We start from the raw sequence: 70,858 nt of genomic DNA, 5'->3' as shown, positions 1-70,858 counted from the left end.
AAGGACCATTTGGTTGCATGTCCCCTCCTGGGCTTGCATTGCCTTCACCCAAGCTGAGCCGAAGCTTGAGGTATTCAGGTAGGAGCACCGTGACAAAAGTGCTACACATCTCCAGGGATATTTTGGCTTAATTAACACAACTCTGGTCTTCCTACACTGGGTACCAACATTACCATCTACAAAGGGGACTCCATGTTCCCGTTGCTTAACTGCAACTGGCGTCACGTTTACTTGCTCTATAAGAGGGACATATTTCGTAAAAAACCTCCCAAGGGGCAAGGGATCCCCCAGGCGCTGGGCCCGGCCGTGGGCATCAGACCTCCTCCTAGTAGTGTAATAATATAAACAAACAGCGCAGGGCAAGGGAGAGCATCATAGCATGAAATGCTCCGATACTCATATCAGAGGAGCTGCCTGGGTGGAGAAGGGCATATACCCGGGTTCAGCTCTGAACCTGGACAACCCCTTTCATTTCCTACCTAATGTGGGTCAATACAAGCAAGGCTGGCACCATGTTCAAACTGTACCATATATTTCTCCTCCTGAAGAACAAGGTATCACAAACATCTAAGGCCGGGTTCACATCATGTATTTGTCTTTCATTTAACATATACAAAAACGTATTTGTTAAACGGATGCCTTCGACAGATGCCATAGTCCCAGAAACGTCTTCCAAAACGCTAAGCACTTCTCAGTGGCGTCCTTTGACCCAGTCAAGAGGTCATCTAAGTCACAGGCCTACTGTTAGTAACCAATGCAGAAATCTACTAATAATCTCAAAGTAGATGCAGCCCACTGACAAGTATTTAGGAGTAGAGGATGTCCCCTTAATTACAGGCCTCAGTGTAAAATGATTATTAAAAAGACTTCTGTATTGTACAATCAGAAATGTGTATATTGTCATTACTGTATTTTTCACTCCATAAGACTCACCTAGGATTTAGAAGAATAAGAAAAAAAAAATTTTCATCACACCCCCCAAATCAGACCCCCCAATCTTCATCAGACCACCCAATCCTCATCATATCTGAAATCAGACCCCGTTTCTCATCATACCTCAGATCCGACCCCCATCAGGACCCCCTTTAGACCTCAGATCTGACCACCATTGATTATTAGACCTCAGATCCCTATCTGACCTCAGATTAGACCCCATTCCTTATTAGATATCAGATCGGACCCCATCAGACATAAAATAAGTAAATTAACTTACCTCTCCGCTCTGGATGGTCCCTCAACTCACATATCCAGCGCCTCTTCCTGCACCCACCACTCCCTGAGTGCAAGCAGCAGCGGGGTGGGGAGGTGCGTCTTATGGAGTGAAAAATATTGTAGGTTTCCCCTAGGTTCCAAACTGAATAATCTCAAGTTTGATAACCTAGGTCTTTGTACTGGAATCCACCAATTTCCTTAATAACCTTGGACGCCCTCCTGTGCACCCGCTCTAGCTCAGCTATGTCCCTATACACAGGTGCCCAACACTGTACACAATATTCCATGTGTGGTCTGACTAGTGCAGGGTCAGACTGGCCCACCAAAGTACTAGAGGATCCTCCTGTGGGCCTAGGCCCTGATAAAATAGTGGGCCCCAAAGGTCCAGGTGAAAAAGCCCATTAGGAGTCTTTGGATATAATCTCTTGCCACTAGGGTCTACTTTGTTGATTCAAAACCTATTAGACATTATTGATGATATGGGGGTTGGACCACAAGAACAAGTTCATTTGGTGGGCCCAAGAAACCCAAGTCTGACACTGGATTAGTGATCTACATAGATGCTAAGCTATGTTCTTATCATCAGCACTTATGCTTCTTTGGATGCACCCCATGATTTTATTTGCCTTGGTAGCTGCTGTCTTGTCCACCAGTATCCCCAAGCGCTATGGCAGATTTACCATTAATTACATCGTTGTACATTCTGTGTTGTATAACTTTATGTTCATCCACATTGAAAATCACTTGCCACTTCTTCACTCAAGCCTGTTGGATCATTATACAAAACTTGCATGGTTTCTTCTTGGGCACAACTCCAAGGTTTCTTTGCCAAAAGGTTCTTCCTTCCTGCCCAACACTATTTCCCCCAACAACTTCTCATCCAACACCTCCACATGCTCGTTTCCAGATTTCAAATTCTCGTACACCCAAGAATCAGCGTCTTCCCCAGTAACAGGTTACTCAAAACCTGCTTCAAAAACTGGGTGCTGCAAGTGCCCGAAAACCCAAGCACCTGTATGAGGGACCAAGAGGCCATTGGCACCACCATGCAAACAGTCGAGAGCCTCTCATTCTCCAGAACAGCATCTACTGCACGTAGAAACAGCTTCATGTATTTAAATCATCATTTCTAAAGTACTGTAGTTTAAAGGGCATCTGTCAGCAGCTTTGTCCCTATGACACTGGCTGACCTGTTACATGTGCACTTTGCAGCTGAAGACATCTGTGTTGATCCCATGTTCATATGTGTCTGCATTGCTGAGAAAAATGAGGTTTTAATTTATGCAAATGAGCCTCTAGGAGCAACAGGGGCGTTACCATTACACCTAGAGGCTCTGCAACTGCCGTGTCCCCTTTGCACTTTGATTGACAGAGCCAGATGTGATCACATTTTCACTGTCCTGTCAAAGTGGAGATGAAGGGGCAGTTGCAGAAAGAGCTGAGCCTGTTAGTGTAATGGTAACACCCCCGTTGCTCCTAGAGGCTCATTTGCATATAAAAAAACATCATTTTTCTCATCAATGCGGGCACATATGGACATGGGACCAACACAGATGTCTTCAGCTGCCAAGAGCACATGTAACAGGTCAGCCAGAGTCCAAAGCTGCTGACAGATGCCCTTTAACAGCATACAGTGTATATAGTGTACATACGGTAGCACTTTTTTGTCTTTAATCTCTTTGGGACCCAGAAAATGTTCATCTTTTCATGTTTTTTCTTCCCCGTCATACATTTTTTGATGAAGGCTTATTTTTTGAAGGACAATTTGTATTTTTTTAATGACACCATATCACTTACCATCTAATGTGTTGAAAAAATGGGAAAAAGATTCTGTTTCGGATGAAAATGAAAAAAATAAAATAATACAATTCTGCCATTGTTTTTTGGGCTTTGTTTTTTCAGCCTTTACTGTGTGCTTGAAATGACATGAAGATCTTTTTCCGCTGGTCAGTATTATTACGGCAATACCAAATTTATATAGTTTTACTACTTCTAAAAAAAATTAAATCTTTGAAGAAAATCAAAATTTATTTGGATAGCCCTATTCTGAAGCCCATAACGTTTTCTTTTAGTCCCTCTAAGGGACATGAACATGCGATTGCTTATACAACAGACTTTTGCAATTTGCGGGAATTCTCAGTACTTCCTATTAAGCTCTGCTTGAGGCACAGCTTAAAGGGAATCTGTCACCAGCGACCTCCCTATTAGGGTGCATTCACACGACCGTAAGTGTTTTGCGGTCCGCACATGGCCGGCGCTATAAAGAGAATGCCTATTCTTGTCCGCGGACAAGAATAGGACATGCTCTATATTTTTTGCGGAAAGCACACGGATGCGGACAGCACACAAACGTATTCCATTCCGTTTTTTTTGCGGACCGTATATGGAACCATTCTATGGGTCCCCAAAAAAACCAGAAGTTACTCCGTGTACATTCCGTTTCTGTATGTCTGTATTTCCGTTCAGCAAAAAAATAGAACATGTCCTATTATTGTCTGCATTATGGACAGGGATAGTACTGTTCTATTCGGGGCCAGCTGTCCCATTCCGCAAAATACGGAATGCACAGAGAAGGTCATCCGTATTTTTTGCGGACTGCAAAATACATACTGTCGTGTGCATGAGACCTTAGAAAAATAGCTTTAAAGTGTCCCATTTTGAGCCTTAGCAACGCTCCTCTGTCTTCTGTTTACATAACAGTGGAGACTTGCTAACACTGACTGTGTAAATAGAAGACAGACTGATCTCGCTAAGGCTCAAAATGGGCCACTTTACAGCTATTTTTCTAATAGAAATGTATGATTTCATTAATTAAAGTATATTACAAAAATGGTCAGTATCACTGCTGCTATACATTGCAAAAATTAAAAAAACTATGACAGTTACACTTTAAAGGGAACCTGTCACCTCAAAAATGCATCTACACCCGTCAGCAGTACCTCCCAGTAGCCCGCTGCCTGTTAATAATCATATGTTTCATTCTGTTGTCTGATGCTGCGTAAGTTAAAAAAAATGTGGTTTTATTCTCCATTAGCGCTATAGTGCTGGCCAGCTTGAAGTCAAGGGGGCAGGTAACCACGCCTGAGAGTGACCGCCTTCAGTGCGGCCGCGATTCCCCAAGTCTCGCGCATGCGCTTCGCGCCGCTGAAACCCAGCTAACAGCGGCAGCAGGAGAAGGGATAGCGCATTACTATGGAGCGCACCGCGCATGCGCGAGACTTGGGGAATTGCGGCCGTACTGCAGGCTGTCACTCTCAGGCAAGAGTGGTGGCCTTGACTTGAAGCTGGCCAGCACTATAGCGCTGATGGAGAATAAAACCACGTTTTTTGAATGTACGCAGCATCAGACAACAGGATAAAAAATATGATTATTAAAGGGGTTGTCCGGGTTCAGAGCTGAACCCGGACATCCCTCCATTTTCACCCAGGCAGCCCCCCTGACATGAGCATCAGAGCAGTTCATGCTCCGATGCTCTCTTTTGCCCTGCGCTAAATTGCACAGGGCAAAGGCATTTTTCTGAGTTCCGGTGACGTACCGGGCTCTCTATGGGGCTGACAGGAACCCCGGTGACGTCACCGGCACTGATGGGCGGGATTTGGCCCTGCCCTAGCCAGTAAAACGGCTAGGGCAGAGCTAAAGCCCGCCCCTCAGAGCCGGTGACGTCACCGAACACACTGCTGGGCGGAAGTTACCGCCCGGCAGTGTGTATTTGAAAACAAAAGAGCCCGTGCCCTGCGCGATCTAGCGCAGGGCACGGGAGCGCATCGGAGCATGAGATGCTCCGATGCTAGGCTCAGGGGGGCTGCCGGGGTGAAAATAAGGGTATGTCCGGGTTCAGCTCTGAACCCGGACAACCCTTTTAACAGGCAGCGGGCTACTGTGAGGTACTGCTGGCGGGTGTAGATGCATTTTTAAGGTGACAGGTTCCCTTTAAATCATCATCTATTCTATTCAGAAGCCAATTCTTTCCAATAGGATTTCTCCTCTGATCGGCCACTGGACTATACTGGGGGAAACAATCACCCCTGGGGCTTTCTTTTCTGCTGTGTCTCCCACAGAAGAGAGAACAGCTCTTTAATTATAACTTCTGCCTAATGAGAATTATTTGTCACATTCTCTACCAGATGTCAGTATCTGACATTTCGTCACTTTGTTGTGCTGCTCTTGCCGCAGCCTCTCATGTCATATTTAGATCAGGACACAAGCATTGCCATTTATATTTCATTAGTCAGTGAAACGAGAGATCAAGAAGAAAAGAAAATAGACCATGAATCATTCATGGGACGCAGGCATTTGTAGTGACCGGACCTCCACCCATACTGGAGAATGAGCTTCTAGCACCAGTTTCCTCTGCAGCAGTATTCAGTAAAGGGGTTGTCTCATTTCAGCAAATGACATTTATTGTGTAACCCAACCTGCGGCCCTCCAGCTGTTGCAAAACTACAACACCCAGTATACCTGGACAGCCTACAGCTTTAAGGCATGCTGGGAATTGTAGTTTTGCAACAGCTGGAGGGCCGCAAGTTGGACATTCCTGGTGTAGACAAAGTTAATACAAGACACTTACTAATGTATTGTGATTGTCCATATTGCCTCCTTTGCTGGATGGATTCATTTTTCCATTGCATTATACTTGTTTCCAGGGGTTATGACCACGGCTGCAGCGCAGATATGAGGTGGCCGGGAAGGGAGCCTCTGTGCATGCGCTCTCCCATTATCCTGTCCACTAGAGAGGCCGGCGCTTTTTCCTATAGTGTGCAAGCACGACCACCGTGGCTGGATTGCAGGGTGGTCGTAACCTCTGGAAACGAGCAGTGTATACTGACCAGGGCCGTCTTTAATATTGATTGGACCCTGGGCAAGAGGGAGAACACAAGTGCCGCTGCCGCATTCATGGGTCCATACTTTATTAACTAAGTAGCAGGACATGTAGGGCATACATGGGGGATGTCCCTACACTTACTATTATTTCTGGGCGCCGCTCCGTTGCGCTGCTGTGGCCTCCGTTACATTCTCCTGCACTGTATGCTAAGTAACAGCATCGGAACACCAGGGAGGAGTCATCAGCTTTTCTCCCTGGGCGTTCCTTCTCCCTGCATGTGACGTTCTGCGCTGCGATTGGACAGCGCTACAGCCAGGGAGAAGGAACGCCCAGGGAGAGAAGCTGATGTCTCCTCCCTGGTGTTCCGATGCTGTTACTTAGCATACAGCGCAGGAGAATGTAACGGAGGCCACAGCAGCGCAACGGAGCGGAGCCCAGAAATAATAGTAAGTGCCGGGAGATCCTCCATGTATGCCCTACATGTCCTGCTACGTAGTTAATAAAGTATGGAAGAAAAGAAAGGTCCTCCAGCGGCCATCAGGGCCGTGTTAAAGACGGCCCTGATACTGACTCTCGCCATCTGCCCAATAAGCCATTTGAAAAGGCCAAGCTACTGGTGGGGCTGTAAGCCGTGTACCGGGATGGGCTCCCCAGGATACAGCAAAGTCACAGACAAGGAAAGCGACACTGACACCAGCTTTATATGCAAGAATATAAACTTTACTTTGGAAACAGTATTAACACAAGTACAAACAGTATAAGTAATACCCCAGGCCCACAGTCACCGTCCCTGTCCGAGGGACAGGCCTAGCCCGTTGGCGCACACAGCAGAGCCTACAAGTCGTACTGTGCCGCTATAGAGGACACACCTAACCGGTGACGGAACTACGGATGCGGTCTGCTGTCTTCATCTTTTGCTGCCCCATTAAAATGAATAGGTCCGCACCCGTTCGGCAAAATTGCAGAATGGATGCGAACCCATTCATACGAACGTGTGAAGCCCGTGCTGTGGACCGCAAATTGCGGTCCTCAATGCACGGGCACCGCCCATGGGGCTCGCAGACCCATTCACTTGAATGGGTCCGCGATCCTTCCGTTCCGCAAAAAGATAGAGCAAGTTCTATCTTTTTGTGGTGCGGAAGCACGGAACGGAACCCCAGAAAGCACTCCGTAGTGCTTCTGTAGTGTTACGTTCCGCATCTCCGGATTTGCGGACCCATTGAAATGAATGGGTCCGCATCCATGATGCGGCATGGCCACTGAACGGTGCCCGTGTATTGCGGATCCGCAAAACGGCAACGGGCTTCACACGTTCGTGTGAACGAGCCCTTATACAGCAGTTTATTACGGATCCAGCAATCACTGGTGTAGCAGGTCACCATTGCGGCCAGTGATTGGCTGCGGCGGTCACATGTCCGTGTAGAAAAGTAGCAGGAAACAGAGATGTTTGGGCTGAGAGAGGCAAGTGATTGTTAAGGTGAGTGTGACTTCTTTTGTTTATTTTGGAACATTCTAAGCTCTTTTATAATGAATTATTGCTGTGTAGACAATCCCTTTAAATCCTTAAAGGGGTTGCCCAGCCTTTAGTAAGTGATGGCTTACCCTCAGGAATGATTTACATTTTGTCTGCAGCTCCAGCTCATTTATTAGGTATGGGTCGGTGAGTCACTTGATGTCTGCCCAGACTCCCATACAGAGTAATAATACTAGACGTGCTTCCAGACTGCTCACACGGTGACATCACCGCCGGTCAGATAAGTCAGAAGAATTCCAATGGGACACCTGAATTTTCTTTTTCTGAGGGTTGACGTCTGATATGGGGGGATAAACACATATTAACCCAATGTTACTAATTGTAGCTGCGGATCTGCGGTGGGATCTGATCTCCAGGTAGGAGCCACAGAGCGCATGCCGTAATACAGGAGACGCTTTTATGGGAGCGCTGTCTCCATGCAATGATTAATATAATTATTAACCCCTTAATAAACAAGACTGTTTGGACCTTAAAGGGGATGTGCATCTTTGGGGGTAGGGGTTGGCAAAACCTCCTCTCCTAGTAGACCTGTGAAGGGAAGGATAACTCCCTGCTTCCCGGCTCTTTCGCTCCCTGTCCTAGGATGTAAACTTTGTGTTTGACGCCGCTGCAGCCAATCGCTGGCTGCAGAAGTGGCCTGCTCCCCTTGCGTCATGATAAATGGTCATGTGATGCAAGGGGGGCAGGTCACTGCTGCGGCCAGTGGCGCCAAACCCGAAGTTTACATCTAGGAGGGGAGTTTGCCACCACCCTCCCCCAAAAGGTGTACAACCCCTGCACCAAATATTAAAGTTATCCCCTATCCAATACAATTACTGGGACCTGCACTGATTCCAAGTATGAGAGTCCCGTTCCCAAGTCTTGATGGAGTGGCAGGTTGAGCGCGCGCCATTTATTCTCTACAGGACTGCTGGAGATAGCCCAGTACAAGCCCTCAGGTTCTTGACCTCTGTCTTGCCTCCTGGTTCCTGTTCCGTCTACTCGTCTGGCATGTGCCATCTTGATCTTGGCTTTGGTCCACCTCTGCTCCTACATCTGCTCCACACATTCCTGCAGCTCACTGGACACCACTATGGGATAGAGACCTAAGAAGATAAAGACCACAACCCAGCGTGGGGTTTCTGGGGCACAGAACGAGGAGATTCCTCATACTCCGCACCTCCGTTTTGTCAGTGCCAAACCATTTACAGCTTAACAGGGTTTTCCCACCTCAGACATTGATGGACTATCGCTAGGATAGGCCATCAATGTCAGATAGGTGCAGGTCCCACCTCTGTGAGACCCTTCAATCTCTAGAGCGGGGCTATCAAAGTAAAGGAGAGCACACTGCCCATGTGTGACGGACGGGATCTCCATTCATTCTTATGGGAGTTCGGAAAATAGCGAGCATGCTTAGCGGTGAATGGAGGGTGGCCGCACTTGCGCGGTGCACTGTCCTTGATTTAAGGTTGCCAGTTCTGGAGATAGGAGAGGGTCCCGGAGGTGGGACTGACACTGATGGCATATCCTTGCAATCTATAGCCATCTATGTCTGAGATGGGACTACCTCTTTTTGTTATGTGACGCTTTCATACGGAGCTCTGTTCTCTACATGTACAGTAGATCTTGGCCCATCCATAGTTTGGGAAGGAAAGTCTACTTCCTGGCATCTTGCTCCAAATCTCTTTTCCCCAGTACACCCCAGAGAATGGCAGACCACAGTTGCCCGGCATTGGCGAGGGACCCTTTATCAAGACATAGTCAGGCCCTTTATAGAGAAATATTAGAAGGTTCTGATGAGGAGGTTGAGGAGTAATGCCGTTTCACAGGAGCCAAGGGAAAGCAAGATGTCTCCTTGGCCTATCTTGGGGGCCTCCTTCTGAGCTCCTTCTCTTGTTTCCAGACGCTGCAGCATTATCTTCCACCCGCCACTAGAGGAGCTCAATGCATACAGATTTTACAGTTTTCATTGAGTTCAATGGTAACTGTATACCGTTCTAGGCACTAAGCTCCCCCTAGTGGTGGTTGCCAGCAGACACTTTTACAATATACTGAGTAAAGACAAGCAGGGGATTCTGAGCTGTATGGGGCAGATTGTTCAATGCAGTTGTCTGGTGTAAATACATCGAGAAAAAGATGGTTCAAAGTGAGCACCATATTTATAAAGCACCTGTTTCACTTTTTCCATGACCCTTTTTTTTTATTTTTTTACAGAAATTTTTTTCCGACTTTTTTTTTTTTTAACAAACATGTACATTTGACAGAAATCTCACCAGGAGGCCCATACTAAGTTTTTCTATGTGACCCTATGAGACTTGTGGCTTATGTGTCAGAGTATTATGAATACTACTAATCCTGCATTTGCCAGGACCGTCTCTCAATATTAGGGACTGTTGGCCACAGGTGTCTAACAGGTTTTTAATTAAAGAAATAGATCCTAGTGGCTGGTGATTGGCTCCAATTATTTCCTTTTCTCCTGGACCCTTGGGGTCCACTATGGTGTCAGAGCCTGGACCCACTGGAGGATCCTCTGGTGGACCAGTCCGACCCAGTCTGGTAGGAGCTAATCCAAAAGAATGAATGTCTTCTAGGTCTAGGTGACAACGTCTCTAGGTCAGGCTATATGGCAGAGCTCACATGAAGGGTCAGTCTCATTTCCGCACTTTGCCCTTTAGACCTTTGCTTCCCCGCTCCGGCCATGTGTTCTGTAGCTGCGGGAGACTCCCATATGTATTCTGTAGTTGACTATAGGAACTAGACCACATTCCACCTGACGACTGCAGCAGGTGGACTCAGTCCTGCCTGATCACTGACTCACAAAACAGGTGAGGCGATGTAGGGGCGTTCCCCTTCAGGGGACCTGGAAACAAGTCGGACCAGGGTCATTATATATATCTATGTAGGCACCGATGTGTGCAGCTTTACTAAGGCCTCTTTCACACTTGCGTTGTCCGGATCCGGCGTGTACTCCACTTGCCGGAATTACACGCCGGATCCGGAAAAACGCAATTGTACTGAAAGCATTTGAAGACGGATTCGTCTTCAAACTGCGTTCAGTGTTACTATGGCAGCCAGGACGCTATTAAAGTCCTGGTTGCCATAGTAGTAGTGGGGAGTGGAGGAGCGGTATACTTACAGTCCGTGCGGCTCCCGGGGCGCTCCAGAATGACGTCAGAGCGCCCCATGCACATGGATGACGTGCCATTCGATCACGTCATCCATGCGCGTGGGGCGCCCTGACGTCACTCTGGAGCGTCCCGGGAGCCGCACAGATGGTAAGTATGCTGCTCCCCCGCTCCCCACTACACTTTACCATGGCTGCCAGGACTTTAGCGTCCCGGCAGCCATGGTAACCATTCAGAAAAAGCTAAACGTCGGATCCGGCAATGCGCCGAAACGACGTTTAGCTTAAGGCCGGATCCGGATCAATGCCTTTCAATGGGCATTAATTTCGGATCCGGCCTTGCGGCAAGTCTTCAGGATTTTTGGCCGGAGCAAAAAGTGCAGCATACTGCGGTATTTTCTCCGGCCAAAAAACGTTCCGGTCCTGAACTGAAGACATCCTGATGCATCCTGAACGGATTTCACTCTATTCAGAATGCATTAGGATAAAACTGATCAGGATTCTTCCGGCATAGAGCCCCGACGACGGAACTCTATGCCGGAACAGAACAACGCAAGTGTGAAAGAGCCCTAAGAACTCAAAGCTTTTTTAGGGGGGCGTTCCGGTTTTGGCTGCAGGTGCTGGTTGGCTGCACTTTTGTGGGCATCTGTGTCTGGCCATCCACAACAGTGGCACATGTCACTACATTTCACCACAGAGAAACCATTTGGTGCTCTCCGCCATGACTTAGAACTTCCAGCAGACAATCTTGTATTTAAAGGGGTTGTGCCACCATTTACTTTCCGTAATGCACCAGTTGTGAGATATTCTCTTTACGGCATTATAACGGCGCCCCCTGGTGTTTAATCTGTTTAGTAATGTGCACGTCCGCCTACTGTGCTGGATGAGTATGGTCACAAATTGCTCAGTTTTCAACTGCCACCAGCCACAGTTTTAGGGAGAGGGCTGCAGCAGAAAGGACACACCCATGTGTACTGTGATGGGTAGAGGTGCAGCAGAAAGGACACCCCCTGTGTACTGTGATGGGTAGAGGTGCAGCAGAAAGGACACCCCCTGTGTACTGTGATGGGTAGAGCTGCAACAGAAAGGACATGCCCCCCTTGAGCTGTGGTAGGGGAAAAAGCTGCAGTAGAAAGGATGCACCCCCTGAGCTGTGATAGGGAGAAAGCTGCAGCAGAAAGGATGCACCCCCTGAGCTGTGATAGGGAGAAAGCTGCAGCAGAAAGGATGCACCCCCTGAGCTGTGATAGGGATAGAGCTGCAGCAGAAAGGAAGCACCCCCTGAGCTGTGATAGGAAAAGAGCTGCAGCAGAAAGGATGCACCCCCTGAGCTGTGATAGGGAGAAAGCTGCAGCAGAAAGGATGCACCCCCTGAGCTGTGATAGGGAGAAAGCTGCAGCAGAAAGGATGCACCCCCTGAGCTGTGATAGGGAGAAAGCTGCAGCAGAAAGGATGCACCCCCTGAGCTGTGATAGGGAGAAAGCTGCAGCAGAAAGGATGCACCCCCTGAGCTGTGATAGGGAGAAAGCTGCAGCAGAAAGGATGCACCCCTGAGCTGTGATAGGGAAAGAGCTGCAGCAGAAAGGATGCACCCCCTGAGCTGTGATAGGGAGAAAGCTGCAGCAGAAAGGATGCACCGCCTGAGCTGTGATAGGGAGAAAGCTGCAGCAGAAAGGATGCACCCCCTGAGCTGTGATAGGGAGAAAGCTGCAGCAGAAAGGATGCACCGCCTGAGCTGTGATAGGGAGAAAGCTGCAGCAGAAAGGATGCACCCCCTGAGCTGTGATAGGGAGAAAGCTGCAGCAGAAAGGATGCACCCCCTGAGCTGTGATAGGGAAAGAGCTGCAGCAGAAAGGATGCACCCCTGAGCTGTGATAGGGAGAAAGCTGCAGCAGGAAGGATGCACCCCCTGAGCTGTGATAGGGAAAGAGCTGCAGCAGAAAGGATGCACCCCCTGAGCTGTGATAGGGAAAGAGCTGCAGCAGAAAGGATGCACCCCTGAGCTGTGATAGGGAAATAGCTGCAGTAGAAAGGATGCACCCCCTGAGCTGTGATAGGGAAAGAGCTGCAGCAGAAAGGATGCACCCCTGAGCTGTGATAGGGAGAAAGCTGCAGCAGGAAGGATGCACCCCCTGAGCTGTGATAGGAAAAGATCTGCAGCAGAAAGGATGCACCCCCTGAGCTGTGATAGGGGAAGAGCTGCAGCAGAAAGGCAAAAGAGATTCTAGTGAATTGTAGCGATGAGTGTGGAGATCTCTGGACCCATGGGAGGTACGGGGCTGGTTCCAGCTCTGTTAGAGATTGTCATGTTCTATATGATTTCTGATTCTCATTTTTTACATTAGTCATAGGATAACCCCCTTAAAGGCAACTTTACCAAGTGGGAAGTCATCTCAGGGCTATGTGTTACGGGGCCTACAATTAGTACGTGCCAAGCAGTGTGGGCAGATAATCGGCTCTGAAGACATTTAACTATTTCATGACGCCCCGTGACGCGGCCAGTGGTCACTGTGCCATTATCGGTGCGTCCCTTTCCTGAATGTGCCAGCCATGACTGGGTTAAACAAATGCTGCGTGCCGTCTAAATCCTGCTCCACGGTGGGTGGTGCGCGGCGGACCTGAGACGGTAATTACAGTTCTGATAATAAGTAGCTTTTTGGTTAGAAAAGAGCCACTTTCCATTGTTCCAGCGCTGACAGCAGGCACGCCCGGATGACAAGGGGATGGCCTCCATATTGGAGCTCTCCCTTCTACCAAGTCATCAGCACATGGACCTTCAGTGACTACCGCCATCAGATGAAGGCCGCCTTAATACACAGGGTTCACCAACTCTCCGGGAGCCTCCTTAAAGGGGTTTCTGCAGTTTTTTTTAAACTGATGATCTGTCCTCTGGATAGATCATCAGCATCTGATCGGAGGGGGTCCGACACCCTGGGACCCCCGCCGATCAGCTGTTTGAGAAGGCAGCGGCGCTCCAACCTTCTCGCTGTTTACCGCAGGCCCAGTGACATCACGACTAGTATCAATGGCCTGGGCGGGGCTACAGAGCTTAGCCGCGCCCAGCCCAGTGATACTAGTCGTGATGTCACTGGGCCTGCGGTAAACAGCGAGAAGGCCGCGGCGCTGCCTTCTCAAACAGCTGATCGGCGGGGGTCCCGGGTGTCGGATCCCCGACGATCAGATGCTGATCATCTATCCAGAGGATAGATCAGATCATCAGTTTAAAAAAACTGCAGAACCCCCTTTAACCCTGCCAATTTCAGTTTTTGCGGTTTTGTTTTTTACTCCCTGCCTTCCCGGAGCCATAACTTTTTAATTTTTCCATTCATCATAGACAAACGAGGCTTTGGTTTCTGCGGGACAATTCGTAGTTTCAAATGGCAACATACAATGTAGTAGGAAGCTGGAAAAAAATTCCAAAAGGGGTGGAATTGGGAAAAAAAATAAAAATTCCAACACAGTTTTACGAATTTAGTTTTTATAGCGTTCCCTATGCGGTAAAACTGACCTGTGCCTTTCATGACTCCCGCTCAGTACGATGACAGCAATACCACATTTGTATAGTTTTTCTTTTTCCTGTGTTTTAATACTTTTAATACTCAAAAATATAAAAACTTTGGACATTTTTTTTCCCTTTGTATCGCCATATTCTGACTCCCATAACTTTTTTATAGTTATGTCTACTGAGCTCTGTGGGGGGGGGGGCTCATTTTTTTGGCGGGGCGATCCGTGATTTTTATTGATACCATTTTGGAGTACGTACAATTTTTTGATCACTTTTTATTTACATTTTTTGGGAGGTGAAGTGATGAGAAGACGGGATAAATCCATTTATATTTGTCCAGTACGGGCATTTTGGGACGCGGCGGTGCTAATGATGGGTATTTTTTTATGGGGAAAAGGTGTGATCTGAATTTTGATATATTTTTAATATGTTCAAAAACTTTCTTTTTTACTCTTTCTTTCAGGCTCCATTCACACGACCGTGGATCCACCAAACACGGACACCGGCTGCGTGCAACCAGCACACAGCGCCGAACCATTGACTTCAATGCATCTGCAAGATGTGGCCAGAGATAGGAGAAGTGCTATCTTATATGGACCCGGAAGTGGACATAAGCCCTGTCCACCTTTTTCCCCGACCCATAGGAATGAAAGGGTCAGAGTGCAATCCGCAAAAAAATGTGGATCGGACGAGGACCAAAACTACGGTCGTGTGCAGAATCCACGTCACATTTCCAGTGACAAGAGACGGCGTGTGAAAGGGGCCTCAGCTAATGGCAGACATGAATGTGTGCACAAATGGTTAAAATCTGCGGCAAAATGTTGATCCAGTCAGGGCCTTGGGTTGTGTTCACACACAGCTCCGTCACTTTAGGCAGCAGGAATGGCGCAGCATGCAGCACTGTTCTTGCTGGGAAAATAACCGAACTCCAATAAGTGGATGGATCTGGCAGAGCAGCGCGGCCTCCATTACCAATATCGGTTAATACACCCGACGTCCACATATCCAGGCGTCTGAGCCCACAAGAACACGGAAACAACGTGATCGGAATCGCTGTGCCAGAAAAGTGCCCATTTTGCCAGTGGAGTGGGAATCTGTGTCCAATTACACAGCTTTATGAACATTACATACACGGCTCTGCTACATGCACCACATATACAGTCCTACTGCCTGCATATTACATAGCTGTATGAACATTACATACACGGCTCTGCTACATCTACATGCACCACATATACACTGTAATATGCACAGTACATACACAGTCCTACTGCACACATATTACATAGCTGTATGAACATTACATACACGGCTCTGCTACATATATGCACATTATGTATTATTTAGATATAGCTTTCATTCTTGCACAGCCCTACAGCAAATACATCACACACACATCTCTACTATGTGTAATTCACAAGAATGCCTGCAATAGGCTACTACATGCTTAGTAAACAGCTGCATGCACATTACAAACAAAGCTCTACTACATGTGCATTATTTGGCTACCGCTTTACTTCTCGCACAGCCCTACTACAAACACATCTTACACACAGCGACACTATGTACACTTCAGGCAGATCACATACACAGCTCTGCTATATCCACACCGTTCACACACACACGGCTCTGCTGCATACCCTGACGGTTGTGGTTTAGGTAAACAAGCAGGACACTCCTCCCAGCCTTTACTCCCCCTACCTGGTCATGTGACTAATCATATGATCATGACGTCATCGAAGGTCCTTCAGCTTCCTAGGGTCTGGCATCTACGATCGACCCTCGGCGATCAGCCGCGGCCACCTGCAGTGTAATCGCCCGATCCCGGGGACCCCTCCGCCCGCCCGCAATCCCTCCCCGAGGAGCCCGTGCCTCCGCCCTGCTGACGGTGTCATCGGCCGGACATCGGGATGTGATGCAGGAAGAAGCCGCAGCCTGCCCCGGCCGTCTCTGACGAGGGTGAGTCCTGGCTCTGCTGCGGTACCGCTCCCTGCTGCCCTGGTCACGTGACTGTGCTGTCACCCGTAGGACACATGATGGGCGACCTTCTGACCCTAGAGACGCAGGTACCGGGGCTGGGGCGATGGAAAAAGCGTCACTAATGTGAACAGTGTCTATAACATTTCCAAACTGACTGGCAGCTGCTGACCCATCACGTGTACTTACCGTGACAGGTATGTCCCCTCCAGCCTCCTGCGTGGAAATGAAGGATAATAAGGGTAAAATAGAATTCGTTTCCATTCCTTTCCATTTTCAGGATCTGTTTGCTGTCAGTGAATCGATCAATTATTTGTTTGTAGTTAGCTGGAAAATCATCCCTGGGGTTGTCATATGTCCTGTCTGCAGTGTGGGATTTGGGGGGGGGGGGGGGGGGGTCTGATCGCTGCGACCCCCACTGATCACAAGAACGCCGCAGTCCTGTTCATTCTCTATGGTCTATGACTACATGCACACGACCGTATGAGGCGATGTATAGTTATGGTCACCGCCCACGGTGAAGGACGTGGGGGCGGTTCTTTTATTTTTAATATATATTTAGTTATATTTATTGCTGATTTCTATTGGATTGCCGAAGATAGCTGAACTGGCCCTCGGCTGATTTAAAGGCTATGTACACTTTTTGGAGCAATTTATTTATTTTTATTACTGCATTGTACTCATTTTGAGCTAAAAATAACATTTTAAATTGGTCTTTTTTATATATATATATTTTTTTTTTACAAATATGGAGTCCTTTTCTCTATACAGAGCTGAGATGCTCCAATAGAGGGATCTGAATTTTCTCTCTGCTCCGTCAGACAGGGAGCTGACGGGCTCCTTATCTCTGCTCTCTGACCTTATAAACACTCATTATAGCTCAGTTCTTATCTTACCGATAGGAATGTGGCTTAAAGGGGTTCTGAACCCGGACACGACCCCTTCTTCCCCCCTCCAGCCCCTCTGAGTGGAGCATTTCATGTATCCTGCAGGGCAAGGGCTTTTTCTTCATATCTGGTGACGGGGCTTTCACAGTATGCTAGGAGGAAGTTTCCGCCTAGCAGTGAGGCCAGTGAGGTCACTGGCACTGATGGGCCGTCTGTAGCGCTGCCCTAGCATGTTAAACAGCCTAGGGCAGCTCTAAAGACCACCCATTAGTGCCGGTGACGTCACCGGGAACACTGCTAGGTGTATATGGTACCAATAGAAAGTACAACTTCTGCAAAAAAAAAAAAAACAACAACAAGCTCTCATACGTCTATTTGAACGGAAAAAATAAAAAATTGATGTCACTGGAAAAGCACCTTGAGATCGTTAATAAATAAGCTAGTTAATTGCAGACCCAGCGCTGACCGTTGTATACGTGTGACGGTGCTCAGTCTGTTCTTACTGTATTAGGCCTCATGCACACGGCCGTTGTTTTGGTCCGCATCCGAGCCGCACTTTTGGCGGCTCGGGTGCGGACCCATTCACTTCAATGGGGCTGCAAAAGATGTGGACAGCACTCCGTGTGCTATCCGCATCCGTTCCATGGTCATCAAAAGAAATATAGCGCGCAGACAAGAATAGGCAGTTATATCAATGGCTGTCCGTGCCGTTCCGCAAATTGCGGAACGCACACGGACGCCATCTGTGTTTTTCGGACCGCAAAATGCACAGCGGTCGTGTGTCTGTAGCCTTACACTGTGGTTTTTATTTCTACTTTGAGGAAACTCTACCGTATAAACCACAGCTTATAATGAAGTCTGATAATTAGGCCTCACGCGCACGGCCGTGCCTTTTCAGTCCCAAAAAAACAAATAACTTCCCTGTGCATCCATTTTTCTTCTCCCCCCCCCCCCCCATCGACAGAAAGGGCTATTGTCATCTGCAAAAACTGAGCAGGATAGGGCCTGCGGTGAGGTTCTCGGATCAGGCACAACAGGGGCAGATTTATCAAAACTGGTGTAATGTAGAACTGGCTGAGTTGCCCATAGCAACCAATCAGATTCCACCTTTCATTTTTCACAGCTCCTTTTGAAAATGAAAGGTGGAATCTGATTGGTTGCTATGGACAATTAAGCCAGTTCTGCTTCACCAGTTTTGATAAATCTTCCCCCTTGAGTCGCCCTGTTCTGTCAGACTCTTCTGTAGTTTTCTGTCTACTGCTATAATACCAGGTCTCCATAGGGCAGCCATGACGCGGTGGCAGCAACCTTGCCACTGGCTTCACAAATTTGAAGGTAATACCCCTGTTAAAGGGGTTTTCTGACTTTTGTATACTGCTAACTTAGGCCGAATGCACACTATACTAGTGTATTACTGTCCAGCAGCGGCTGCATTAAGCGCACGGCGTCATAGCAACCCATGACGCCGTGCGCTCCAGCAGTCAGCAGGAATCCCGGCAGGGTTTTCACGGCCCGCTCTCGGCCGCAAACACGGCCGTGTGCATTCGGCCTTATTCTCAGGATAGGTCATCAGTATCTGATCCCGACGCCGCTGCCGCTCAGGTGTTTCAGGAGGCCGCATCACTCTGGGGAACATCGCAGCCGCCTCACAGCTTACCAAACACAGCGCTGTCCATTGCAGCTCAGCCCCATTCATTTGGTCACATGACAGGTAAACGTGGCGTTACTCGCCTACGGTAAGCTATGAGAAGGCCGCAGCACTCACTGGAGTGACACAACCTCCTCAAACCTCCACCGATCAGTATTTAATAAAGTCAGAAAACCCCTTTAAAGGGCATCTGTCAGCAGTTTTGTACCTATGACACTGGCTGTTACATGTGCTGTTACATGTGCACTTGGCAGCTGAAGACGTCTGTGTTGGTCCCATGCTCCTATGTGCCCGCATTGCTGAGAAAAATGATGTTTTATTATATGCAAATGAGCCTCTAGGAGCAACGGGGGCGTTGTCATTACACCTAGAGGATCTGCTTTCTTTGCAACAGCCGCGCCCCCTGCACTTTGATTTACAGGACCAGGCAGTGTAAACATGATCACACCTGGCTCTGTGAAGTGGAGAGGGAGCCTCTAGGTGTAATGGCAACGCCCCCGTTGCTCCTAAAGGCTCATTTGCATATATTAAAACATCATTTTTCTCAGCAGGGGTATTTCCATCTTGGACATTGGGGTCATATCACTAGGATATGCCCCCAATGTCTGATAGGTGCGGGTCCCACCTCTGAGGCCCGCACCTATCCTTAAAACAGAGCTGTCAAAGTTCCGGAGGGCACTCGGCTGTATTTGAAAATGAATGAGAAGTGCGATGTGCAAGTGCGGCCACCGCTCCGTTCACTTCTTATGGAAATAACGGAACACTGGCTATTAAATGCTGTTTTTCTGTATTCTTATTTCAAGAGGTTCTGCAGTTTATATAAACTGATGATCGGCGGGGGTCCGACACCCGGACCCCCGCTGATCAGCTGTTTGAGGAGGAAGCGGCGCTCCAGGAGCGCAGCGGCCTTCTCGCTGTTTACCGCAGGCCCAGTGACATCACGACTTGTATCACTGGCCTGGGTGGGGCTAAGCTCTGCTGACTTGAATGGAGCTTAGCCCCGCCCAGGCCATTGATACTAGTCGTGACGTCACTGGGCCTGCGGTAAACAGCGAGAAGGCCGCGGCGATCCTGGAGCACCTCTACCTCCTCAAACAGCTGATCGGCGGGGGTCCCGGGTGTCGGACCCCCGCCGATCAGATGCTGATGATCTATCCAGAGGATAGATCATCAGTTTAAACAAACTGCAGAACCCCTTCAACCCTATACAGTGCAGACCGACTGGAAGGGTCAGAAATCTATGACTGCACCTTTTATACTCTTGCCCAAAAAAAAAAATTCCAAGCATTCATTATTCGCGTTCTAATCCTGTGTCACCTTGTTGATGTTCCCTCTAGACTGACCGCTCGTTCATCTTCTTGGATCATGGATTTGGCAACCTCACTGTATCGGATATAGAAGATCTTCTAAGCCAAGGAACTTCTTAACTCCTTCCTTGAATCCTGCCTCGTCACCATGAGTTCCAGTCTGTGGAGCCAAGAGAAAAGCAGCTCCTCCTATTGGGAAGAACGGATTTTCTACCTCCTGGTCCAGGAGTGCAGTTTGCTTGACAAACAGACCCAAAAACAGATCAAGGTTCCCCGGGGGAGCATTGGACAGTATGTCCAGGAGCGGTCTGCGCACAGCAGGAGCATCCCATCCAAGAGCAAAAAAGTCCAGATTGCCCTGAAGATCTTGGATCAGACCCACACCCTGGTCTTCGTGGACGACAAGGATGTCATTGAGATTGCGGAGAAGCTGGCCGAGTTGCTTCTGGCCATTACAAACTGCGAGGAGCGCTATAGTCTATTCAAGAACAAAGGCCGCCTTTCTAGAGCCTTGCAGATCGACACTGGGTCTGCCGTGAGGGTTTTCCTGAGGCCAGGAGATGGGCACTACCCTGGCGTCGTGCGGTATAGGGGACCGTTGTTGCCAGAAAGGTCTCTCACTGGAATATTCTTTGGGGTGGAGTTATTGGTAAGTTTTGCAATAAAACTCTTTGATAAAGGGTTTGTCCAGCCATTACTAAGTGATGACCTATCCTCAGGATAGACAATCGCTAGCTGATCGGTGGGGGTCCGGCGCCTCGCACCCCTGGGTACAGCTTGATGTCAGCGGGAACAGCAATGTAGTAATGAGCCCCCTCCACTACAAGGTTAATAATAGAGCTATGCAGTTCCAGTGACACCCAAACAGCTGATCGGTTGGGGTGGGGTTGTCAGACCCCCACCGATCAACTAGTGATTGCCTATCCTGAGAATAAGCTATCACTTAGTAAACCCCTTTAAATTGGTTGATCTGGTAAAAAAGAAGCAGTGTATGCTCCACATCCGCTTTCCCTCCTTCCCCTAAAAAAGAAAAGAACTCTGCTCAGTTATTGAGTCCTCTATTATTCCTCCTAGAAATGTGTGAATTATCTGACAACCGTATGTTAGGATTCCTATTGTTAATGGGGGTGTCGCTGCACACTGGCCCTGTCCTGTCAGTGCTGACCATGTGGGTGTAGGGACTCTTCTGATTGCCAAGGTTGTTAAAGGGGTTGGCTGCTTCAAGTTTATATTAAAGGGGTTGTCCAGTGTTTATTAAGTGATGGCAGCCACCACCCCTCCCTCCCCCCCCCCCCCTGCATCAGTTCGGGTGAAGCACCGTAAATCCGCGGGAAACAGATGTGCAAGTTACTAATTTACTCTTTTTAAAAAAATTGCGTCAGTGTCTTACTTTGTCGAGCGTCGCTCCTTGTCAAGCAAAGCATTCCGCTCCATAGAGCTTCCATCTTGGCGACTAAAGGCAGGTCATGTGACCAGAAATAGGAAAATAAAACCGCGCTGCTCTTGTGCAGCCGTTGACAGTCCTGCCCGTAAACGCACACAGAGAGTTTTTCTGATATGGTCAATTACTGGTTGGCTCGGCTTCCACAATAGTTGGTTCTCTTGTTCCCTATAGTAATAAAAAAAAAAACAGCCCAACATAGTACCAAGTACCGCAAGTTCTTTGTCTTATCCAACTTTTTTATTATACTCACAAGTTGCCATAAAATCTCAGTCGTATAAAATACAACCCGGTCTTTTCGCCAGATACCCGACCCGGGATTCGCCTGACGAAGCAGACTATTGTGGAAGCCGAGCCAACCAGTAATTGACCATATCAGAAAAACTCTCTGTGTGCGTTTACGGGCAGGACTTTCAACTGCTGGACAAAAGCAGCGCGGTTTTATTTTCCTATAGATTGTGTGTGAACGGAACCCACCAGCAGCGCTCAAAGTGGAGTAGCGGTTTGGGACACTTTTATTATCATTCTTTAATTCTAACAGCTCGTGACCAGATATGTCCGTCACTGCACTAGCTTCCCATGCACAGTGCTTGTCAGAGGCAGTTGCTTTTGGACGGGTCTGGTCACATGACTTTAACTCAGCAACCGTTTCAAGGTGGTCCAAGGAGAACGTCTACTGAGGGGGCGGTGCTTAAAGGCTATGTACACCTCCGGAGACAATTTTATTTTTTTTATGATTGCAAGCTACTCATTTTTGGCTCAAAACCATTTTTTCCATTGGCCTTTATTAAAAATATTGACAATGAGTTAGCTGTATTTCTAGCTGTGTGACTGGTGCTTTCCATCTAATAACCCTTATCTCTAAACTACTGAGAGGTCTTAAACACTAATTTAAGCCACATTGTTATCAGTAAGATAAGGATTGAGCTTTAATGAGTGTTTAGGAGGTCAGAGAGCAGAGATAAGGAGCCCGTCAGCTCCTGGTCTGACGGAAAAGAAAGAAAATCCAAAGGCTGCTACTAGAGCATCTCAGCTCTGTACAGAAAAAAGATCGCCATATTTTTTAATAAAGACCAAATCAAAAAAATGATTTTTAGTCTCAAAATGAGTACAATGCAATAATTTGAAAAAAATGTTCCCAAAGGTGTACATGGCCTTTAACGTTGTTATGCCATGACTGATGTGAAAAATGAGAATCGGACATCATATAGTACATGACAATCTCTTTCTAACAGAGCTAGAACCAGCCCTGTACCTCACATGGGCCGAAGATCTCCGTATGCATTGCTCCAACTGCTCTGCTAGAATCTCTATAGCAGGGATGCCCAACCTGCGGCCCTCCAGCTGTTGCAAAACTACCACTCCCAGCATGCCCGGACAGCCAACAGCTATCATTCTACAGCAGGGCATGGTGGGATTTGTAGTTTTACAGCAGCAGGTTGAGCATCCTTGCTCTATAGGCTGGCAGCTCAGGAGGGGTGTCCTTTCTGCTGTTGCTCTTTCCCTGTAACTGCCGCAGCTTCCACAGAAAATAGGATTGGTGGAAGTTAAAGATTTAAACTGAGCATGTGCGACCAGCTCAGTGAAGTGGGCAAGATATATGGAAAATAACAAACAGCAGGTGACGCTATACATATACATTTTATTGAATAGCTCAGTGGTTATATAAAAATTTTAATTTGAAGCAATTACAAAAAAATTCGGATCCAGGTGCTGCTTTGAAAAATGTAGAATGTGTTTCGTGGCACAACCCCTTTAACAAAGCCCTGCTATACAGGAGAGGCTACGGCACTCTCACAAACCCCTTTAAACACATGATCGGCGCGCGTGCCGAGAGTCAGACCCCAAACGATCTGATATTGGTGACCTGTCCTGAGGATAGGCTGCCAATGTGCTGATCCCAGAGAACCTATAACCTTCTCCATGTGGTCATGCTGGACCTGGTTGTGCAGCACGGTGGAAGCTGAGGGTGCAGTGAATTGTATGTAACTTTGTGATGTCTTCCTTTTTCCCCCATCAGGAAGACGGCCGTGGACAGGGATTTACAGAAGGCTGCTACCAGGGAAAGCAGCTGTTCCGTTGTGACGATGAATGTGGGGTGTTCGTGGCTCTTGACAAACTAGAACTGTGCGACGAAGATGAGGATGAACTAGAAAGTGACTACGCGTCTCCGGTAGACCCCAACCCAACTGAAATCCCTCCTCTGGAGATCAACTCACGAGTGTCCCTGAAGATTGGAGAGAGTATGGAATTTGGGACAGTCATTTTCTGCGATGTTCTGCCCGGGAAAGAAAGCCTTGGGTACTTTGTTGGAGTAGATATGGTAAGCGCCCTATTCGTTTTCTTTTATTACTTTAGTTGTTAGACGACCAGATTTCACCAGGAACGGTTAGCATTTTATACCTTTTCTGTCATCAGTATGTGGTCCACAGCGCACTAGAGCTGGCACAGCGCCATATACTGTGTTAGAGCCAGGAAATGGACTGACCCTTTCATCTGTATGGAACTGAGCTTGCAGTACCTTTCCCCACCACTACAGTGTACGGCGCTGTGCTAGATCCAGCACACCACATCTTCTGCAGACAATCATGCCGATCTGATAGGTCATCAGAAAGTACTGGAAAAATCTCTTAAACCCCTCCCTGCATGATCACATTACATGTACATCGGATGAAAGGTCGATTACCTGCATCCCTATGAGCATGTAGATGACGGCGATCACATGGTTTCAGAAGAAGTGCCTTTGCAGTAACCCCGGGAGCCCTGCAGTGATTGACAGGTCTCCCGCTGCAATGTCCGGGATCGGAGAACTCTCGGATCCCGGCTGTTTTACCCCTTGCTCAGTAGTAACCGTTGTATCTAAGTTGTTTGATGGAGTGAGGGGGTTCCCTTCATACCATGGCAGCCAGAAACCCCCAGGCATAGCATCAGTATCTGCCATCTTAGGCTAGTTTCACACTAGCGGCAAGGAACTCTGGCAGGCTGTTTCGGCGGGTGAACAGCCTGCCGGATCCGTGCTCCTGGACTACCTCTCCGGCCCCATTGACTATAATGGGGGTGGGCCGGAGTTCCGGCGGCAGCACGGCAAACATGCCGAGCGGCGGCCGGAATAAAAGTACGACATGTACTTTTATTCCGGCCACCTCTCAGCATGTTTGCTGTGCTGCCGCCAGAACTCTGCCCCGCCCCTATTATTGTCAATGGGGCCGGAGCCATAGTCCGGGGGCACGTGTGTACTAGCGGCAGCACGGATCCGACGAGCTGTTCACCCACTGCAACAGCCTGCCGGAGTTCCTTGCCGCTAGTGTGAAACTAGCCTTAATCTGTACAGGTCACTTTTCTGCAGTCATTTCCTTATCATCACAGGCAAGATTAGAAGGTCAGATACCACCTTATACAGATTGTGTCTATGGCTCATGGTGGCCACTGTAAAGCATTTCTCTGAATGATGTTAAAGGGGTTCTCAGAGTTCAGGGCTGAATCCAGATATCGCCTCTTTTGTATTCCCTTACTATGTATGAGAGGAGCATCGGAGTGTTTCCTTTCAAATCTGCAATTTTGATACTTTTTCCGTTACACTATTTGCCATATTGGAAAAATATTTTTATAGTATAGGCATTTTCCGATGCGGTGATGCCTATGATGTTTATATTTTTTTAATACATTTTTTTTTTTTATTCTAAAGAAAGGTGGTTTAAAAGGGGTGATTAAAATTTTTTATGTTTTGATATATTATTTTCCTTTTTTTTTTTAAATTGTTTTGTAGCCTCTTTAGGAAGATACCATGTTCACTACTTTTTTTTTTTATTTATTGAATATTACCTTACTGCAAATAGCAGTATAGTAATATGTGAATTGCTGATTTGTTATGTTGGCCTGCACCTGCTGGCCAACATTGGAATTGCAGCTCTAATAGGCTGAGTCTCTTCAGATAGACCCAGCCTATTAGAATAAATTACCGGCATCTCCGATCGCTGCACAGGGATATCAGCATTAACCTGGAAGCGTGCAGGGCCATTAGCTGCGGGCCTCTGCTCTTTGAAACAGCAGATATCCGCCAACCATTGGCCACTTTACAGCTATTTTTCTAATAGAAATGTATGATTTCAGTAATGAAAGTATATTACAAAAATGGTCAGCATCACTGCCCCTGCACATTACACAAATAAAAATAAAATGTCAGTTACACTTGAAAGGGAGGGGTGGCAGTGGCTCTTTAGCTTCTCATATCTCTGGCTTGATACCAGCTAGAGATATGGATTTGTATTGTTTGAAAACTGATATTTAATCCAAACAATACCAGAATGACAGCAATATCTTCAGTACATGGGAAGATATCACTGTTAGAAATTGGGATGCAGTAAATACAGCTGAAAGTGAAAATAAATACAGGTTTTACCCACGATTATTCCTGACTTGGTTTCTAACAGTCATATCTCCTGTTTAGCTTGGACTTTAGCTATCAATGCCAGCTTTTAAACAAGACCAGTTCCATGCTTCTAGCCGCTACCATTCAGGAGATATCAGCAGCTAAAGCAGCTTCCCCTCTCCACCTCTGCCTGAGCCCAGTTAGGTGGTTAAGGTACTGCGGAGGGGGTAGGGGGTGCATATTATGGAGGTAACAGGTTCCCTTTAAAGGGAGTCTGTCACCACATTTGACCATATTAGACAGATCCTATAGCCGCAATGGGAAAGGCGAGGGGAGGGGAGTAAACGGGCGGGCACAGGCACAAGGAGGGCAGGGTTATGAGCCGTTAGGGAGGTCCGGTCTTGGGCTCGGAAGATTGAGACACCGCCCTGGGCACTTGAGAGGGCTCGTTTACACAATCTTCAAAGTTCATTTTTGGCAGAAAGAAGACTCGGTTATATGCAACAAAGGTACCGTTTTTAACTGCTGGGTGGCACATATAACGCTATAGGATCTGTCTAATATGGTCAAATGTGGTGACAGACTCCCTTTAAATAGTCTCTATGAAACCATCTGAGAATATAATTTGATTCTGCTTTTACTGTACATTCATATTGTATTATGTAAGATACTATACTCCAATTATATAATTGCACCGGATGAATGACTTTGATGAGATTCTTTATGCTTCAGTATTACATCTGGCTGCTGGAGACAAAAAGCTGCATGAACGTCCCTACGGGGGAACTCTAACCTGGCTGTAACCTTCTTGTGGCTGCATCACATCTGGCTGCTGGAGACAAAAAGCTGCATGAACGTCCCTACGGGGGAACTCTAACCTGGCTGTAACCTTCTTGTGGCTGCATTTTATTTCACCCGTACCCTCCATGTTACCATATGTAATGGAGGTTGAGTAACTTTGCGAATACGTGGTGCTGATTTTGAGTTAAACCTTATCCTTTACCAGTCTCACTTGAAAGGGAAGGCGAGAATTTTGCTGGTGGAGTCTCAATACAATAAACCCTTCATGTGCCTTGCAAGGACAGGTCCGGCTTCTTCCAGCCTCACCGCTGATGACCAGAGGAAGTCTCCATTGGCCACACATGTCCAGTTCACGGGACATCTACATGTCAGTCATTCAAATCGATAGCTGACCACGCGGTACATATTGGTTTCTCAACCAGTCTCGAATGGACACCATTGACTGTAGGTTCCCTTGGGCTTCCATTGCGCTAATTTTGGAAATCTTAAGGCTGACCCCTGACAGAAAGTGTTAAGAGTCTACAGGGTAACAGATCCTCGGCATAGGTCATCACTGTCAGATCGGTGGGTGTCCAGCACCCCTCCGATCAGCTGTGGTGACAGAAGCTGTACAGTGTACAGAGCTGGAGGCCGACAGCTCCATACACCACCTAGTGGTGAGCTTGGGTACTGCACCAGAAACTACTCCATGTACAGGGCCTTCTGCTTCCACCCGTACACAGTTTTCAATATAACAGCTACCGAAACAGTTGATAAATGGGGCTTTCAGGAGCCAGACTCCCACCGATCTTACATTATCCATCAGTGTCTGCAGACTGGAGTCCCCTTTAAGGCAACGTGTTTGTAGAGATGTAAATATGTCGTTGCTTCTTCATAATTGCTAGTTTGTGTGGTTTGAGGGTATTTTCGTCACCTTGGGTTTCTGCTCTGAGCTATTTCAGTTGCACAGTTTGTGTAGAGCATATATTGGTGTTACTTTACTCCAGTGGAAATGTTGATTCTCGGCGGTGTGACGGAAGTGTGGTCGACCTAAAAATGAGTAGTTTTGAAACTTTCTGGTTTAAAACCAGCAGAATGTACCCAGCCGCCTCACACCTGGATGGTGAGCACATCAGACCCGCTTAGACTCCAGCAGCACGGCGCTCTTCCTCTCGCTCCAGGACCCGTCCAGTCACCGTCACTTCAGGGACTGCGATCATCACTTTGACATAGGAGATCAGAAATGCTTCTTTCTTTCTCTGTAGGACAATCCTATTGGAAACTGGGATGGCCGGTACAATGGGATCCAGCTGTGTAGCTTTGCTAGTGTGGAAAGCACTCTCCTTCTGCACATCAATGATATCATCCCAGGTAGGAATATGCTGTCCTGAATTTTTGGAATTCACCGCTCCCTCTTCCCCCTCGATGTTTCCGGTTTTTGGGCTTATTCACACGTCCGTAGACCGTCCGTGCCCATGTTAGTGGACCTATTGACTTGAATGGGTCTGCAGTCCATAAGATATGGCGTGGCATGAAAGACACGGATAGGAAGCTTCCGTGGGCTTTTGGGTCCATGCCTCCGTACCGCAAAAGATAAGTCATGTCCTGTGTTTTGCTATATATTGCAGATAGCGGACCCATCCATGTCAATAAGTCCGCACTGCGCTATGGGATTCACAGGGCCAGTGCCCATGTATTGCAGACTGCACAGCGCACACAGTCGTGTGAATGAGCCCTTTTTCTGGGAGAAGAATCACTGATGCCCTCCACATGCCATATTTTTCCATTGATTCGCTGTATGATTTATAGTAGTGGGTTTAAAGGGTTTCTGTCACCTCAATTTTCGCTATTAAACAGGCTGACGTTAGAGACGCGAAAATGTCACCTGAATTTAACTCTGCATTTCTTTTATTTATGTATGCCCCCATTTTCGTGTAATTTTAAGTTTTATTATATGCAAATGAGCCTCTAGGTGTAATGGCAACCCCCCCTTCCTGCTCCTAGAGGCTCATTTGCATAAAATAAAAGTTTAAAATTACACGAAAAAACGGGGGCATACTTAAATAAAAGAAATGCAGAGTTAAATTGAGGTGACATTTTCACATCTATAATGTCAGCCTGTTTAACAGCGAAAATTCGGGTGACAGAAACCCTTTAAACTAAATTATATTATTTGATCAGAAAATAGAGTTTTAAAGGGCATCTGTCAGCAGTTTTCCCCCTATGACACTGGCTGACCTGTCACATGTGCGCTTGGCAGCTGAAGGCATCTGTGTTAGTCCCATGTCCATATGTGTCCGCATTGCTGAGAAAAAGGAAGTTTAATATATGCAAATGAGCCTCTAGGAGCAACGGGGGCGTTGCCGTTACACCTAGAGGCTCTGCTTTCACTGCAACTCCCGCACCCTCTGCACTTTGACACGACCAGGCGTGATGACGTTTTTACACTGTTTGGTTCTGTCAATCAAAGTGCAGAGGGTGTGGCGTGTAAGCGCAACGCCCCCGTGGCTCCTATAGGCTCATTTCCATATAATAAAACATAATTTTTCTCAGCAATGCGGACACATATGAACATGGGACCAACACAGATGTCTCCAGCTGCCAAGCGCACATGTAACAGGTCAGCCAGTGTCATAGGGACAAAGCTGCTGACAGATGCCCTACTATGAAAGCTAACAAACATTTAAAGGAGTTGTCCAGCTATTTAATTTTTTATTTTTTTTTATGATGTAAAATAAGTGATACTTCCCTTAGGCTACTGCACATCTGTGTCATTTATGTAACAGAAGCGGCTGCATACTGAACTCTTCTTCTGTTCCTCACAGAAACAGTAAGCCAGGAGAGGCGCTCTCTAAAACTCTCCTTTGCATCAAGGTGTGGAAGTGAGAAGAGCCTATCCAGTCACAGCAAACCAAAGGTCTCAGGTAACGTGTGCTCAGGATTATTCCCGGATCCTACACGTGTGCATGGTCAGGATTATTCCCGGATCCTACACGTGTGCATGGTCAGGATTATTCCCGGATCCTACATGTGTGCATGGTCAGGATTATTCCCGGATCCTACACGTGTGCATGGTCAGGATTATTCCAGGATCCTACACGTGTGCATGGTCAGGATTATTCCCGGATCCTACACGTGTGCATGGTCAGGATTATTCCCGGATCCTACACGTGTGCATGGTCAGGATTATTCCCGGATCCTACATGTGTGCATGGTCAGGCTTATTCCCGGATCCTACATGTGTGCATGGTCAGGCTTATTCCCGGATCCTACTTGTGCGCATGGTCAGGATTATTCCCGGATCCTACGTGTGTGCATGGTCAGGCTTATTCCCGGATCCTACGTGTGTGCATGGTCAGGCTTATTCCCGGATCCTACGTGTGTGCATGGTCAGGATTATTCCCGGATCCTACGTGTGTGCATGGTCAGGATTATTCCCGGATCCTACGTGTGTGCATGGTCAGGATTATTCCCGGATCCTGCGTGTGTGCATGGTCAGTATTATTCCCGGATCCTACGTGTGTGCATGGTCAGGATTATTCCCGGATCCTACGTGTGTGCATGGTCAGGATTATTCCCGGATCCTACGTGTGTGCATGGTCAGGCTTATTCCCGGATCCTACACGTGTGCATGGTCAGGCTTATTCCCGGATCCTACACGTGTGCATGGTCAGGCTTATTCCCGGATCCTACACGTGTGCATGGTCAGGCTTATTCCCGGATCCTACATGTGTGCATGGTCAGGCTTATTCCCGGATCCTACACGTGTGCATGGTCAGGATTATTCCCGGATCCTACACGTGTGCATGGTCAGGATTATTCCCGGATCCTACACGTGTGCATGGTCGGGATTATTCCCGGATCCTACACGTGTGCATGGTCGGGATTATTCCCGGATCCTACACGTGTGCATGGTCGGGATTATTCCCGGATCCTACACGTGTGCATGGTCGGGATTATTCCCGGATCCTACACGTGTGCATGGTCGGGATTATTCCCGGATCCTACATGTGTGCATGGTCGGGATTATTCCCGGATCCTACATGTGTGCATGGTCGGGATTATTCCCGGATCCTACATGTGTGCATGGTCGGGATTATTCCCGGATCCTACATGTGTGCATGGTCGGGATTATTCCCGGATCCTACATGTGTGCATGGTCGGGATTATTCCCGGATCCTACATGTGTGCATGGTCGGGATTATTCCCGGATCCTACACGTGTGCATCGTTAAGGTTAATTTGCAGATCAGTCTGTTACGCCGCTAAGTTAAATAAAGAAAAAGTGCAAAACCAGGAGAAGTATTTGTGGAGTTAAAGGGGTTCTCCCGGAATAAAGACCTTTTTATCTAATGCCTGCAGCCTGTTCCCCGAAGATCTATACTTACCTGCTCCTCTCCAGTCCTCATAGTCCAGTCCCCGGACTGTTTACATCCGGCGGTGCATGGGCATGGTCACAGGCTCCAGGGGTGACGTGGTCACAAGAACCACATCACTATAGTATTCCAAAATTGTCATTTTATAGATTTCTGGAATTTCCAGATGTTAGTGGACGAATTTTCTGATTTCACTTATTGGGGTCTACGGTAAACCGGTGATAAATATTGGATCGGTAGGGGTCCAATCACTGGGCTCCCACCACTCTGTAGGACCGGTACCACTACAGCTCCGATGCGCTCCCTTGCCCTACGCTAGATCGCGCAGGGCACGGGCTCTTTGTTTACAATAACACAAAGCCCCTTTAATTCGTTGTTATTCCCAGTGCAGTTGTGTGACCTGTGATCACGTATAGATCGGAAACCGGTGTATTCTTAGGAGTTGTATCTAAAGAATTGAATAATCCACAGATAATCCCCAGAGATCTAGTGTCACATCAGTCTATCCTTAGAGGGTTTGTCCAACATTTTGATATTGATGGCCGATAGATCATCAGTATCTGATTTAATGGGGGTCTGACTCCCGAAACCCCAGCTGTTTGAAGAGGCTGCGGTGGTCTGGTGAGTGCCGCCCCCTCCTCACAGCTCATCAAGCACAGTGCCACACATTCTAGAGTGGCTGTGCTTGGTATTGCAGCCCAGGCCCATTCACTTGAGTCGTACGTTCATGTGACTGGTGAACGTGATGTCACTGGCCTACAAGGAGGCCGCAGCACTCACTGGAGTACTGCAGCCTCTTCAAACAGCTGAACTACAGTGGTCCTGGGAGTTGGACCCCCACATCAGTTGAATTTCTTGAGTGCTGTGATTCTGTGTATAAATAGATAGAGGGGGTTATGTACTAATGTTCTACGCCACTTTTTTTCCCCCCAATACTCTTGTTCCGCTGCCCGACTTGTTTACCAACATGCGCCAGAAAACTGCTGCACATTACACCAGAAATCGACTCCTCTTCTCTCGCAGGGGGCAGCAGAAGATGCGACTAATTTATTAAGAGGCGCGTGTCTCTTTAATAAATTGGTTGGATTTTTTTTCTTACTAATACATGAAAAAGACCGTTCTTTAGTAAATGACCCCCAATGCGTCTATATCCATCCTTTTATACATTACAGTGGCAGATTATAAGATTTGCTATTACTAAGGCTACTTTCACACTAGCGTTTTTGCTAGATCCGGCAGGGTTCAGCAAAAACGCTTCCGTTACTGATGATACAACCATTTGCATCCGTTATGAACGGATTCGGCTGTATTATCTTTGACATGGGCAAGACTGATCCGTCATGAACTCCATTTAAAGTCAATGGAGGACGGATCCGTTTTCTATGGTGTCAGAGAAAACAGATCCGTCCCCTTTGAATAGCATTGTGGGTCATGACGTCTTGCTCCGCATCCCAGGACAGAAAGCAAACCGCGGCATGAGAACGGAAAGGAATGCATTTTGGAGGATTCTGTTCTGTTCAGTTACGTTTTGTCTCCATTCACTGAGTTTTTTTCCGGTATTAAGACCCTATGACGGATCTCAATACCGGAAAATGTTAACGCTAGTGTGAAAGTAGCCTTAGGGCTCATGCACACGAACGTATATTCTTTCCGTGTCCATTCAGTTTTTTTTTTTTTTTGGAACCCTATACGGAACTATTAATTTCAATGGGTCCGCAAAAAACCCCCAGAAGTTACTCTGTGTGCTTTCCGTTTCTGTATGTCCGGAACGCACACGGCCGTCATACGTTTTTTGCGGACAGCAATATACGTATGGTCGTGTGCATGAGGCCTTAGTAGTATGCATTAGAAAAATCTTGTTTGGGCCTGTAAGTATTTGCTCAGCAACTTTCATGTGAGCCTCCCCCTACATGTCGGGATTACATCGTAAAGGCTAATGATTGGAAATGAATCAAAATCCCCAAAAAGCAAGTAGAAAAAATTGTACATTTTAAATGGTCCGTTCTTTCTCGCAGCAGGATCTACCTCTGAATCCGGGAGCAGGAACCGGTCGGAATTTTTTTACACTTTAAATGGCAGCTCTGTTGATTCCCAGCACCAGTCGAAAAGTAAGAACAGCTGGTACATGGATGAAGGTACGTTTTTTTACTCTGTGTACATTACAGTACGGTACAAAATGGCTGCCATTGAGCGTTGTGTGTTATGGACCAGGGGGGGGTGTCGTTGCATTGGAGTCATAGTTCCCATCAGCAGCCATGATAAGTGAAGAGTAATACAAGGAAGCGCCTCCAGTAAGATTTGCAGGTAGATTTGGGCACCTTCTCTGCCGTGGAGAGACACTGGTGCTTGGCACCGCTGTCACATTGCCTCCCTGTAAGAAGAGACACGTATGGCAGGGCAGTAGCCGGTTCTAGATACTCATAGCGGTGAAGGAGCCGTCATCATACAGTCAATGAACAGCATTGGTTTTTCACCAGAGCTTGGACATGTTGTTTGTCTCCTGCCCTATTTAATCCTTTCAGCTCGGGGCGATTTGCCGTTTTCATTTTTCACTCCCTTCCTTCCCGAAGCCATAACATTTTTATTTTTCCGTTCACATAGCCATATGAGGGCTTGTTTATTTTGCAGAAGAAGTTGCACTTTCTATTGGCACCATTTAATATTACGTACAATGTAGTGGGAAGCTTGAAAAAAATTCCCAATGGGGAAGAATTGGGGGGAAAAATGCAATTCCGTCTTGGCTTTCTGGGTTTCGTTTTTATGGTGTACCCTTTGTGGTAAAACTGACCTGTTACCTTTATTCTCTGGGTCAGTATGATTACGGTGATACCACATTTATATAGTTTTATATAGTTTTTTTGTTAAAAAAAAACAAAAAAAAAAACTTTGAAAATACGAATTTTTGTATTCTGCATCGCCATAGTATGACCCCCATAACTTTTTTTTTTTTTATAGATATAGGAGCTGTTTGAGGGCTTATATTTAGCGAGGTGATCTGTAGTTCTTCTTATTAATACCATTTTGAAGTGTGTAGGACTTTTTATTATTTTTTTGGGAGGTGAAGTGACAAAAATCGGCCATTTTGATTTTTTTTTTTTATAGTATGCGTGTTTTGGAATGCGTCGGTGCAAACGATCTTTATTTTCTTTTATTTTCTTATTTAACTGATTTGAATTTTTAGATTTTTTTTTTTTTTATATTAAATTTTTTTCTTACATTTTTTTTACACATATTTTGAGACGCCTGGGGCTTTTACAAGCGATTGTTAGATTGCTTGTCTCATAGACTCTGATGAATTACCATTGCAGCCTATAGGAGTTGCACTGTGTTCCTATGGAGCCCTGCCACCTGCAGTCCTCCATAGGAACTGCTGTGGTAGCCTTGGATCCTTCAGATGCACTGAGGCTACCACAGAAACGGATGGCTCCCCTGATTCCCTAGTGGGGAAGCTCTTTGGGCCATGGGAGTGCAGCATTCCCTGAGAAATTAGCCTCAGATGCCAGGATCACAATTGACCACAGTATCTGAGGTTTTATATGTCTATGATCGGCGTTATCGGCGATCATAGACATTAACCCCCGGTCTTTGCTGTGTGAAACAGCAGAAACCCTGTGGCTATCACACCCACTCTGCTCCAGTGCAGAGGCCATCTTTGAAGACCTGACCAGTGGCGTACATGTACAGCGCTGGTTTGGACGAGGTTAAAGGGGTTGTCCAGACCCTAATAATGATGACCTATCCTCAGGATAGATAATCAATATCTGATCGGCGGGGGTCTGGCACCCCCGCCGATTAGTGGTTTGAAGAGGAGGCAGCGCTCCATGTGAGCACCGCTTCCTCCTCATTACACCGCACTTCGTCTCAGAGTAATACAGGCATCCGCTACATTCAAGTGAATGGAGCGGGTGCAGTTACACTACGCCGCCGCTCCATTGGAGATGACTAGGATGCCTCCTCTCTCACAGCTGATTGGTTGTGCCCCTGTCGATCAGATATTGATGACCCATCCTGAGGATAGGTCATCAATACTATGGGCTGGACAACCCCTTTAAGCAGGATGTCTGAAATCGTTTATCTACTCTACTGTCCTTTGTAAAAGGTGTATATGTCCCGGAAATGCTGTTTATTATCTGTTTTTGAGCTGCGTGAACTTTGTTGTATTCTGCATCCGATCAATTCACTTCAAAGAGGCAGTCAGAACCCACAGGATTAATCTCTGGACTCTGACCTGCCTTCCATTATATCCTGGTAGACTGCGCTATTCTGTCCGCCAATAAAGCTGGGAATGAATGGAAAGCAGAGTCCAGAGACTAGTCCTTTGAAAATACAAAGATCAGTTGCACTGCCACGTCCCATGGTAATTAATTGCAGTCTATGGGACAAGCTAACCAACGCTTGTTAAAGCCCCATAAGGGGTCTTAAAATACGTGTAAAAAAGGTAAGAAAAAATCAAAAAATGTAAATCACTAATAAATAAGAAAATATTAACATTTGCTTTGCCACTTTCCAAAACTCCCATACTATTTAAAAAAATAAAAATAAAATTCACAGCTTTTCGTCACTTCACCTCTCCAAAAATTTTTTTATAAAAAGTGAGCAAAAAGTTATACACACTCCAAAATGTTTGGGTATTCATACATATCCTCCTGATGGAAAGACCAGGGCTGAATTGCAGAGGGACCTTCACACACACTAAAATCAAGCCAATCAATAAAAATCATGCAGTCGGTATTTTCGTAGCATTTTTGTCCATATTGCCTGTTTCGCCACCTAATGGCTTTCTTGCATGCCTAGCATTTTTTTAATTTTTTTAGAGGAAACTATGTGCCCTTCCTGTGTTGTCACCTCCTGTAGAGATGTATGGGAGAAAAAACATCGGTCACAAAAATGGCATGTCTATTAACCCCTCAAGGACTGGGCCCATTTGCGTTTTAGTTTTTTCATTTTTTTCCTTTCCACATTCCAAGCACCATAACTTTTTTTTAAATTTTCCGTTCACATGGCCATATGGGGGCTTATTTTGTTGCGGGACAAGTTATTTCTTTAATGACACCATTTAATTTATCATATCTTTTATTTGAACCGGGAAAAAATTATTTGTGGGTTGAAACTGAAAAAACCCCAAAAACAATTCATCTAAGGTTTTATGGGTTTTGATATTACGACGTTTACTATGTGCTAAAAATGACATGACGTACGAATATGGTAATATTTGTCACCATATTCAAATTTGTATATTTTTTATTTATTTTTTGCTTTGTTTTACTGCCTTAAAAAAAATAATCTTAATAAAATTTAAATAAAAAATTTCTTTGCATCGCCATTTTGTGACAGCCATAACCTTCTTATATTTCCGTCTACTGGGTTGTATGAAGATTTGTTTTCTTGTGGGGCGGACTATTGGTTTAATTATTACCATTTTGAGGTACGTTTGACTTTTTCATCACTTTCTATTCAGTATTTTTTAGGGGTCCCCTAAAGGGGATTTTTTTTATATTTATTTTAAAATTATTTTAATAGTTGGGGCCTTTTATTGTTTGTTTTATTTTTTTATGTAAAATTGGGAAAGAGGAGTAATATAAAAAAAAAAATATTTTATTATTTGTACTTTTTTTTTTTTACTTTTTACACAACAATTCTTAGTCCTCTTAGGGAACTGGATCATCTTCTGATCGCTTGTCCCATCAGATTCTGAGACCATGCCTGCTGAGCTGTGCCTCGCACATGGCTTTAGAGTCAGGTAACCATGTCAGGCCCTGAGAACCTTTAGAAGGCTCAGTACTGTGATGGTAACTAATCAGAGCAGGGGATCTGGTTAGAAGGCAGAGGGAGCCCCCTCCCTCGGCATCATTGCGGATCCTGTTTATTTTTGGTCGGTGCCTGCTGTATTATATAGCTGGCGCCCACCTTGTACGGAGTGAACCCAGCGTGTAAGCTCGCGCTATACATTCCCTTAAGCATAATGACGTACATATACGTCATTATGCGTTAAGGGGTTAAAAGGGTTTTCAGGGAGTTCAGTGTTGACGGCCTATCTCTAGGAAAAGTCATCAGTATCTGATCAGTGGTGGTCTGACTTCCGACACCACCGCCGATCAGCTGTTTGAAAAGGTTGTGGTGCTGCGATAATCGCTGCAGCCTCCTCTCAGCATACCAAGCACAGCGCCGTACATTGTATAGTGGCTGTTCGTGGTATTACAGTGCAGACCCATTCACTTGAATGAGACTGAACTGCAAATCGGCCATAAGACTGATGAACGTAACCTCACTGGTCAATGGAGTGCACACTGGAGAACCACAGCCTCTTAAAACACCTGATCAGTGAGGGTGCCTGGAGTTGGACCTCCACCGATCAGATATTGATGACCTGTCCTTAGGCCATCAGTATTAAGTCTGTGAAAACCCCTTAACATCTGTAGTAATTTGTCTACTTGTTTATCCTCTTTGAATTTTTTCCAACCGAGGGTCCACCAGCAATGAAAGCTGTTAGTCCTTGCTGGTGGATTCTTCCATGGCCGGCACTCGGCTGATCGTCCTCTCCTCCTTTCTACGTCCTGCAGTTGCTCAGGACTTGGAGCAGAGCATGCTGGGAGCATGCAGGATGAATTCAATATGGCAGTTAGGTTGGTCAGTTTGTAGCTGCTCTCCTTACGTGTGGTCAGTGTCTTACAGCTTTCTTTTCTCCCACTGTGTGTATTTCTTTAAAAATGCAGTTTATTTCACAAGCTGACAGCTTCCTCTAACATTGAACACGTGCTTGATGCTTTTGTCCCCACAGCCCGTGAGAGATCGTCACGAGGAGGAACTTCTGGTATCCAAGAGAGCAACCGCTGTGAAGGTAGATGTTTATATGACATGTTCTAGATAGTCTTCGTCTGATAGTCACATGCAGTATGGCGTCCACCTCGGGGCACATTACCTAGCACTCTTCATTTGCCATAGCATGTCATTTAGATGTCTACTAAGGTCTATTTTGGAGAGTGTAATTGCATTGCTTCCTCCCACGGCCTTCACATCCAGCTTCCTCTTGTGGCTCTAACCTCTACCTTGGTTCCTTTCCTAAGAAAAACAGATTTTCTTGAATTAGTGTGGTGTCCAATTTGGACGCCCACAACCTACATTGTATGTTCCCCCTAAAGGGGTATTCCCATCTTTAGACATTTATAGCATATCTGCAGTATATGCCATAAATGTCTGACAGATGTGGTCCCACCTCTAGAATGGGACCAGCATCTGTCTCCACAGCAGGGGACCCGTGTCCCTTTTGGGGAGGTGACAGTGAATGTATGAAGAGGTGACGCATATATCACAGACATTTATGGTATATCCTGTGCAGACTTTACATTTTCACACAAAATTGCTACAGTCCATGCTTTGAGCTGTACATATTCAGTGTGGGAGCCAGAACTAAAGAAGGCTACAACTCCGGCTCCCACACTGAAGATTGTAGTGAAAGAGACGTATTGCAGTACGTATTATCTCTTGCTATTTAGACCTATGCAGCTACCTTATGAATCCCCTAGGGACGGGCGGCCACCTTATGAATCCCCTAGGGACGGGCGGCCACCTTATGAATCCCCTAGGGACGGGCGGCCACCTTATGAATCCCCTAGGGACGGGCGGCCACCTTATGAATCCCCTAGGGACGGGCGGCCACCTTATGAATCCCCTAGGGACGGGCGGCCACCTTATGAATCCCCTAGGGACGGGCGGCCACCTTATGAATCCCCTAGGGACGGGCGGCCACCTTATGAATCCCCTAGGGACGGGCGGCCACCTTATGAATCCCCTAGGGACGGGCGGCCACCTTATGAATCCCCTAGGGACGGGCGGCCACCTTACGAATCCCCTAGGGACGGGCGGCCACCTTACGAACCCCCTAGGGACGGGCGGCCTCCTTACGAACCCCCTAGGGACGGGCGGCCTCCTTACGAACCCCCTAGGGACGGGCGGCCTCCTTACGAACCCCCTAGGGACGGGCGGCCTCCTTACGAACCCCCTTGGGACGGGCGGCCTCCTTACGAACCCCCTAGGGACGGGCGGCCTCCTTACGAACCCCCTTGGGACGGGCGGCCTCCTTACGAACCCCCTTGGGACGGGCGGCCTCCTTACGAACCCCCTTGGGACGGGCGGCCTCCTTACGAACCCCCTAGGGACGGGCGGCCTCCTTACGAACCCCCTAGGGACGGGCGGCCTCCTTACGAACCCCCTAGGGACGGGCGGCCTCCTTACGAACCCCCTAGGGACGGGCGGCCTCCTTACGAACCCCCTAGGGACGGGCGGCCTCCTTACGAACCCCCTAGGGACGGGCGGCCTCCTTACGAACCCCCTAGGGACTGTTTGAATGGGTCTGTTCTACACTACTGGAAAATGAAAAAAGAATACCTGGAAAACTTAATGCAATTGAGCTGAGGTTGACAAAGTATAAACAGATAGAGGTGCTTGGTCATGGTTTGCTGGATATCGTCCTGTGGTGCCTCATTCCAAGCTCTTACAACTTGGACCTGTACTTCCGCTGTGGTGGTTGTTGGCTGCTTTGCAGAGATTTAGAAATATAGCTGGCAAGGGAAACTACTGGAACCCTGACAAGCATGTTGTGTAGTCTGGACATTATCTTTTTGGGAGACTACATCAAAAAGGCAGAAAAACTGGTTCTACATTGTTCTGGACATACCGAAGGTTGCTCAGTGTTTCCTCTACTAATACCAGGGAGCAACGGCTATAGTAGCTAATGGCGCCCACACCATGACTTGTGCATCTCCGTACTGTGCATGATGGCAGTAGGCGCTCTTCAGCCCTCCTGCAAACTCTGATGTTTCCATCAGTGGCAAACAGTTGTGTTCAGTGATGAAAGCAGGTTCTGCCCTGGTACTAATGATGGCCGTATCAGAGTTCCCAGGAGGGCTGGAGAGCGCCTCCCAGAAGAATTGGCAGATCTCCTGGGCGCTTTAGAAGTCTACCGGAAAGCAGCTCTAATTGTGTGTGGCACCAGGATGGTGTTTCATCAGACTCGGCATCCAAACACAAATTGAGGGGGTGGCACCATGGTGTGAAAAGGGGTGTGGTCTATTATAAAAGGGCGTGGTCTGAGAAAAGGGTCACACCGTACTCTGCGATCTCCTGAAGACCACTTCATAAAAGTTGGCAAGTATCGCTCAAAGTGACCCCTTTTATCTCATCCACAATAATAGAATAACATATGCCTTTTTGAAATCTACTCCAGTAACGGACTGTCCCTCCATACCTGATGCACTTTTTGGCAGATGTTCGGGGGAATGCTTAGTTGGCACTGGCATGTTAAGTTGTGCCCAGTTGTCTTTTAGCAGGGCACCAATAAACATAGCAGACTTTACTCATATCTTTTTATATATTTTTTTTTATTATTCTAGTTGTTGAAGACTCAGCAAAATCTCTAACCGAGACCTCTCCATCTTCATTTGGGCACTGTTCTCCCCCTCTGCAGCCCACGGCGAGCAGCTGCTCCCCTGGAGAGAATAGATTCCATTCCCTCCCATTTAGCCTTTCCAAGATGTCCAGTACTAATGGCACGATGGGACACACTCCCCTCTCGCTGTCTGTGCAGTCAGTCATTGGAGAATTAAACTACGCATCCCTGCAGGACAGCCCACCCGGGCCACCACATCTGTCGAATATGCACGGCCTGGAGGTGGGCTCACTGGCAGAAGTTAAAGAGAACCCACCGTTCTATGGCGTGATCCGCTGGATTGGTCAGCCTCCAGGAGTCGGGGAAATGTTAGCCGGACTAGAGCTGGTAACGCAAAGCACATCTTTCAATCACAGAACTACATGGTTTGGTTTGGACTCTTTAGTATGACTATTGCCCATTTAAAGGGGTTGTGCCAAATTTAAAGAAGCACTCTGGGATTTTTTTTTTCTTTGCCTGTGTAGTGCAGGAGAGGATAAAGGCTTTTCTTGATGTCTAGTGTATACTAGTTTTTTTGTTTGATGTGGTAATTTGTGGACAGATATGGTTTTCTTACTGAATGCTACATGTCCCATCATGCCTACACTGTGTAAGGGCAACCGCCACGACAGATCAGTGACACAGAGCTGCTGTCCCCTCACACTGCAGGATCTCCATGCTTTCCTATGCGATGCAGCTTGAGACTATCTGCCCTGTCAGCTCTTACATTCAGGAGGCAGGGAGACTAGTGTGAAGCTACATCTCATAAAATTACACTGGAGAGTCAGTACACACAGATAGTGCAGGCAGGCAGTGTGAGTCAGGAGGTGTATATTAAAGCTAAGCACCTACTATATATCTGTACCTCCTGAACTTTTAGTTAGGGGAGACATTAGATCAACAGAATACAGAGATATACAGAGGAAAATGGAGGGAGGGGAGGGTCCTGAGAGCTGCCAGGAGGGGATTTTATAGGTGATGATGTCATTCTGTAGTTCACAAGAAGTCAGCCACAGGGGAGAGAATGAGTTCCTGTTTCCACATTAGAGCAAGCTCTGGGCTGGTGGACAGAGTTGAGATCATCCAAAATATAAAAGGTTCAAAATGTATGGTTGCAACTGAGGGTGTAACACATTACACTGCTAGAATACTGGTAGTGAGTTAGCAATAGATCTAAAAAGTAAAAAAAATAAAAATAAAACTGGAGTGCTTCTTTAAAAATTATCCACTGGATAGGAGATGGCTACCATATCTCATCATTTCCCCATCGGAGTGGAGCAGCAGCAGGTGAAGCATGTGGGGCGGCTGGAGATAGGCAGGTAGCGGTCCCATAACCAGTGAATGAAAGATGCTCCAGAATTTCATGGTAAATGAACCCATTTAGGCCCCTTTTACATGAGTGGTTTCCACGCATCTGACTCGCAGCGTGAGTATGCTGCAGCCCCCGTCCTGACCTCTCAGCACTGACTGGGTCGCATAGCATCATTATGGTTTATGATGCTATGTAACCCTTACAGTTCTGGAATGTATTGGATAACACTGACATAATGCTGTCAGTGTTATCCAATACATTCCAGAACTCTAAGGGTTATTACATAGCATCATAAATCAATATAATGTTATGCGACCCCGTTGGTCCTGGGAGGTCAGGACGGGAGCTGCCGCATACTCGCACTGCGAGGCAGATGCATGGGACGGATGTGTAGGAGAGGCGTCGGGTCTTCTTTAGAAGGGTGGTGTCATTACAAAGACTTATCCCCTATGCACAGGAAAGGAGAGAAGTATCCGATCAGCTGAGGTCTCACCTCTGGGACCCCGCCAATCATCAGAATGGGGGCCCTATGTTCTCCTATTTGAGTGAAATGCTGGTCACTTGTGCGTGTTGCTGCCAGAGATAGCTGAGCGCTTGTACTTACTCGTCTCCACTAGTTCCACCGAGTTGAATGGAACAGCAGTGACTATGTGTGACTGCTGCTGCATCCAAACAAGGAAACACAACACCCCGCCATTCTTGTGATCGGCGGGGGCCTCAGTGGTTGAAACCCCACCAGTCTGACACTTATCTCCTATCCCGTCGATGGGGTAAAGGGGTTGTCCCATGAACAATATTCTATATTTTACAAACCAACACCTGATTCGGAATACATTTGTAATCAAAAAGTTAGTATAGACACTGAGCTAGTCAATAAAATCTATCTGTATAGCGCCAACTGCTGTTTGTTCTTTCCCTCCTTTCTCTGTCCACCTCACTGAGGTGGACCCACATGCTCCACGTCCTTCCACTGCCACCAGGCATATCTTTTGTTAGAAGCTGTGACAGTTACAAGAAGGGAGCTGCAGAAGAAAATGGATACACCCCCTGAGCTGCAGCTAAAAGGACACGCCCCTGAGCTGCAGCTAAAAGGACACGCCCCTGAGCTGCCAGTTTGAAATCTAGCAGAGCAGTTGGATCAATGAATGTGGAGATCTCCGGACCCTTGCAGGGCTGGTTTTAGCTTTGGTAGAAAGATATTGTCATGTACTGTATGATGTCTGATTTTCATTTTGTACATTAGTCATGGGACAACCCCTTTAATTCTTTGTAATAGGATAATGGATTAGGGCACAGGATTACAGTGACCACTAGTGTTTTTCTGCAGTAAATAGTATTCATGACACTGCAGAATTTTCCAATTTCCTATGGTTTTCTCTAGTGCTATAATCATATAATGGGATCTGATACTCAAAGCTCCATAATTCAGCACTTCCTCTAATATGTTTTGTAAAGTATGTATATAATATGTGTGTATATGTATGGCAGCACGCCGGTGTATATATGGATGGCAGCACGCAGGTGTGTATATGGATGGCAGCACGCAGGTGTGTATATGGATGGCAGCACGCAGGTGTGTATATGGATGGCAGCACGCAGGTGTGTATATGGATGGCAGCACGCAGGTGTGTATATGGATGGCAGCACGCAGGTGTGTATATGGATGGCAGCACGCAGGTGTGTATATGGATGGCAGCACGCCGGTGTGTATATGGATGGCAGCACGCCGGTGTGTATATGGATGGCAGCACGCAGGTGTGTATATGGATGGCAGCACGCAGGTGTGTATATGGATGGCAGCACGCAGGTGTGTATATGGATGGCAGCACGCAGGTGTGTATATGGATGGCAGCACGCAGGTGTGTATATGGATGGCAGCACGCAGGTGTGTATATGGATGGCAGCACGCAGGTGTGTATATGGATGGCAGCACGCAGGTGTGTATATGGATGGCAGCACGCAGGTGTGTATATGGATGGCAGCACGCAGGTGTGTATATGGATGGCAGCACGCAGGTGTGTATATGGATGGCAGCACGCAGGTGTGTATATGGATGGCAGCACGCAGGTGTGTATATGGATGGCAGCACGCAGGTGTGTATATGGATGGCAGCACGCAGGTGTGTATATGGATGGCAGCACGCAGGTGTGTATATGGATGGCAGCACGCCGGTGTAATGAATAAAGTGAATCCTTTCATTTGTTCTTATACAGCGTTTCATCTACATTGCACTGGACCATTCCGTATTGTCCTGTGTGAACAAATAAAAGCATCCCCTTTATTCGGGTCTGGAGCGCTGCTCTCATTCATGTGTTTCTACATCCTTTCATACATGGGGCAATAAAGGGAGCCGTCACCAGAACGTTCACTGCTAAATTAGGCCCCGCATCTTACAGGGTTAGCTTAGCTGAATGTAATGAAATCTTCCTCTTAGCGATCCGTTGCTTCATTCTGGAGAAAAAGTACTTTGAATCCATATGCAAATGAGCAGTTAAGTGCACGAAGGACGGGCCTAAGCCGCTCGGTGCACCTTTGCTCCTCCTGCTTCCTCTTCCAGCCGCTACCGTCAGGACCAGGAGAGAAGACTCTGCAGGAACCTGGCCCTTTCAATCAAGAAGGAGAGGGTGTGGCTGGTAGAGGAAGCGGGAGGAGCAGGGTGCACGGGGTGGCTCGGGCCCGCCATTGCTGATCGCTAGTAAATGTTTAATACCTAAAACTACAGGTGAAACTTGGAAAATTAGCATATCGCGCAAAAGTCCATTTATGTCAGTAATGCAGCTTAAAGGGATTCTGTCATCAAGATTTTCAATATGGAGCTGTTCATATCATCCTCTCAATTATCTAATTAAAAATATACTAGTTTTACCCCCACCTGTCCCTTCATTTTGAAAAAAAATCGGTTTTATTAATATGCTAATTACCTTACTAGCGTGCCCAAGGGGCTGTCCCTCCGGCCGTTTGTGCCCAGCCGCGCCCCTTATCTCGTAGCCCAGCGCCGCCCCACTGCTAATTATGCACTCCTCTCATCGCCGATGGTGCGCCGTAATCTTGCGCATGCGCCCTAAATCCACTGGTCAGCGCCCGTGCGGTGTCCTGGCAGCAGCCTCAGCGAACGAAGCGCCCATGCACCGGCTGTCTGCGCACTTCGCCCGCGGGCACAAAGCTTCAATATTCTAGGCTCATAGTGTTGCACTCTAGTCAGCTAATTAATCCGTACCCCCTGAGCAAAGGGGACCTGAGATTGTGACTTCGGGGTCTTCATAAGCTGTAAGCCATAATCATCCAAATTATAACAAATAAAGGCTTGAAATATCTCGCTTTGCCTGTAATGAGTCTCATGTGTTAGTTTCACCTTTTAAGTTGCATTACTGAAATAAATGAACTTTGCACGATATTCTAATATTTCGAGTTTCGCCTGTACATATCTTCCAGAACCTTATAAATGTAGCTGTAGGCAGAGATGTGTGACGTAGCACCAGATGGCTGCGGGGTCTTCTTAAGTCCTCCAGTCCATTGGCCACGACCATGCTTCAAGGCCCATCGGGCAAGGAGAGGTCGTAATTCACATAAATACAGTTGTACTTTTTTAGAAATTGAATGTTTTTTATTTTTTTTTCCCCACGTGATCATTTCAGGAAGATGAGTGTGCGGGATGCACAGATGGCACTTTCAAGGGGACAAGATTTTTCACTTGTGCCCCCAAAAAAGCACTTTTCGTGAAGCTGAAGAGCTGCCGGCCAGACTCCAGGTTCGCGTCACTACAGCCAGTGTCCAACCAAATAGAACGCTGTAATTCTCTAGGTAATAAAAGACGATTTTATACAAAGTTATTCCGAGTAACAGGCGTGAGGGTTGATCTTTTAGTGCAACTGTGAGGGTTATTTAAAGGGTCACTTAAAGAGGTTTTTAGACACCTGGGACCCTCACGATCCTGAGAATGAAGAAGCCTCAGCGCTGATTTAGCCCCTTTAAATGTTTCCGTGCATGGCGGCGCTCCAAATCACCCTGCTGTGCAGGGAACTGCAGCACATCCGCATGGACTTGACTGGAACAGTGCTGACGCTTCCTGCCCATTGGGTGGCCAGGACTCCTCTGTGCAGTGATAAACGTCCAAGGGGACTCTTCAGTCTCACAGTACGGGGGTCCAAGACGCTGGACCCCTCCGATCACAGAGCGATGGCATATCCCGGTGATATGCCATCACTTTACAAGATGGGAATACCCCTATGAAGCAATAAAGAGTACATTTCCTTTCCAGTTTGATGCAGAACTATCTGCTGCGGTCCCATTCAGCTGAATGAGTCTTGCAGAACCTTATTCAGATGGATTTTCAGACGCAAAAACGTCTGCAGCGTTTGAATACGCCCTTAACGGTGATAGGTCATCAATATCGGATCAGTGGGGGTCTGTCTCTTGGGACGCCCGCTGATCAGCTGTTTGAAGAGGCTGTGGCGCTCCTTTGAGCATTGCAGCATACCAAGCACAGCGCCGTGCAACTTATAGTGGCTGTGCTTGGTATTGCAGCTCAGGCCCATTCACTTCAATGGGACTGAGCTGCGTTTAGGTCACGTGACCGATGAACGTGATGTCATTGGCTTAAGAAGAGGCCTCAGCGCTCACAGGAGCACCACGGCCTCTTCAAACAGCTGATCGGTGGGGGTGCCAAGAGTGGGGCCCCTTCTGATCAGATATTGGTGACTGAGGATAGGCTATCGGTATCAAAATCTCGACAACCCCTTTAAGGCCCTTTTACACGGGCCAAGGATTGGGCCAATTATCAAAGATGAGCTTTTACACAAACATAAATTCCAGATAATTGCCCCATGTAAAGACGCTGCTAATCTCCCGATGAACGACCACATTGTCGTTCATTGGGTGGTCACATCTTTTATGCAGGACGTAAAATAATCGTTTGCTTGCAGCAGATCGTCCCTTGTAAAAGGGGGTGAGCTACAGCAACCAATGACTCTGTATGGGAGTAGTGATCATTCGTTCCTCTACAGAGGAGATGATTGCGGCAGGTAAATGCAGCTCTCACCTCCTATCTCAATAAGACAGTTATGGACAATGTTAAGTTCGTCTACAATAATGTACGTTGTGCTCGTGATCCTGCCATTTATACACTTTGGGGGGTGGGGGGGGGAGGTATTTTTTGCATCGTAACCTTGTATTTTATTGTCCTATTTCAAGCCTTTGGAGGTTATTTGAGTGAAGTTGTGGAAGGGAACACTCCACCTAAAACGGAGAAAGAAGGCTTGGAAGTCATGATTGGGAAGAAGAAAGGTATCCAGGGGCACTACAACTCCTGCTATCTTGATTCTACGTTATTTTGGTGAGTATATATTCTGCACGTGTGGTATATAAAGGTGACTGTGCCCGATCAATGTCCAGAAAATTACCATTTCTTCCTTTCTGTTAAGCTTGTTTTCCTTCAGTTCTGTGCTGGATTCTGTACTGCTGAGGCCAAAAGAAAAAACGGATGTCGAATATTACAGCGAAACACAGGCGCTTCTTAGGACGGAGATCGTAAACCCATTGAGAATGTAAGTGATACCACGGCTGTACGTGTAATTACATATACAGATGTAGCAGAGCTGACGTGGGGCTGCACAGATTTTACGTCTTGATAACGCAGTGGGGCAGGTTTACTAATAGTGTCGTACTTTGCGTTGTCTAAGAATACGAATTCAAGTCTTAAAGGTGTTGTCTCATCTCGCTAGGATATGCCCCCATTGTCTTATAGGGGCGGGTCCCACCGCTGGGACCTGCACCTATATAGGGAACGGAGCACCGCAAAGTGGAGGCTGGAGGACTCTGGTCCGGCCACCACCAACCGTGCTCCCCATAGAAGTGAATGGGAGCGCACAGCGTATGATCAGCCACCATTCCCATTCACTTCTATGGAGAGCGGCTGCACATGCGCAGTGCGCCCTCCACCGCTTTCGGGGCTCCGTTTTCTATATAGGTGTGGATTCCAGTGGTGGGACCCGCACCTATCAGACAGTGGGGGCATATCCTAGCGATATGCCCCCATTGTCTGTGATGAGGCAACTCCTTTAATATTAATTTACTATTCCGCCACATGGCCCTTTAAATATTTGGAGTATTATAAATCCTGTGCCAAATTTAAGCTAGAATTACCAAAATTTTGGCCTGTGCGCCAAAAAATCTGTCTAGTCTAACTTTATGCCACCTATAGTTTAGCATAGTTTCACTCCAAAAATGCACCAAGTGCATGTGGGCCACATCTCTTTTCTGTAAGGCCATGGCCCCTTGTTGGACGAGGCGTAAAATGCTTAGAGATTAAAACAGCCAGGTAGGGCTCATGCACACGGCCGTAGCCGATTTTGCAGTCTGCGAATTGAGGATCCACAAAACATCAATAACGGCCGTGCACGTTCTGCATTTTACGGAACGTCCTGCCATGTATAGAACTGTCCTATCCTTGTCCGTAATATGGACAAGACTAGGACATGTATTCTTTTTGTGCAGCTGCAGAATAGACTTACGGTGTGCTGTCCGTATCTTTTGTGGCCCCATTGAAGTGAATGGGTCCACATTCGATCCGCAAAAGAAAAAAAATTGGTTGCGGAAAAAAACAGCGGTCATGTGCATGAGCCCTAAATGTACAAGGCATACACACCAGTTTACCACTAGTAAATCTGCCTCGGTAAGATAATGCAGTAAGTATACCTTTGTGCTCCACGTGTTAAAGTGGCTGACAGCTATTCCTCCTGACTCATATACACATGCACGCTCTGTTCAGCCGAGCATGCATGTTTTCTCCACGGGGAGAGGGGAGTAAGCCGCTTCCACCTGCAATTGGCAGGAACAAGCACTTTGAAATGGAACATGCCAGATCCTTCTTTATCTCAGCATATTTCTGTACACCTCTGGGGGCAATTTTTTATTTATTATTGCGTTGTACTCATTATGAGCTAAAAATAATTTTTTCAATTGCTCATATTTTAAAAAATATGGAGTCCTTTTTTCTGTACAGAGCTGAGATGCTCTATTAGCAGGATCTGAATTTTCTCTCTTCTCCGTCAGACAGGGAGCTGACGGCTCCTTATCTCTGCTCTCTGACATCATAAACACTAAGCTCAATCCTTATCTTTCTGATAAGAATGTTGCGTAAATAAGTATTTATGGCCTCTTAGTGATTTAGAGAGAAGGTTTATTAGATGACTGCACAAAGTGAAAGTAGGATGCACACCGCTAGAAAAACAGTTAACTCTTTGTGACAAAACGGCTCAATATTTTTTAATAAAGAGCAATTGAAAAAAAGATTTTTAGCCCAAAATGAGTAAAATGCAATTATAAAAAAATTGTCCCCGAAGGTGTTACATAGCCTTCAAGGCCTCTTTCATATAGTGTGGGGATAGTTTCTTCAATATGCCTTTTTAGATCAAAGGAAGATCGGAGCTACTAAAAGGAGGTTTTAGGTAATAGGCCCCTCTTCCTTATTCTTCAAGCCTCCTTTGATATTAAAGAGGTTGTAGGAAGATAAGTGGCTGGAGGACTGACCACTGGGACTCCCACCAATGGGGGCCTGTGATTCCCAATTGAATGGGAGACACACACGCGTGTCCGCTGCTCCATTTAACTCTGTGGGACTGCCGAAGTATAAGCGCTTGGCTATCTCCAGCAGCCCCATAGAACTGAGTGGAGCAGCGACGCGCTTACGTGGAGTCCCTGTGGAGAGGGGTTAAGTTGTCTTAATGGGACAACACCTTTAACAGATGCATAGGGGATGGGATCTATTTGACATAAAAGGGTCTTAAAGGGGTTGTGTTACCTTAAACATTTGTGGCATATCTCTAGGATATGCCACCAATGTCAGATAGGTGCGAGTCCCACTTCTGGGACCCACACTTATCTCTAGAATGGGGGCCCCTAAAGTAAACAAGAGAGCACCACCCATGGGCGTCAGGCTCTCCCTTCACTTCTATGGGAGTGCCAAAAATGGCCGATAAAACGCGCTTGGCTATTTTCAGAAGACCCATAGAAATTAATGGAGAGTGCACCTCACAAGTATTTCCCATAGAAATGAATGGAGGGTGACAGCGCATGCGCGGTGCATTCTCATTCACTTTGGGGGCTCCGTTCTAGAGATATGTAGGGGTCCCACCACTGTGACCCTCACCTATCTGACATTGGTGGCGTACGCTAGCGATATGCCATCAATGTCAGTTGAGATAACCCCTTTAAGAAGAAAAATGTAATGTTTCTACAAGATTGTTTTGAAGTCTAGTACCGTGATGAGCTGCGCCAAATAACAAACCCAGCTTTCCGACATCTGACAAGTTCCATCTGATAGACACAAATAGAACGATGACGCATCCTCCGGCATCAGTAGAAATGTACCCTCAGCGTCACAGACTTGCCTGGGCCTGCAGGATTTATAAATTAGACGGCCCTATAATCCATCCCGTCTACCACGTCTTCTCCTGTTACTAAAGGAACGTGTAAACCGATAATGATGGATTCACTTGAGGCGAATATTACATTTAGAAAAATTTCCCATCCCCTCAATGTTAAGTTCATTATATCCGCCAAATCTAAATATGCATCGTACCCGAGGTTGGAGACGATGCCGCTTTCTCTCCTTCACCTTGTATCACTTTATGCCTTGTAGAATCCAGATTTTTAAGGCATAAATCGGAGCTATGATCCCCCGCGGACATTTTATTTTTATTATATCAAAGCAACATATGTAAAAACAAAACAAAAAAACTATCACGAGATGTGCCGCAGAGCTCTCCCTGCTGTCTGGTGCCGCAGCGCTCTCCCTGCTGTCTGGTGCCGCAGCGCTCTCCCTGCTGTCTGGTGCCGCAGCGCTCTCCCTGCTGTCTGGTGCCGCAGCGCTCTCCCTGCTGTCTGGTGCCGCAGCGCTCTCCCTGCTGTCTGGTGCCGCAGCGCTCTCCCTGCTGTCTGGTGCCGCAGCGCTCTCCCTGCTGTCTGGTGCCGCAGCGCTCTCCCTGCTGTCTGGTGCCGCAGCGCTCTCCCTGCTGTCTGGTGCCGCAGCGCTCTCCCTGCTGTCTGGTGCCGCAGCGCTCTCCCTGCTGTCTGGTGCCGCAGCGCTCTCCCTGCTCCGATTGCATGCTTCAGATCCAATGTTCAGTGAGGTAGCTGTCCCCATAAAAGGCATGTATCATCAGAAAATGGCTTATTATTTAAAAGGGTTCTCTCCTTAAAGGGCATCTGTCAGCAGTTTTGTCCCTATGACACTGGCTGACCTATTACATGTGCGCTTGGCAGCTGAAGGCATCTGTGCTGGTCCCATGTTCATATGTGCCCGCATTGCTGAGAAAAAGGAAGTTTTAATATATGCAAATGAGCCTTTAGGAGCAACGGGGGCGTTACCATTACACCTAGAGGCTCAGCTCTCTCTGTAACTCCCGCACCCTCTGCATTTTGACAGGGCCAGACGTGATCATGTTTACACTTCTAGGTCCTGTCACATAAAGTGCATAGGGTGCGGGAGTTGCAGAGAGAGCTGAGCCTCTAGGAGTAACGGCAACACCCCCATTGCTCCTAAAGGCTCATTTGCATATATTAAAACATAATTTTATATGGGTCAGCACTTCCATGAGATAACTGCATAAAACTAACTGTGGAAACCCTTGTGGCAATTACTGCTTTACTGTATGTGTGTTTACATGGCTGTCTGTTTCCAGGTGATTTGTAAAATGGCTGCCTGTCTCTAGGTGATGTCATGTTGTTAATAAATAAAAGCCTCACTTGTTTCTCTAGGATTGCGGAAGATTTGACCGCCATCTGTGTATATTCATGTGCCGTGTAATAAAAGAAGTCTGTTTTTTCTTACGTTCCAGATTTGGATATGTATGTGCAACGAAAATAATGAAATTAAGGAAAATATTAGAGAAAGTAGAAGCCGCGTCGGGTTTTACGTCAGAAGAAAAAGGTCTGTGCTGTACTAATGGTCATTAATGCATGTGGTTTGGACTCTAGCTTCAGGGCGAGTTGGCTCCACCTGCTGGCGGTCCGGTATAATGACATCTGCTTGCACGCTCCTGCTGATTTGATTTGACCCCGTTATCTGTTATTTTACAGATCCAGAAGAATTCCTGAATATATTGTTCCATCACATACTAAGAGTCGATCCTCTGTTAAAAATAAGGTGATCCAGTTGTTTTCTTAATTTTGCGCTATTTATGAACACAGAAATAAAAGATGATATATGGGAAAAAAGCTGAATCTAAGTAGAATTACAGAAAATATCCTATTGCTATAATTCACCCAGAGTCGAGTGCATTAATTTTGTGAATGCTTGAATTAAAGAAAAAAACGATTTGAGCGGTTCAATAGCCCTCAAACTGTTTTGCAGGTTTTATACCTAAAATATTAGGAACTACAAATGACATTTTAAAAGCGACTGCGATATCCCATTTCTGTTAATATATTATGAAAATGTGGTTTATGCATTTTTCCATATTTGATAATATTTCTTATACTCCTGTATGATGAGCGCTGATTTGAGGAGTAAGTAGGAGACACAAGCTGCATAGAGCGACATCTAGTGGCCAAAAGACAGAACTTTTAAACTGCTCTGTTTTGTAATATAGCACTTTTTTTCCCCTTGTCTGACTAAAAACTCTAAGGAAATAATTATATTCTGTAAAGGGACAAATAAGTTGGCAATTTGCAGTATGCGGCAATATATTTTTTGTATTTTAATTAACATAATAAATCAACTTTTAAAGGCTACCTTTTTAGTATTGCATTATACTCATTTTGAGCTAAAAAAACACAATTTTTAAAATATTTCTTTATTTAAAATTTCCAGCTGCTTTCTCTGTACAGCCCTGAGCTTCTCTACTCCAGGCTCTGTGGTTGTACTGTTTTGCATCTCGGCTGAAGGCTCCTTATGGACGATCCCCCGACTTCCTAAACACTCAATTCTTATCTTAGGCCGAGTTCACACTTCAGTTATTTCCATCAGTTATTGTGATCCAAAACCAGTAGTGAAGCCTACTCGGAGATCAGGTGTAATGGATCTGCTCTTGTTCAGTTTTTTTGATCCAAACCTGTTTTTGACGCACAATAAGGGTCTATTCACACGTCCGCGTGTGTGTTTTGCGGATCCGCAAAACACGGACACTGGCAATGTGCGTTTCAAGAATAGGGCATGTTCTATTTTTTTCGGGAACGGAAATGCAGACGTGTGAATGAACCCTAACTGATGGAAATAAGTGTGAACTTGGCCTTACTGATGTGGCCTAAATAAAAATAAAAAATTTTTGTCCAAAATTGAGTAAAATGAAATCATACAAACATTGCTCCTAAAGGTGTACATAGCCTTTAAGGCCTCGTTCACACAGCACTTTTTGAGACTCGAATTTTGGAGCGGATTCCACACCAAAAAATCCTGCGGCCGCGCAGATTACGGGCCGTGCAGTCGTTTGTGCAGCCAGCGGTTTAAAGCCGCAGCCGTGCCAAGAAAGGATATGTAATTTCTCGGCAAGGCGACCATGTGCTTGCTGCTGGAAGCCGCGGTGGGTGTTTGTTCACAGTTTAGCCCTATTCATGAGTGGGCCCGCAGCAGTCAAAGTGAAAAACCACAGCAACGGAAACTGCTGTGTTTTCTGCCTTGAAATACTAGGTTTCTCCTTTGCGGACAATCTTTTTTTTTTTTTTTTTTTTTTTAGTATTTTTTAAATATTATTTCACATTCCATGACACTAGGGACGTGCGCTTGCTTGATCTCATGTATAATATACTTCTATATTTCAGTGCCTTATAACTGTCAGTTTCACACTGACAGGTCACCTTTGGCAGGGCACAATAGGCTTCCATAGTTGGCAGACCTGGAGGCCATTGTTAGGCCCTGGACCGCCATGCCAACCCTTGGCACCCCGTGATCCCATGGTGGGGGAATGACAATAGGGAACCCCTTTCCACTGTCTTACTGCTTCGATGCTACAAGGTTTAAAGGGGTTGTCCAAGTTATTTTTATGGATGACCTATCCTCAGGGATAGGTCATCAATATCAGACAGCCGGGACCCCCGCCGATCAGCTGGTTGAAGAGGAGGCCGCGCACCGTGCTAGCACAGCCTTCTCTTTCGTCGTTTACCTGCTCGCCGTCACAAAAGCCGCGGTCGGCAGGAGTAATTACACACCGTTCCATTCGCTTCAACGGCTTGTTCCTACACAAGTGTATACTTCAGGGTCGTCCCATTGAAGTGAATGGGGCGTCTTCTTGTAAATACACCTGCTGTTGCGACGCTGAGCAGGTAAATTAATGAGAGATGACTGCGCTGGCACGGCGCACGGCCTCCTCTTCAGCCAGCTGATCCGAGCGACACCGGTCTGATATTGATGACCCATCCTGAGGATAGGTCATCAATAAAAATAATGTAGACAGCCCCTTTAACTGCTGTGATTAAAGTCTTCTCCGATCCTTGCAGTTGAGGCGGGAGCCCACCTATGCGTCTCAGCCGTGCTCCTGCCACTGATCTCGTTGGTACTGGGGCAGTGCCCGCAAGATTACCATGAAGGATATGTAATCATTAGTGTGCAAAGTAACTCCTTGTTCGTGACGGATACAACCATCGTAGAGCATTAAGGGGTTAATTGTATGCAGTTCTTTTTAGGATGCTTTCTTCTCAGGTATTTGTATCTGTCTGGCAGTCTCCGACAGTAACCTGAGTGGTTTGTTTGGGGGATAAAAAGACGAATTGTATAAATGAAGCACGTGTAAAAGCTTAGTATTCTCGTATCCTAATCTCTCATGTCAATGTTCAGGTCGGCGGGACAGAAAGTGCAAGATTGCTACTTCTATCAGATTTTCATGGAGAAGAATGAGAATGTTGGGGTCCCCACGATACAGCAGCTGCTAGAGTGGTCCTTTATTAATAGCAGCCTGAAGTTTGCAGAGGTAAGACGTAGTGATTACTTGTAGATGCCTTTATTCGGGCATGGGACTGAATTGACTTGAGTCCCAGTCTGGATGTGACTACACTATTCCCTTAAAGGGTTATCCCCACGACTTATGTAAAAAATGAAGATCGGACATCATATAGTACATGGGAATACCTTTCTAACAAAACTAGAACCAGCCCTGTACCTCACGTGGATCCAGAGATCTTCCCATTCATTGCTCCAATTGCTCTGACAGCTCAGGGGCATGTCCTTTCTGCTGCAGCTCAGGTGGTGTCTCCTTTCTGCTGCAGCTCAGGTGGTGTCTCCTTTCTGCTGCAGCTCAGGTGGTGTCTCCTTTCTGCTGCAGCTCAGGTGGTGTCTCCTTTCTGCTGCAGCTCAGGTGGTGTCTCCTTTCTGCTGCAGCTCAGGTGGTGTCTCCTTTCTGCTGGAGTTCTCTTTCTATCACACCTTAGGAGTCAATTTTAGAATGGGACGAGCATGGGCATCCACGTCAGTGAGGTGGGCAGAGATGTAAGAAAAAGAACAAACAGCAGGTGGCGCTATCCACTTTTCATTGAATAATTCAGTGGCTTTATTCAATTTTTAATTACTTGCAATTACAGAAGTATTCAGATCCAGAGCTGGTTTATCAACTGTAGGATATTTTCCGTGGGACAACCTCTTTAATGGGTGATTTCGCAGTGCATGACCTCCCCACGTGTCATCATTGTGTGTAGCAGCCTGGGGATTGCAATCATTGCTTCAAAGCCTCCTTCACACACTGCCGCGAATGGCGGTCGCTTTTCACGGCTGGCATTTTTTCTTACAACTGTGGCAATTATTATCTGCCATTTTTCATTTCCTTCAGAGAAGCTTATGAGAAAAAATACAAGAAAAAAACAACCCACTTGGAGCATGTTGCCTTTTGAAAAAGGGCTGTTTCACACAAACGCGATCAGTCCATTAAACACGTGCAGTGTGTGGGCCACAGGTCCTCTGACCCAAACTGACTGCATTATAGTGATTTATCATAAACGCAGTTCCTATCTGATCGCAGACGACATCCTGTGAGTACAGTACAATAGAGTATTTTATGATGCTTCCTATCGGATTGTGGCTCTATTGTACTGTACTCACAGGATGATGTCTGCGATCAGATAACGGACTGCATGATAGGAAGCATCATAAAATACTATCGTGCAGTCAGTTCTAATCTGATGTCAGACATCATCCTGTGAGTACAGTACAGTAGAGACACAATCAGATAGGTAGTATCCTAAAATACTATCATGCATCTCTATCGGACCGGGAGATGCAGCTGACAAACGGCACTGCGCTTATCATCCATCGGCGCTTATTCTGGAAATCAAGGTGAATTTGCATTGAAAATGTTTTTTAATTATTAAAAAAATTGAATTAAAAACCAAACGGACTCTTCGCTCACAAAAACGCATGCCGCACCCCTGAATTCTCTTCATCTTCTACAGGCCCCATCGTGCCTGATCGTTCAGATGCCTCGATTTGGAAAGGACTTTAAGATGTACAACAAAATATTCCCTTCCCTGGACCTGAATATTACAGATTTATTGGAAGACAGTAAGTCATAGTTTATGGTCAATCGAAATGTAACGTAACAAGCATAAATATGAGTTCTCCTACTGTCTTCTCGTTTCCGGACAGCCCCTCGGCAGTGCCGCATCTGTGGAGGACTTGCCATGTACGAATGCAGAGAATGCTACGACGACAGTGATATTTCTGCAGGGAAAATAAAGCAGTTCTGTAAAACCTGCAATACCCAGGTCAGTGCATTCTGTATACCATACCATGTTTCTTCTGGGGTTGGGGCATCACCATTGGTTGTGGTCGATGCCCAAATTTTCTAAATTCCCTCAATTTATACAACAAAAAATAGGTCTTCTGATCCCAGTAGAATTACAGTAAGCACAACAGGAGTCAGTTATAATGCTAAACCATAGAAAGGCCTGAGCAACATATCATCACTTCTGTCAAAACTGTGTAACCCGCTGTGGACACCTCGCCAGTAAGGCCTAGTTCACACTTCAGTTATTTGATCAGTTATTTCCATCGGTGATTGGGCGCCAAAACCAGGTGTGGAATGGTCCTTCCCATTATACCTTATCTCTGGAGGCTTCACTCCTGGTTTTGGCTCACAATCACTGATGGAAATAACCGACTAAATAACTGATGTGTGAACTGGGCCTTAGTCCTGCCCCACAGGTTGAGAAGCACTGCTCTGGACTGGTGGTAGGTTTTTGCTATTTTATGGAGGGTGGTTTGTTTTTCATCTGTACACAGATTGTGTCGAAGGGATCCTCTGAGACTGAATGATTTATTGGCCCATCCTTAAGGTGCATTTACCTGCACTGACCGATTGGGCAATTATCAGGAAGGAACCTTTCCTGAGCACAGTCTGCTCATCAGTGGAGGAAAGAGCTGCGTTCGCATGCAGTGATCAATCACCTCCATGGGGATAGCTACTGCCATCTCTCGTCCTCATAGTTCCAGCAGATCGCTGTTCACACCGCACAATCTGCTGCCCAGAAACAAGGATTTAGGTGTCCACTTGAACAATCCTTTCACCCGATGAGCGAGAGCTTGGCTCATTTATCTGGTGATCTTCGGGATCTTTACACAGGCCAAGTATCATGAACAAGCGTTCGTACTAAGATTTATTGTCCGTATGATAATGTAAAGTACAATGGAGCCACAATCAGATAGGAAGTATCATAACATACTATCATGCAGTCAGCTCTAATCTGATCGTAGACATCATCCTGTGAGTACAGTACAATAGAGCCACAATCAGATAGGAAGTATCATAACATACTATCATGCAGTCAGCTCTAATCTGATCGTAGACATCATCCTGTGAGTACAGTACAATAGAGCCACAATCAGATAGGAAATATCCTAAAATACTATCACGCAGTCAGCTCTAATCTGATGTCAGACATCATCCTGTGAGTACAGTACATTTCACCCGATGAGCGAGAGCTTGGCTCGTTTATCTGGTGATCTTCGGCACCTTTCCAAGGGCCAAGGTTCATGAACAAGCGTTCGTACTAAGATTTATTGTCGATAACCCGTCATAAGGATAGGTTATCAATATCACCAGGGTCCCTATGCCGATGAGCTGTTTGCAGAAGCTCTGGGTGTTGGAAACGGGCACGTGAACCTCCCAGCGGCCTCCACTATGTAGTGGCTGGTGCTGGTCACTGCAGTAACTACTTCTCTCCACTACACAATGGAGCTGACTCTTGTCGCTGAGGCTTCACATAAACAGCTGATCTGCGTTGGTGTTAGGGGTCGGACCAATACTTAGGATAGGCCATTAATATCGAAATCCTGGACAACCCCTTTAAAAATTTCTGTACCAGTATGATTATCATCTAAGTGTACAAAGCTGAGGGATGGCGTTACATGCAGCGCTAAAGTGGAGTCTTAGCGCTATTTCCACATCGTACTGTATGTCTGATAGTTTGGACATTGCACAAATTAGTTTAGATCCAGTTTTAAATAAGGAAGCCCTAAGTCAGTGATGGCTAACCTCTGGCACTCCAGCTGTGGTGAAACTACCACTCCCAGCATGGAAACAACACTGGAAAATGTTGCGCTCATCCACAGGGAACCAGGAGCCCGTACCTCGCCCTGAACCTTGGCGCACAGTAAGTTCCAAAATAACAAGAAAAACGGTCCAGCTTCACTGAAGATACTTGAGGCTTTATTTAAATCCCGTGCAGATAAAAACCAACATACAGCAATGCAAGAAATCAATTGATTTCGTGCATTGCTGTATGTTGGTTTTTATCTGCACGGGATTTAAATAAAGCCTCAAGTATCTTCAGTGAAGCTGGACCGTTTTTCTTGTTATTTTGGAACCACTCCCAGCATGCTCCATTAATTTCTATGGAGTTTTGAGAACAGCCAAGCAAGTGTGCATCTTGGGAGTTGTAGTTTTACTACAGCTGGAGTGCCGGAGGTTAGCATCACAGCTCTATGTGATCTGCAAAATGATGAGAAAAAAAATGCTGTTGGAAAACATCCTGAGGCCTCGTCCACATTTCCTTATCAGTGACACTTCCATGAAAAGTGGAAGCTGTCCATGAAGGATCCGTGGTCCGTTTTTACCATCCGTGTGTCGTTCATAATTCATATTGCTCAGCTTAAAAACTATTTCCAAAGAATCTCCGATTTAGTCTTCAGTGAATAACGGACATGCCACTGATGCCATCTGTGTTGTGTCAGTGATGGACCCATAGACTTCAATGGGCGTGTTTGTTCCGCATCACGGATCAAAGTAGTGCACGTCTCCGTGATTTTTTTACTGACCCACGGTCAGTAAAAAAAAGACTGAAATGTGAACAGACGCATGTAAATCAATGGGGACATGTGCTGTCCATGCATAATCAGTTAAAAACGGAAATGTGGACGAGGCCTAAGGTGAAATTCTGCACTGCGCATCAAAGCTCAGCACAGTCCTGGTCATGAAAGCGTTGTCCGTGTTTTCAGTTCGCATATCATGTTCTTTCCTTTTCAAGAGCATTTCTCTCTAAAGGTTCACCTGCACCCAAAAAGACAGCATCACAAGTTCAACCCTGTGTCCTTGCCCAAAGAGCTGCCGGACTGGGACTGGAGACACGGCTGCATACCGTACCAGAAAATGGACTTGTTTGCGGTTTTATGCATTGAGACCAGTCATTATGTGGCTTTTGTGAAGTACGGCCGGGACGATTCATCGTGGGTATTTTTCGACAGCATGGCAGATCGTGATGGTACGTATTCAAAAGGTCTGATATTTCCATTCTGAGATCATTTCTTTAAAGGGCATCTGTCAGCAGTTTTGTACCTATGACACTGGCTGACCTGTTACATGTGCACTTGGCAGCTGAAGACGTCTGTGTTGGTCCCATGTCCATATGTGCCCACAATGCTAAAGTTTTAGCATATGCAAATGAGCCTCTAGGAGCAATGGGGGCGTTCACGTTACACCTAGGGGCTCTGCTTTCTCTGCAATTACTGCGCCCTCTGCACTTTGATTGACAGGACCAGGAAGTGTAAATGTCATCACACCTGGTCCTGTCAATGACAGTGCAGAGGGCGCAGCAGTGGCAGAGACAGCAGAACCTCTACGTGTAACGGTAACGCCCCCGTTGCTCCTAAAGCCTCATTTTCATATAATAAAACATTTTTCTCACTAACGCGGGCACATAAGAACATGGGACCAACACAGATGTCTTCAGCTGCCAAGCACACATGTAAAAGGTCAGCCAGTGTCATAGGTACAGAACTGCTGACAGATGCCTTTGGCTACCAAGTGCACATGTAACAGGTCAGCCAGTGTCATAGGTACAGAACTGCTGACAGATGCCTTTAGCTACCAAGTGCACATGTAACAGGTCAGCCAGTGTCATAGGTACAGAACTGCTGACAGATGCCTTTAGCTACCAAGTGCACATGTAACAGGTCAGCCAGTGTCATAGGTACAGAACTGCTGACAGATGCCTTTAGCTACCAAGTGCACATGTAACAGGTCAGCCAGTGTCATAGGTACAGAACTGCTGACAGATGCCTTTAGCTACCAAGTGCACATGTAACAGGTCAGCCAGTGTCATAGGTACAGAACTGCTGACAGATGCCTTTAGCTACCAAGTGCACATGTAACAGGTCAGCCAGTGTCATAGGTACAGAACTGCTGACAGATGCCTTTAGCTACCAAGTGCACATGTAACAGGTCAGCCAGTGTCATAGGTACAGAACTGCTGACAGATGCCTTTAGCTACCAAGTGCACATGTAACAGGTCAGCCAGTGTCATAGGTACAGAACTGCTGACAGATGCCTTTAGCTACCAAGTGCACATGTAACAGGTCAGCCAGTGTCATAGGTACAGAACTGCTGACAGATGCCTTTAGCTACCAAGTGCACATGTAACAGGTCAGCCAGTGTCATAGGTACAGAACTGCTGACAGATGCCTTTAGCTACCAAGTGCACATGTAACAGGTCAGCCAGTGTCATAGGTACAGAACTGCTGACAGATGCCTTTAGCTACCAAGTGCACATGTAACAGGTCAGCCAGTGTCATAGGTACAGAACTGCTGACAGATGCCTTTAGCTACCAAGTGCACATGTAACAGGTCAGCCAGTGTCATAGGTACAGAACTGCTGACAGATGCCTTTAGCTACCAAGTGCACATGTAACAGGTCAGCCAGTGTCATAGGTACAGAACTGCTGACAGATGCCTTTAGCTACCAAGTGCACATGTAACAGGTCAGCCAGTGTCATAGGTACAGAACTGCTGACAGATGCCTTTAGCTACCAAGTGCACATGTAACAGGTCAGCCAGTGTCATAGGTACAGAACTGCTGACAGATGCCTTTAGCTACCAAGTGCACATGTAACAGGTCAGCCAGTGTCATAGGTACAGAACTGCTGACAGATGCCTTTAGCTACCAAGTGCACATGTAACAGGTCAGCCAGTGTCATAGGTACAGAACTGCTGACAGATGCCTTTAGCTACCAAGTGCACATGTAACAGGTCAGCCAGTGTCATAGGTACAGAACTGCTGACAGATGCCTTTAGCTACCAAGTGCACATGTAACAGGTCAGCCAGTGTCATAGGTACAGAACTGCTGACAGATGCCTTTAGCTACCAAGTGCACATGTAACAGGTCAGCCAGTGTCATAGGTACAGAACTGCTGACAGATGCCTTTAGCTACCAAGTGCACATGTAACAGGTCAGCCAGTGTCATAGGTACAGAACTGCTGACAGATGCCTTTAGCTACCAAGTGCACATGTAACAGGTCAGCCAGTGTCATAGGTACAGAACTGCTGACAGATGCCTTTAGCTACCAAGTGCACATGTAACAGGTCAGCCAGTGTCATAGGTACAGAACTGCTGACAGATGCCTTTAGCTACCAAGTGCACATGTAACAGGTCAGCCAGTGTCATAGGTACAGAACTGCTGACAGATGCCTTTAGCTACCAAGTGCACATGTAACAGGTCAGCCAGTGTCATAGGTACAGAACTGCTGACAGATGCCTTTAGCTACCAAGTGCACATGTAACAGGTCAGCCAGTGTCATAGGTACAGAACTGCTGACAGATGCCTTTAGCTACCAAGTGCACATGTAACAGGTCAGCCAGTGTCATAGGTACAGAACTGCTGACAGATGCCTTTAGCTACCAAGTGCACATGTAACAGGTCAGCCAGTGTCATAGGTACAGAACTGCTGACAGATGCCTTTAGCTACCAAGTGCACATGTAACAGGTCAGCCAGTGTCATAGGTACAGAACTGCTGACAGATGCCTTTAGCTACCAAGTGCACATGTAACAGGTCAGCCAGTGTCATAGGTACAGAACTGCTGACAGATGCCTTTAGCTACCAAGTGCACATGTAACAGGTCAGCCAGTGTCATAGGTACAGAACTGCTGACAGATGCCTTTAGCTACCAAGTGCACATGTAACAGGTCAGCCAGTGTCATAGGTACAGAACTGCTGACAGATGCTTTTTAAAAAATAACTGCTACATGGACAGAACCCAGTTTCAGCATGATGGGCAATATTAGAAGATGCCAAATCTAGATTATTCATATCTCTGCAGTCACACTAGGTTCCAATCCGACCAAGGACACCGCATGGAGTTTGTATTTTCTCCCCATGTTTGCTTGGGTTTCCTCCCACGCTCCAGAGACATTCAAAAAAGAAAGTTAGATTGTGAGCTCCATTGGGGACAGCAAGTGACGATAATGCCTGTAAAGTGCTGCAGAATATGTCAGCGCTATATAAGTGAGTAAAATAGTGATAATAGAGTGTGGAGGAGTGGGAAGTGTAATGCTAGCTAGCAGACTTGTAGAAACAGGGACTGTTTGCAGGATACAAGTTTGCTCTAAAAGGTCCTGTCCAAGAGCATTGTTGAGTTTTTATTTTTCACTGGAGGCAACATTTACTGTTCATCGTTTTTAGTAGATTTAAAAAGGACCATTCACCGGTCCTGACATTACAGTATGAGTACCTGGCAGTGTAGGGCATATTAAGGAGATGTGATATTGCTTATTTTTTTTCCTATGGGCTGCTCCGTTTTCCCGCCCTGTATGCTAATCCATTCCATCAGTACAAGTAGGAGGAGACGGCCATGTTTCTCAGGGGGCGTCTCCCTCTCCCTGGCTGTGAGCTGTCCAATCACAGAGGAGCACGTCACAGCCAGGGAGAAGGTGAGCTTTTTTTTTCCTCCCGCTCTCCGCTGTGATTGGCCAGTTTAACAGCCAGGGAGAAGGAGACGCCCCCTAAGAAACATGGCCGTCTCCTCCTCCCTCTGCCGATGGTATGGATTATGGGGCACAGCAGGGGAACTGAGCAGCCCATCGGGAAAAAAATAAGCAATATCACATCTCAATATGCCCTACATTGCCAAATACTTATATTGTAACGTCAGGACCGGTAAAAGGTCGTCTTTAAAAAAAAAAAAATATAATAATAAAAAATAAAAAAAAATAGAAATTTGGCTGTAAACCTTAGAAATAGTTTGGATTGAGCAGCTTTGTATTTTAGTTTATTTCTTTTTAATTGCAGGTGGGCAGAATGGATTTAACATTCCACAAGTCACTCCTTGCCCAGAAGTGGGGGAATATCTAAAAATGTCCTTGGAAGAACTTCATGCCTTAGATTCTCGAAACATTCAGGGTTGTGCCCGGCGGCTCCTGTGCGATGCGTACATGTGCATGTACCAGAGCCCCACAATGAGCTTGTACAAATGAATAACTGTGTCTTACGACATGGAGAGCACTATGAAGGCAGCCTTTAACCTGTAGCAGTCGGTGGAGCAACCATGTTTGAGATCCACAAGGATTCTTATAAATTGCAAAGCAGCTGGTGAAGAGATTTTCATACACTACAATCTGTTAACCTATTTGCTGTCAGCAACCGTTTAAAAGGGTTTTTTTCAGGATTTTGTTATTGATGGCCTATGCTCAGGATAGGCAGTCAGTATCATATTGCCGTGGGTCTGACACCCGTCATCCCTGCTGATCATCGTTTTATTTGTACCTCCGGCACTGGACTATGCAGCAATGTCTATGTAGTGGATGGAGCTGGTAACTGCAGCACTGCTCCCGTTATAAGATATGGGAACAGTGCTGCTGTTACCAGATTTGTCCATTACACAAGTTCTGGAGCTACTGCCGAACACCTGATCGGTGGAGGTGCTGGAAGTAGAAAGCCAGCTGATCCGATATGGATGACCTCTTCTGGGGATAGGCTCAAAATCCTGGAATGCCCTGTTAACTTCATTTACAACTACTTTGCACTTCAAGTGTTCTTTTTGTTTTTTAAGTTCCACTGGAATGTATGTTACAGTGTAAGTTAAAACTGCTAAAGCTTTAAAGGGGTTGTCCCAACTCGGCCTTCCATGACTGGCATGGGAATTAACCAAAGTAAGTGCCCGCCAGGGGTGGACAGACTCCGAGACGGCTGAGCGGCTGGTGTGCTGCTGTCTCCGTAACTGCTGTAGCAGTGCGAGTTAGAGACAGAGAAGTGCCGTCAGCTCGCCAGTATTTGTAACTCCACCTCCCCTGGCCGGTGCTTATTGTGGTTAATTCCCGCCTAAGCCATGAAAGGCCGAGTTGGGACAACCCCTTTAAATTATAATCTAATTTTATGTGTTATTTTATTTTTGTTACTCTGTTTGAGAAAGTATTAAATAGCACAAATGAAGACATTTTAGTGTTTGTATCATTATTCATGAGGGCTGCAGAGCCTCAATGGCATCGGCCTTTTTTTGCTTTCAGACAATCTTTTCTTATATAGCCTTCCTGCAGAAGTGGTAGCTGCAAATACAGTGTCTGAGTTTAAGCATGCATGGGATAGGCATAAGGCCATCCTTCATATAAGATAGGGCCAGGGGCTATCCATAGTATTCAGTATATTGGGCAGACTAGATGGGCCAAATGGTTCTTATCTGCCGACACATTCTATACCTTATACATTTTATGCCATATTCGCACTGTGAGCCAAAACCAGGTGCGGGTCTATACACAGAACAGGTGCAGATCTTTCCTGTCTACCTTATCTCTGTGTAGGCTCCACTCCTGGTTATGACTCCCAATCACTGATGTGTGAATAAGGCCTCATGCACACGACCGTTGTTCTGGTCCGCATCTGAGCCGCAGTTTTTGCGGCTCGGGTGTGGACCCATTCACTTCAATGGAGCCACAAAAGATACGGACAGCACTCCGTATGCTGTCTGCATCCATTGCTCCGTTCCATGGCCCCGCAAAAAAATATAACGTTCTATTCTTGTCCGTTTTGCGGTCAAGAATAGGCATTTCTACAGTGGGCCGCCTGGTCCGTTCTGCAAATTGCGGAAGGCACACGGGCGGCTTCCGTGTTTTGCATATCCGCAATTTGCGGACCGCAAAAAAACGGAACGGTCGTGTGCATGAGGCCTAAGACATTTGGGCTCATGCACGCAGCCGTTGCCTGACCTTGCCCGTATTGCGGCCCGCAAACAGCTGGTCTGCAATATACGGGCACAGGTTGTGCGCGCACCATATCACGGATACGGACCCGATCACTTGAGTGCAGAACGGAGGCACGGATCAGAAGCCCACGGAAGCACTACAGAGTGCTTATGTGCCTCCGCACCACAAAAAAGTAGTGCATGCACTACTTTTTTACGGTGCGGATCATCGATCCCATTCAAGTGAATGGGTCCGCAGACGGTGGGCAGACTTTTTTGTGCATGAGCCCTTATGCTGTGTTCAGGTGAAAAAGGGGAATCCACCTGTTCAAGGGGTTGTCCTACAACTAGCATTTATCACCTGTCCGCAAATGTATTGATGGCTGGGGGTCCAATCACAGAGACCGCCACCGATCACAAGATTGGGGGTCCCTAAGGCCATTATGATTGGAATAGTGGTGCGCTTGCGTGACTACTGCTCTATCCACTTCTGTGGGACAGGTGAAGATAGCCTAATGCTGTACTCAGCAGTTCCATAGATGTGAATGGAATGGCATGCATCAATCGAGACCCCCGTCCTTGTGATCAGTGGGTGTCCAAGCGGTTGTTCCCCCAGGGATTATATACCCTGTGGATAGGTGGGTGGTGGAAATGTGCAGTTGAGAGGGGAACCTACAGGAGGAGATGCCGAATTTATGATGAGGTGTAGGTATGGTTATAAATGAGGCACATACTCCGGCAGTCCGTGTGCCTAACCAGAAATCTATGGCGGCTCTAAACTGGGGTAGATCTCTAGCTTCATTTGCAGCTGGAAACTGGCGTAAATGAAGATAAATTTGTCGCGGCAGCTGGTCACACCCCTTTCTAAAAAAGTGGCGAAGACGGAGTAAAGCGCTTGTTTGCAACTTTTTTTATTTTTTATTCAACTTTAAAAAGTTGCAACACAACCGCTTGCGACTTTTAACGCCACTTTTCTCGCGCAGGGAGATGATAAATCGCTCCGTGTGTCTCGAGATTAGGACGTGCTCGCATTCTTGAACACCTAACCACTACAGCACAACCTAAAAAAAAAAAATTTACAGGTAAAAAAATGCCAGAGCTAAAATCATTCAAAGCCAGAAGTGGATCGGCGTTTGTGCCATTTTTTCTCTGGAGTGTTCTGCACAGTGTCCCAGATTTACTAATGTCTGCCTCAAATCTGTCTAAAAAGTGGTGCAGTTTAGTGCACCTACAGTTTCTTCACGTTTTTTCTGACTTGCTTGGAAAGGGGTGAGCTTACTGAGAAAGGGCAGGGTTTCCTGTAAAGGGACGCGGCTGAGATGCACAGTTTTGGGCCAGAATGCGCCACAATTCTGGTGTAAAATTCTGTCCCGGAGTAAGCCACCCAATAATTGGTGTAACGGTGGGTGTCCCTGCTCCCCATTTCTCCTCCAGCCGGAGCCCCTGTGATAAATCTGCTGCAGGTCTACACAGCCGGTCTAAGCTCACACCAGCTACACGATTAGTAAATATGGGCCTAACCTTTTGCCGTTTTTTTTTCCCTATAGAGAAGGTGTTGTCAAAGTGGCCCCCAAAAAACATCAAGAGCTCCAGCATGCTGAGTTTTTGAAAAAAATTTAAGCCAGAAAAAAAGCCACCTAATTAAAGGGGTATTCTGGTTATATCAAGTTATCCCCTATCCTACCGCTGGGACACCCACCAACCACGAGAACGGGGGTCCCAAACCCCATAGAGCCTTCCTGAACTGAAGGGAGCCGGTGGTCGGAAATGCACGGGGTCGCTCTAATCATTTCTATGGGAGTTCCAGCCACATTTTCCACTACCCGCCCCGTAGTGTCAGGGGGGCTCCTGGACCCCTTTTATAGTGATTGGTGGGGGCCCTAGTTATCACCTATTCTATGGAAAAAAAGAGCAGGTCTTTCTGGTGGCAGGGATGGCGGGAGTGCCCGTAGGCCAGCACTTTATCCTATGGTGTGCAAGCATAGACTTTGTGCTGGATTTCATGGTGGTCGTAACCATGGAAACCAGCAGTGTATAATATGATGGAAAAAGGAATCCAACCAGCAAAGGAGGCAATATGGACAATCATAATGCATTAGTAAGTGCCTTGTATTAACTGCATCTACATGATCGATGATTCTACATGATTTTCCCCTTAAGTGGGGAAAATTGGCTTCTACCTCACAGGGATTTTTCGCCTTCCTCTGGATCACAGGCCGAATGGATGGACCCTAGTGTTGAGCGAACTTTTGTTTTAAGTTCGGCGTCTAAAGTTCGGGTTATCGAAGAATCGGGTTATGGATTCTAAATTCCGTTATGGTCCGTGGTAGTGGAATCCATAACGGGACACTTCGATAACCCGAACTTTAGACGCCGAACTTAAAACACAAGTTCGCTCAACACAAATGGACAGATGTCTTTTTTTTCGGCCTTATAAACTATGTTACTATCAATGCAATTTGCTGAAGTGCGACAACCCCTTTAAGACTGTTTATCTAGGTCAGTCGCTTACCTTTCCCAGATTTCTAAGGAAGTGCAGATCATCATCGTCAGTAAATGTGTTTTTTTTAAAAGGGTTGTCCAGAACTAGAAACCGAATAGCTAATGTATTCCAAAAACGGCACCACACAGGTCCATGGGTTGAGTCTGGTATTGCAGCTCAGCTCCATTGAACTGTAATACCGTAGACAGGGGTGGCGCTGTTTTGGAAGAAAGCAGCCATTTTTTTCTACTCTTGGACCACCCCTTTAAGTTGATAGGCTGGAGCCCTCTGCTGGCGTCTGGTTTAAAGCTTTCACCTGCTGAGAAAACATTGAATATATTATGTAACAGTCCACATTATAAGGCCGAATGCACGCGGCCGAGAGCGGTCCGTGGTATGCCGGGCTGGATTCCTGTTCAGAGCAGGAGCGCACGGCGTCATTGGTTGTTATGACGCTGTGCGCTTCATGCCACCGCTGCTGTACAGTAATACACTATACGAGTGTATTACTGTACAGCAGCGGCGGCATGAAGCGCACAGCGTCATAAAAACCAATGACGCCGTGCGCTCCTGCTCTGAACAGGAATCCAGCCCGGCATACCACGGACTGCACTCGGCCGCGGAACACCGCCGTGTGCATTCGGCCTAAAGCTGTAAGATTTCCTAATTGCTCAATGAAAGCTTTTGTTGACACGTGCTAAGCTACTTTCACACTAGCGTTTTTGGCGGATCCGTCATGGATCTGCAAAAACGCTTCTATTACAATAATACAACTGCCTGCCTCCGTCATGGATCCTGTTGTATTATGTCTTATATAGCCATGACGGATCCGTCATGAACACCATTCAAAGTCAAAGTCAATGGGTGACGGATTTGTTTTCTATTGTGTCAGAGAAAACGGATCCGTCCCTGTTGACTTACATTGTGTGTCAGGACGGATCCGTTTTTCTCCGCACCACATCGTGGACAGAAAAACGCTGCTTGCTCAATCAAACCCCATATTACAGAGGTATTCTCCCCAGTTCGATCTGCTCTCTATGATCCAGCACAATATCGATACACCACTATCTGCTGGGATGCTGCGTGCATGAACCATTTATTCTTCAACTCTGACTGCTGTGTGAGTAGACTGCCATCTTGTGGCAAGAGCATGAAACTTCCACATGTATCCCTATGGCTACACCAGTTATTGTATAACCCATTGTGTTTTTATAAGGAGCGCTAGTGAATGTGGCAGATAAATCTGTTCATACACATCTCATTGTCGTTATTTTTTTTAATTGAAATTTTCAACTGTACAGAAAAAGAATTAAAACAATTGTCCAGGACAATCAGTAGATCAAAGATCCAAGCTAATCAGTAGAGATGAGCGAAGAAAAATTTGATTTGGCTGCTTAGACGAAAAGTACCCTCTTCATACAGCTGGGTGAGATACAGTACTAAAAAGGGTTTTCTGAGACTATATAACGGACTCACACCTGCACTGTATTTCTCACTGATCTGTTCAGTCACAATAAGGATGGTGCTGGATCCGTCATATAATAGACTACAACGGTACACAATAGACCTCATTGATTTTATTGGGTTTCCACCATGCTGTCCGCCATATTACCCGACAAAATGCTGTATTTCTGACAGTCTGCTTATGGAGGCTCATAATGAAGTCTAAGGCCTCTTTCACACAGTGTGATGGATTAGGAAACTCGCACCATTTTGCAAGCAAGTTCAGTCAGTTTTGTCTGCGATTCCGTTCAGTCGTTCCGTTTTTTCCGCGCGGGTGCAATGCGTTTGATGCATTTTTGACGCGTGTGATAAAAAAACTGAAGGTTTACAAACAACATCTCCTAGCAACCATCAGTGAAAAACGCATCGCACCCGCACTTGCTTGCATTTTTTACTGAAGCCCCATTCACTTTTATGGAGCCAGGGCTGCGTGAAAAACGCAGAATAAGAACATGCTGCGTTTTTCACGCAACACAGAACTGATGTGTGAAAAAAAAAACATGTACACAGCCCCATTGAAATGAATGGATCCAGATTCAGTGCTGGTGCAATGCGTTCACGTCACGTCAAGCGTGGAAAACTCGCTTGTGTGAAAGGGGCCTAAAGGTCCTTTTACCTGCACTCTGGGGACAGTGCTGCTTCCACTGAACTCAATGGCAGCAGTGCTGTAGTAGTGAGCTCCCTCCACCAGCAGACTGGGAACTTAAAGTGGCCATGGAAAAAAATAAAATTGGCCCTACTTTGCAGTGTGGCCCAAATTGACAGAAGGTAGTATCAAGACTTGCCAAATACCACAGTGCATCACAAAATACCTCCCCAAAAGCTGCCCCTCTGTGGTGGCCAGTACCAGCTGCCACATTCTGTCCTCCTCTTCCAGTTGCCTTATGATGGCAGTACAGTTGAATTCAGGAGTCAGAACATTACTTACCATGGCCGTGAGGAGGGCTTAGGCAGCATCGGCCCATCAGGAAGTTTCCCTGTGGGGTCCATGGCCTGTCCGCCCCGGCCCTCCACTACAATGTTGACAATGCTGTGTAGCTCCAGCTCCGTCTACCAGTAACGGAGCTACACTGGATAGCTGATCGGCAGGGTGTTGGACCTTACGTGCTCCGCTAATGATGGCCTATACTGAGGATAGGCCATCATTTACTGAAAGCTGGACAACTCATTCAAGATAACTTATCCCCTATTGGCAGAGGTCTGACCTCTGGGGCCCTCTCCTATGGCAAGAACCCCTGGTTGAATGGAGTGGCAGACACACATGTATCATCGACTCCATTCAACTCTATGAGCCTGCCTGAGATAGCCAAGCACAAGCGCTTTGCATTCTCCACCAGCTCCATAGAGTTGAATGGAGTAGTAGAGCATGTAACCGCCACTTTATTAAAATGGGGAGTATTGGTCCCTATTCTTGTGATAGGTGGAGGCCCCAGCATTCAGACACTTTGATAAGTTGAGTTTATAGGACAACCCTTTTAATACTAGTTTGCATTTCACTCTATTAAAGGGGTTGTGTCACGAAGCACATTCTACCGTTTTCAGACCAGCCCCTGGATCTGAAGACTTTTGTAATTGCATGTAATAAAAAATTTAGTGCAGCCAGTGAGCTATTCAATAAAATGTATCTGTACAGCGCCACCTGCTGTCTGTTTTTCTTAAATTTTTACATCCATCTCACTGAGCTGGTCGCACATGTTCAGTTTAAGCGTCCATTCACACGTCCGTAGAGTATTGCGCACTACACCCGGCCGGCACACCGATAGAACTGCCTATTCTTGTCCGCAATTGCGGACAAGAATAGAACATGTT

General features: G+C 46.5%; 1 protein-coding gene across 5 annotated transcripts; it reads left to right on the top strand.

Moving 5' to 3' along the window:
* Window positions 1–15,899: 15,899 nt before the first annotated feature.
* Window positions 15,900–64,323, top strand: CYLD (CYLD lysine 63 deubiquitinase). 5 transcript variants are annotated; one of them, XM_044270202.1, is made up of 18 exons: window positions 15,900–16,136; window positions 20,027–20,645; window positions 23,458–23,760; window positions 27,852–27,957; window positions 29,412–29,510; window positions 32,980–33,096; window positions 37,740–37,799; window positions 40,351–40,733; window positions 45,333–45,498; window positions 46,888–47,029; window positions 47,118–47,240; window positions 51,534–51,625; window positions 51,775–51,841; window positions 54,467–54,599; window positions 56,071–56,179; window positions 56,264–56,382; window positions 59,160–59,376; window positions 63,180–64,323. In XM_044270202.1, exons 2-18 carry the CDS (start codon window positions 20,145–20,147, stop codon window positions 63,362–63,364), a joined length of 2,922 nt encoding a protein of 973 aa, XP_044126137.1. In that variant the 5' UTR covers window positions 15,900–16,136; window positions 20,027–20,144; the 3' UTR covers window positions 63,365–64,323. The 5 variants fall into 5 exon arrangements, with proteins under 5 accessions (XP_044126137.1, XP_044126134.1, XP_044126136.1 ...); XM_044270199.1 differs by having other exon boundaries at window positions 32,977–33,096; XM_044270201.1 differs by having other exon boundaries at window positions 15,900–16,243; window positions 32,977–33,096.
* Window positions 64,324–70,858: the final 6,535 nt, after the last annotated feature.

Source organism: Bufo gargarizans, chromosome 10 (assembly GCF_014858855.1).
Source record: "Bufo gargarizans isolate SCDJY-AF-19 chromosome 10, ASM1485885v1, whole genome shotgun sequence".
Lineage (NCBI taxonomy): Eukaryota > Metazoa > Chordata > Amphibia > Anura > Bufonidae > Bufo > Bufo gargarizans.
This window is presented reverse-complemented; position numbering and strand designations above follow the sequence as displayed.

What these genes read in the sequence shown, in the direction of transcription:
- CYLD (XM_044270199.1), top strand. Translation starts at nt 20,145, where the DNA reads ATGAGTTCCAGTCTGTGGAGCCAAGAGAAAAGCAGCTCCTCCTATTGG. An exon ending in TCTTTGGGGTGGAGTTATTG is followed by an intron (nt 20,646 to 23,457) that starts GTAAGTTTTGCA and finishes TTCCCCCATCAG; the next exon opens with GAAGACGGCCGTGGACAGGG. An exon ending in AGAACGCTGTAATTCTCTAG is followed by an intron (nt 45,499 to 46,887) that starts GTAATAAAAGAC and finishes TCCTATTTCAAG; the next exon opens with CCTTTGGAGGTTATTTGAGT.